This window comes from Dendropsophus ebraccatus, chromosome 12, assembly GCF_027789765.1.
Source record: "Dendropsophus ebraccatus isolate aDenEbr1 chromosome 12, aDenEbr1.pat, whole genome shotgun sequence".
NCBI classification, from domain to species: domain Eukaryota; kingdom Metazoa; phylum Chordata; class Amphibia; order Anura; family Hylidae; genus Dendropsophus; species Dendropsophus ebraccatus.
Genome location: NC_091465.1, coordinates 65939025 through 66011113, shown reverse-complemented (window position 1 = coordinate 66011113; position 72089 = coordinate 65939025). Strand labels below are relative to the sequence as shown.

The 72089-nt window shown below is 47.0% G+C and overlaps 2 protein-coding genes across 4 annotated transcripts; one reads left to right on the top strand and one right to left on the bottom strand.

Annotated features, from left to right (window-relative positions):
* Positions 1–33652: 33652 nt before the first annotated feature.
* On the top strand, positions 33653–48404 carry NOSIP (nitric oxide synthase interacting protein). Of its 2 annotated transcripts, none has more exons than XM_069947996.1 (9): positions 33653–33710; positions 34841–34933; positions 36167–36272; positions 36692–36773; positions 38878–39019; positions 39159–39298; positions 45400–45587; positions 46600–46708; positions 47142–48404. In XM_069947996.1, exons 2-9 carry the CDS (start codon positions 34864–34866, stop codon positions 47211–47213), a joined length of 909 nt encoding a protein of 302 aa, XP_069804097.1. In that variant the 5' UTR covers positions 33653–33710; positions 34841–34863; the 3' UTR covers positions 47214–48404. The 2 variants fall into 2 exon arrangements, with proteins under 2 accessions (XP_069804097.1, XP_069804098.1); XM_069947997.1 differs by lacking the exon at positions 33653–33710 and adding an exon at positions 33767–33788.
* A 6276-nt stretch (positions 48405–54680) lies between these two features.
* RCN3 (reticulocalbin 3) lies at positions 54681–65571 on the bottom strand. 2 transcript variants are annotated; one of them, XM_069946525.1, is made up of 7 exons: positions 65349–65571; positions 64905–65136; positions 61953–62146; positions 59551–59726; positions 58568–58628; positions 57167–57366; positions 54681–55442 (listed from the first exon to the last, which is right to left on the bottom strand). In XM_069946525.1, exons 2-7 carry the CDS (start codon positions 65126–65128, stop codon positions 55335–55337), a joined length of 963 nt encoding a protein of 320 aa, XP_069802626.1. In that variant the 5' UTR covers positions 65129–65136; positions 65349–65571; the 3' UTR covers positions 54681–55334. The 2 variants fall into 2 exon arrangements, with proteins under 2 accessions (XP_069802626.1, XP_069802625.1); XM_069946524.1 differs by lacking the exon at positions 61953–62146 and adding an exon at positions 61713–61906.
* Positions 65572–72089: the final 6518 nt, after the last annotated feature.

The following is a 72089-nucleotide window of genomic DNA, read 5'->3' as shown; positions in this document are numbered from 1 at the left end:
AAGTTAGATGCCGACCTAGAGCTGCCAGGAAAACGGTTTGGGAGCTCCTCTCAACACTAGAGATGTGCAGTAAGTTTGGCCGCACCTGAAGCTGATCGCTCGGTCGCTGCATCCTATGGTCTCCATTGGCTGTATCCATGTTTTCCAGGCAGCCCTAGGACTGCATCCATCTTTTCCAGGCAGTGGGATTTAATGGCCGAATGGCGATCAGGTAATAGTTTGGCTGAACTTACTGTAAGTTTGCTCATCTCAGGTAGGGACAATACACAATACAATAAACACCATCGAAAAGTGATGACAGACACGATGAAGACTCAATGACTCATTTACATTCCTAGTCGAAAAGTACGTTTTTGCTCAAGAGGCAGATAAACAACTGTCTGGTACACATGGTGCAGCAAAAACATTACGGTTGGACTGTTTGAAGCCCAATATATTACATTCTGAATAGAAGATATTAATCCTGTATGAGACGTTTGGTGCACAATGGATCCTGTGAAAGAATCACACACTGTGCTTAGTTGTCTTCACCAATTCCATAGACAATGAATGGAGCGGTGTTCAGGTACTGCCACTCCATTCAGACAGGAACTTTTTCAGATAGGAGTGTTTATGGTGGCAAAATCCCTTACATCTTTATGACACTCTCCTTAAGACGGATTATTACCCCTTTGGTCCCATAACAATAGACCTCTTAATAACCAGCCAAAACCCTGCTCTGCACTGACGAGGGGCAATGAACCCAAAACAGCTGTTTTGCAGATGGGTAGTCTTTACATTTGGAGAACTTTTTGTCTTGACATCTATCCCTATATTCTAAGACTCCTAGTTGAATAGATAGCTATTTTTTTCATGGTGGTGTGAAAGAGGTGTGAATTCCCAGAGAAGGAATGGCCTGTAGTTCTCTATATATTTTTAGAAAGGAGAGTTAGGATCCTATTAGAGATGAGCTAACCGGGTTCGGGTTCGAGTCCATCCGAACCCGAACATTCGGTATTTGATTAGCTGGGGCTGCTGAACTTGGATAAAGCTCTAAGGTTGTCTGGAAAACATGGATACAGCCAATGACTATATCCATATTTTCCACATGGCCTTAGGGCTTTATCCAAGTTCAGCAGCCACCGCTAATCAAATGCCGAAAGTTCGGGTTCGGATCGACTCGAGCATGCTCGAGGTTCGCTCATCTCTAGATCCTATTATACGGCCCAATCATAAAGTGTAAAGGAGCGCCAATCTGCTAGATTTACTGAGCAATTACACAGGCTGACTATCAGGCAGCAAGGGCTGCACAGATATCTGTATTTACTTATCTTACCATGTTTCCCCATGTCCTCGGCCTTCCCCAGTCTCTGCAGCTGCAGCTCTGTCTTCTGTTCCCTTCTCTCCTGATCTCTGCACTGACAGGCAGCTCAGTCATTCACTGGTTGAGACAGGATCGCGGCCAGTGATTGGCTGAGTGTCCTGTGATTGGCTGAGTGTCCTGTGATTGGCTGAGTGTCCTGTGATTGGTTGAGTGTCCTGTGATTGGTTGAGTGTCCTGTGATTGGCTGAGCTGCCGTTGTAGTGACAGGGGAAGGTCCGAGGACACCAGGGAATATAGTAAGATAATATTTTATACTACAATCATCAGCCGTGCACCGCTATTACACATAGTGATGTGCGACGGACGATTTTAGGTCTGGGCCAAAAAAAATGATCAGCTGATGGGCGTTTATTGGCTGATTGTTCTTTCTATTACACAGAGCGATAATTGACCAAATAGGCCTGATTCAACTAATTATCGCTCCGTGTAATAGGGCCCTTCTTATACCAGCACATAGGGACATCTGGCTGTATTATAAGAACAAAAATGTACCCAACTCCCAGCCATGTGAAACTAACCAACCACTACATTTCATTTCATCCCGTGTATACTAGCCTTTACTCTGAGACGAACACCTCTTTAGATATCTATTGCTGACTACAATTTTTTTTTAGTTTTAAAAATATACTGTATACTGTAAAAACATAAAAGTACTATAGGTATTCAGATGAAGCAAATGTATACCAGATAGACACCAAACATCAGAAGCACATACCTTACAAAATACATCATTCGTTTTTTAGTTTTTTTTATTGCTAAATCAACATATATGTATAAAATGGCACAGATGTTTTAGCTGACTGACCCTCACCAAATATGCATGCCATCTTTATGTACTTATCAATTTTGTTGTATAATCAAAGTTAGTTTATAAAGGCCACATAACTGGCCTACATGCCATGCATTAATAAATTCCTCCCTATATGTCATATATACCTATATGTGATGAGGCCAAACTGGTTCTCATGAGTTTTTCCACTGAGTCTGGACAGAAAGAGGCCACACGGATGTATAATGTATGGTAAATGCCTATAAATGCATTCACGGGATAACAAAAGGCAAAGGTAAATGCACTTTGACATTAAAAGATTGATAACTCTGCTTTAAAGTCAATAAGACTCCGCCAGGCTTTCTCTGTCAGTCCTGTGCTGTAATATACTGATATAATGGTAACCCGGCAGACTCACCACTGCGCTGGCCCATACTCCCAAATAGCTCACTCGCTACTCTCCATTTCTGGGGGTGGTTTCACTAAGATGAAAAACTGGTTTGCAGAGTTCTTTTCACGCTAGTGTCTTTACTGCAGAGAGTAGTTTGCTTGTTAACCTTTGTTTTGCCATAAATAACCAAGTTTCGGACCCAGTGAAAAGACAGGAATGAGAGGGCCGATAAGGATCACCATAGCTCCAGGTGGAAAATCTATACCTAGAGCGTTTCTCACGTTTCAGCTCGCCTTCACACACAGGTCACCTGCATTTCCTGGGAAGACTAAACCAAACATCTAAAACGAAAGAACTAAAACATATGTAAGAAACTGGGTGGACATTTTTTTTTATCTTGCTGTATCTCCCTGTGACCTGTAAACCCATACAAGACGTAATGTAATATCCAACCATTAGTCACTTCCTTTGTGACTGTTCTGCTCTTCTAAATGGAGCTCTTATTATTATGACTGCGAAAACCAGGCAGTTATAGAGACATTTTGGGTGGAATTATCCTGTAATTACACATAAAGTATTACAGGTCAGGACTATAAAGACGTTTATTTCATTATATAGTGATGTCAGTAACAGGTACAGGGCGGTGAGTAATAGTCACTATTAACCAGGCAATAGCTGCTTACTTGGAGCAATGAAGACGACAAATATAAAAAATATAGAAAAGGATAAAACATGTGAGAACTTTGTGTGAACCATAGACGTCAGCATGAAGTATCTGCTACGGTAAGGATTGCACAGAAGAAACCTGTTTGTGGAATTTGTGAACAGGCAGATAGAAATATTTCCTGCAAGGTAAGGCCCGTTCCCTTTAAGGGGAAATCCTGCTACGACTGATCCTCAGACGAGTCATGTCGAAGTCTGTAAGCTGAGAGCAATGGTGATTTCTAGGAAGAATGGCCTGCTTAGGAACCTATCAGCTCTGTATCATGTTTAGGGCTGGTGTCATAGAGGTGGTGCTGAGCTTCAGCATGCACACCTCTTTGTCTGATTGATACTCAGATACACAAGGATAAGTGTGTGTGTATGTGGGGGGGGGGGGAGGCATGCATGCTGCAGCTCAGCACAGCCTTTCATTTAAAGGGGTTGTCCAGTGAAAATCTTTTTATTTCAGATCAACTGATATCAGAAAGTTGTATAAATTTCTAATTTACGTCTCCCCATACGTATTAGCTCCTATATGTCATGCAGGAATTTTTTTTTTTTTTTTTTTTTTCAGTCTAACACAGTGCTCTCTGCTGACATCTCTGGCCGAGAGAGGAACTCTGACACGGTTTTCTATGAATCCCCTTAGAAAACAGTTCCTGTCTCGGCCAGAGATGTCAGCAGAGAGCACTGTGTCAGACTGAAAATAAGACAGCATTTCCTGCAGGACATACAGCAGCTGATAAGTATGGGAAGACTTGAGATTTTTCAATAGAAGTACATTACAAATCTATATAACTTTCTGACACCAGTTGATTTGAAAGAAAAATATTTTTTGCTGGATAACCCCTTTAAAGCTTATCTAAAAACAATTGCGGTTGCAAAAGAGATTGCATGGGATATCTGTCACTTTTATATAGAAGGTGGCAGAATGATCTGAACGTTACCTGACGACTCCAACTTTAGAGTTACACAAGAAAATACATCAATGTCTCAAGAGCAGGAGGAAGGGATTTCTGGTTTTGCAATAATCAAATATTTGAACAAGTAAACTTTATGGGTGATATAAACACAAATACCTGGGGACAATTTACCATATATGTAAGGCTATTATAAGACTATGCGGTATCTGTCAGAGCTATACATCAAGAGATTACTCATTGTACACCTCTGATGTACTGTCTACTTTCAAAAAACCTGAAGTATAATGAAGTACCTGAAAAACAATGAAGTACACCTATGACAGATGCTGCTTTGCTGCATTAGTCATACAGTGGGTACAAGGTAAAAAAAAATAGCTTTTCACTATATATGGTTCTGTAGAATGGTTCGTCTGTCTATGCTATAGCATACAGTAAACCCCACAGTATAAAACTGAAATGGAGACCTTTGTAATTTGTCATTATACAAACAAAATGGTTATTATACTAGTAAAACAGCAAAAAAAAGGGCTGGATGAAGGTGGTGCCGTGGATTTTGCCTATCTGGACTTCAGCAACGCCTTTGATACAGTTCCCCATCAACAGCTGATAGAGAAGTTACGGAAAATTGGACATAAAGAAGCAGTTCACAAAAAAATATTATTGGCCCCCCGGTAGGCGCTAGAACATATACTCACCACAGCTGATCGGTGTCCTGCTGTTCCGGTCCCAGGGCACCATTTAAATCCAGCGTGTGCTCTCGTCCACCTCTGCTGTGACTCCTCTTCTCTGTCCTGTGATCAGGGGCGGTCTTGGCATTTCTGGGGCCCCAAGCGAAGTTATGTCTGGGAACCCCCCCCCTCGACACTCGTTCCAAAACAATAGACCGCTGTGTGTTGCCCCCAGTAGTATATACCCCTTGTGCGCTACCGCCAGTAATATATACTCCTTGTGTGCTGCCCCCAATAGTATATACCCCTTGTGTCCTGCCCCCAGTAGTATATACCCCTTGTTTGCTTCCCCCAGTAGTATATAGACCCCTGTGTGTTCCCCCAGTTATATTTAGCCTCCCGTGTGCTCCCACAGAAGTATATAGACCTCCTGTGTGCTGCCCCAGTTGTATATAGACCCCCTGTGTGCTCCCCCACTAGTATATAGACCGCCTGTGTGCCCCACCAGTATTATATAGACCCCTTGTGTGCTGCTTCAGTAGTATACAGACCCCTGTGTGCTCCCCCAGTTATATATAGACCACCGGTGTGCCTCACAAGTAGTATATAGACCCCATGTATGTTCCCCCAGTAGTATATAGACCCCCTGTGTGGCCCACCAGTAGTATATAGACCCCTGTGTGCTCTCCCAGTAGTATATAGCCCCCCTGTGTGCTTCCCCACTTGGAAATAGACCTCCTGTGTGCTCTCCAAGTTGTATATAGACCCCATTCTGCTGCCCCAAGTAGTATATAGACCCCCTGGGTGCTGCCCCAGTAGTATATAGACCCCTTTGTGAAGCCCCAGTAGTCTATAGCCCCCCTGTGTGCTCCCCCTGTTATATAGCCCCCCCGTGTGCTCCCCCCATTTATAAAGACCCCCAATGTGCGCTCCCCCAGTTAAACAGAACCCTGTGTGCTCCCCCTCCCATATAGTATATAACACAATAAAACAAACACTTATACTCACCTGGGTCCGGGCGTCTCCTCTTCTCTTCACTCTTGTGGCCGCAGGAAGGGTTTTCCCTGCGATCACAAGAGGCCGCACTCCCCTTGTCCTGGCGCCGATGCTCCAGTGATGTCCCTGGAGCCCCGGCACCACAAAGACAAAGCTGCCACTTGTGACAGCAGGGAAAACCCTTCCTGCGGCCACAAGAGTGACTGACAGGAAGGGGCCAATGTCTCCCGCCCTGTCAGTGCTGCTGCATGTAACTATGAGCGCTCATTACGAGTGCTCATAGTTACAGTTAGGATGGCAGCAGCGAGCAGGCAGCGGCCCTGTCCAGCGGTCTTGAGCACAAGAGTGGGGCGTGGGGGCCCCCCTGGATGTTGGGGGCCCCAAGCAATCGCTTGGGGTGCTTGGTGCCAAAGACCGCCACTGCCTGTGATTATACGCCGCAACTCTATGGAAGCGCATGACTTTTGGCATTCAGTTACAACTGGAGTCATTGCAGAAGTTGAAGTGAGCGCATGTCGGATTTGAACGGTGCCGCGGGACACCGATCAGCCGTGGTGAGTATACCTTCCAGCGCTTACCGGGTGGGCCAATAATTTTTTTTGTTAACTGATTTTTTAATCCCTGGATAGTTCAGTGGATTTGTGGTTGGCTGAAGGATAGATTTCAGAGGGTTGTTGGTAATGGTGTGTATTCCGAGCAGAGACTGGTTACAAGTGGTGGCCACAAGGGTCTGTTCTGGCTCCTATTCTTTTTAATATGTTTGTAAGTGACATAGGAGAAGGTTTGGTAGGTAAGGATAGTGACATAGGAGAAGGGTTGGTAGGTAAGGATAGTGACATAGGAGAAGGGTTGGTAGGTAAGGATAGTGACATAGGAGAAGGTTTGGTAGGTAAGGATGGTGACATAGGAGCAGGTTTGGTAGGTAAGGATAGTGACATAGGAGAAGGGTTGGTAGGTAAGGATAGTGACATAGGAGAAGGGTTGGTAGGTAAGGATAGTGACATAGGAGAAGGTTTGGTAGGTAAAGTTTGTCTGTTTGCTGATGACACAAAAGTGTGCAATAGGCTTTATATTCCTGAAGGTGTCAGTAGTATGGAAAATGATTTAGCTTTACTAGATAAGTGTCCAAACATCTGAAACTGCAGTTCAATGTTTCCAAATATAAAATAATGCACTTGGGGAGGAGGAATCCTCTATCCAAGTATCACATCTGCAGTACTGTGTTGGAAAAGACTTCAGAAGAGAAGGATTTAGGGTTAGTGCAACCAGGCAGTGAGGGAAGCAAATCGTCTGCTGGGGTGTATAGCTAGAGGTATAACCAGTAGGAAGAGGGAGATTGTGATGCCACTGTATAGAGCTCTGGTGAGGCCACATCTGGAATACTGTGTCTAGTTCTGGAGACCTCACCTAAAAAAGATAATGATAAAATAGAAAGGGTCCAAAGACGGGCTACAAAAATGGTGGAGGGTGTCAGGCAATAAATCTCGATCAAAACCTTTAAATATTTTAAAGGACTAAATAAGGTTCAAGAGGGAAGTGTTTACATAAAAAACCTAAACACAAGAACAAGGGGACACAATCTGAGGTTATCGCGGGAAAAAAATCAGAAACAACACAAGTAAATATTACTTTACTTAAAGAGTAGTAGAACAAACTTCCAGCAGATGCTGTTGATAAATCTACAGTAAGGACCATATTACACAGCCTGATATTCCAGATAGGCGTGCTTACAGAGCCTGACTTTCGTGCAACAAGAGCTGCATGGACATCAGTAGCAATGTCCATCTAACCCTTGCTGTAGAAAATAAAAAGTTTTCTACTTACCTCTCCATGCTCCCCAGTGTCCTTCTTGCTTTTCCCCACAGTCAGGAGCCACCATGGAAGCTTCTACGCATGTCTCCACAGTGACAAGCTGCTCAGCCTATCACTGACAGAGACAAGACAGGATTGGCTGAGTGGCCTGTCACTTCAGAGACCAGAGCGGGGAGCGGGCAGAAACTAAAAGAACACTGGGCAGCTTGGACAGGTAAGTATAAAGTTTATTATTTTTTTTATATAGTCATCAGCTGTCGTGCATTGCTAGTACACGATGATTTCTCAACATGTTGAAAGACAAAGATCATCCAATAATCACTTCATTGGCCGATCATTGTCTTTATTACACGGAACATGGTCTCAATATTCACGCCAGCTTCATGTCGGCCTATGTGTGATCTGTTCTGGCTATGAAGACCATTAATTGCTATTAGGCCATTAATTGACAACTGTAACGCCCGGAGTAGTGGATCCACTGGACCGGCACCAGCGATGGCACAAACCTCACCAGGGAGCGGAGTCTAAGGGGCCGCTGGTTTTCACCAGAGCCCGCCGCAAGGCGGGATGGAATTGCTGCGGCAGGCGACCCCCAGGTCGCTACCCCTGGCTTGGTTGCTGGTGACGGCAGGCGAGGCGTGACAGGAGCAGGTACTGACAGTGGCGTGTAAGCGTACCGCAGGTGACAGGCTGAACACAGGAACAGCAGAGAGACGGGAAGCAGGAACCAGGGACTAGGAGTAGGGACTGGGTAGCAGACAGGAATCAGGAACAAGGACTAGGGACCAGGTAGCGGACAGGTATCAGGAACAACAGGGAGCTGGGCCAAACGCTATGGGAAGCATGTAGAGGCTCCAACACAGGGGACAGGGCATGCTGGGATTTATAGGGAGTGATTGGGTGCAACTACCAATTAGGGGCGGACTGGCCCTTTAAATCTGAGACAGCCGGCGCGCTGCGCGCGCCCTAGGAGGCGGGGACGCGCGCGCCGGCCGGCACAGACGGAAGGAGGAGCGGGACGAGGTGAGGCGCCCCCCGGGGCCGAACAGACAGCAGCGCCGGGTCCCTGCACCAGGACCCCGGCGGCTGCCTGAGCTGGATGGCGGTTGCGGCGGCGTCCCGGAGCACGGGACGCCGCCGCGGCCATGACAGTACCCCCCCCTTTGGCCTCCCCCTCTTTCTTGCCTGCAGGAACCCCTTGATGAGATCTTTATCCAGGATGTTAGCCTCGGGTTCCCAGGACCTCTCCTCCGGACCAAATCCTCTCCAGTCCACCAGGAAGAAACGTCTCCCTCTGACAGTTTTCATGGCCAGAATATCTTTAACAACGTAGACGTCGTCTGAGACGGCTTGTGGAACAGAGAACGGAGACTGATCGGAGAACCGGTTGAGGACCACAGGCTTCAAGAGGGAGACATGGAAGGCGTTCGGAATCCGCATAGTAGGGGGCAGGCGGAGTTTGTAGGTGACAGGGTTTATGCGTTTCAGCACCGAAAAAGGACCAAGGAATCGGGGACCCAACTTGTAGCTGGGAATCTTGAGTCGAACATATTTGGCCGAGAGCCAGACTTTGTCACCTGGACGAAAATTTGTGGCAGGTCTCCTCTTCTTATCAGCCTGGTCCTTCATGCGTTCTGAGGCTTTGAGTAAGGACTGTCGAGTTTGTTCCCAGATCGACTGCAGGTCAGATAACAGCTCCTCCACGGCTGGGACCCCAGAGGATGGAGAGAGAGGCAGAGGAGGACGAGGATGATGCCCGTAGACCACATAGAAAGGAGACTTGCCTGTGGAACTCGAGTCCAGATGGTTATAGGAGAATTCCGCCCATGGAAGGAGGTCGGACCAGTTGTCTTGGCGGCTGGACACAAAATGCCGTAGGTAGTTACCCAGGATCTGATTGACTCTCTCCACTTGCCCGTTAGACTGGGGATGGTAGGCTGATGAGAAGTCCAGCTTTACTTGGAGCTGCGAGCAGAGGGCATGCCAAAACTTAGAGACAAATTGAGAGCCTCGGTCGGACACAATGTGAAGAGGAAGTCCATGCAGGCGGAAGATGTGTCGGAAGAACAACTGAGCCAGACGAGGAGCAGAGGGTAGGCCAGGAAGAGCCACGAAGTGAGCCATTTTAGAGAAGCGGTCCGTCACCACCCAAATAACAGTATTGCCCGCAGATGGTGGTAGGTCGGTGATGAAATCCATCCCAATGTGGTGCCAGGGATGGTCCGGGACTGGCAAGGGCAAAAGTAGGCCGGCAGGTCTTTGACGGGGAGACTTATTCCTGGCACAGACTGCACAGGAAGCCACAAAATCCTTGACATCCTGGAGGAGATTGGGCCACCAGTAGTGACGGGAGATCAATTGCCCAGTCTTTTGAGTTCCTGGGTGCCCGGCCACCAAAGAGGAATGCCCCCACTTCAAGATGCGTCTACGGAGCGCGGGGCGCACATAAGTCTTCCCGGGGGGCAGTCTCTGCAGAGCAGAAGTAGCAACTGGTACTAGGCGGTCGGGAGGTATTATGTGACGAGGAGATTCCTCTTGCCCCATGACATCGGATGCTCGGGATAATGCATCGGCCTTTAGGTTCCTCTCGGCTGGACGAAAATGGATGGTAAAGTTAAACCGAGAGAAGAAGAGAGACCACCTGGCCTGCCGGGGATTGAGGCGTTGAGCCGACTGGAGGTAGAGGAGGTTCTTGTGGTCCGTGTAGATGTTAACGGGGTGTTTAGCCCCCTCTAGTAGATGACGCCACTCCTCCAGTGCCAACTTAATGGCCAGGCGTTCACGGTCCCCAATAGTATAGTTCCTCTCGGCAGGGGAGAAAGTCCTAGAAAAGAACCCGCAGGTTCTGGTCTTGCCTGCTGTGTCCCTTTGCGAGAGAACGGCTCCTGCGCCCACAGAAGAAGCATCGACCTCGAGAGAAAACGGCCTGGAGACATCCGGGCGGACTAGGGCAGGAGCAGAGGCAAAGGCAGACTTGAGGCTATTGAAGGCTTGTTCGGCCTCTGGAGGCCAACGTCTGGGGTCCGCCTTCTTTTTAGTGAGAGCCACGATGGGTGCGACCAGGGTAGAAAAGTGAGGGATGAATTGCCGATAATAGTTGGCGAATCCAAGGAAACGCTGGATTGCTCTAAGTCCCACAGGGCGTGGCCATTGGAGGACAGCTGAGAGCTTGGCCGGGTCCATTTGTAGACCCTGGTCGGAGACGATATAGCCAAGAAATGGAAGACTGCGCTGATGGAAAACACACTTTTCAAGCTTGGCGTATAAATGGTTGTCCCGTAGTCTTCAGAGGACCTGACGCACTTGTGCCACATGAGTCTGCTGATCCGGGGAGAAGACCAAAATGTCGTCCAAATAGACAATGACGCAGACATAGAGGAGGTCTCGGAAGATGTCGTTCACGAATTCCTGGAAGACCGCTGGAGCATTACATAGGCCGAATGGCATGACCAGGTATTCGTAGTGCCCATCTCTGGTGTTGAAAGCGGTCTTCCATTCGTCTCCTTTACGAATACGGATCAAGTTATACGCTCCCCTGAGATCCAGCTTGGAGAAGATCTTAGCTCCACGAAGACGGTCGAATAGTTCAGGAATAAGTGGAAGAGGATAGCGGTTCTTAACAGTCACCTTATTCAAGCCCCGGTAGTCTATGCATGGGCGAAGGGAACCGTCCTTCTTCTGGACAAAGAAGAATCCTGCGCCAGCGGGAGACGTGGATTTACGAATAAAGCCCTTTTGTAAGTGCTCCCGGATGTAGGAGGACATGGCTTCAGTCTCGGGCACAGAGAGAGGGTATACCCGACCACGTGGAGGAGATGCCCCGGGAAGAAGGTCTATAGGGCAATCATAGACCCGATGGGGTGGTAGAGAGTCCGCCTCCTTGGCCGAGAAAACATCACCGAAATCTTGGTAGTCCTCTGGTAGACCGGCTAGAGGCTTGTCATTAGCAGGAGACCTCGTAGAGCACTTGGGTTGAGGAGATCTCAGACACCGGTTATGACAGTCCTGGCCCCAGCTGAGAACCTCCCCAGTTCTCCAGTCCAGCTTAGGGGCATGAAATTGCAGCCAAGGAAGGCCCAGCAGGATGTTAGAGGAGGAATGGCTCAACACATAGAAGGAGATCCTCTCCTGATGTAAGGCGCCCACCCGGAGGGCTAGGGGTGCCGTCTGGCAGTGCACAGTTTCGGTAAGAATCTCCCCCGTAACCGAAGAAATAGACCGGGGTTGGGCTAGCTGGATCACGGGTAGCCGCCATCTTTGGACCAAAGAAGCAGAGATGAAACTGCCAGCAGAGCCAGAGTCGATGAGGGCAGAAGTCTGGAAAACTTGCCCTGTAGGTGTCTGGATGGAGACGGGTATAGTCAACCTTGGAGAGGTGGCATTCACACCTAGGGAGGCCTCTCCCACCGGACCTAGGTGCAAGCGTTTCCCGGACGCTGAGGACGTTGGGGACATCTCTGCCGGTAGTGATCTGCACCACCGCAATAGAGACAGAGATTCAGCTCCATGCGGCGGGCTCTCTCATCAGTCGTCAGGCGAGCTCGTTCCACCTGCATAGGGACTTCTGGAGGCGACTGGAGTATGGGAGCAACGGGACTCTGGAACACCGGTGCCAGCCGAGGAAGGCGACGGGGCAGGCTCAGTCGTCGTTCCTGCCGGACCTCCTCCTCTCTCTCGGAAAACCGGTTGTCGACTCTGGTAGCCAGTAGGATAAGATCGTTTAGAGAAGGAGGAAGATCGCGGGCGGAGAGTACGTCTTTCACTCGGCTGGATAGACCCTTCTTGAAGGTGGCTATTAGGGCGGCCTCATTCCAGTCCAATTCAGCTGCCAGGGTGCGGAACTGGATGGCGTAGTCACCGACAGAGGAGCTCCCTTGTGAGAGGTTGAGAAGAGCAGTCTCGGCTGAGGTGGCACGGGCAGGTTCCTCAAAGACGGAGCGAAACTCGGCCAGGAAGGCCCGGAGATTGGCAGCAACAGGATCATCACGGTCCCACAGTGGCGTGGCCCAGGCCAGAGCTCTACCCTCCAATAGGCTGATGATAAAGGCCACTTTAGAGCGCTCGGTGGGAAACTGACTACTTAACAGTTCAATATGCATTGTGCATTGAGTCAGGAATCCCCTGCACAACTTGGGATCACCTCCATATTTATTCGGGAGGGCCAATCGGAGTCCCGAAGTGGTTGCAGGTGGTGGTGGGCGCTGGCCTGTAGTATGCTGCTGTAGGGCGGCAGTCAATTGCTGGATTTGCTGCGACTGCTGCTGGATCTGTTGAGCCTGTTGAGCGACCACTCTGGCGACGTCACGGAGATCAGGCACCTCGCCGGGATCCATGGTTGGAGCCTACTGTAACGCCCGGAGTAGTGGATCCACTGGACCGGCACCAGCGATGGCACAAACCTCACCAGGGAGCGGAGTCTAAGGGGCCGCTGGTTTTCACCAGAGCCCGCCGCAAGGCGGGATGGACTTGCTGCGGCAGGCGACCCCCAGGTCGCTACCCCTGGCTTGGTTGCTGGTGACGGCAGGCGAGGCGTGACAGGAGCAGGTACTGACAGTGGCGTGTAAGCGTACCGCAGGTGACAGGCTGAACACAGGAACAGCAGAGAGACGGGAAGCAGGAACCAGGGACTAGGAGTAGGGACTGGGTAGCAGACAGGAATCAGGAACAAGGACTAGGGACCAGGTAGCGGACAGGTATCAGGAACAACAGGGAGCTGGGCCAAACGCTATGGGAAGCATGTAGAGGCTCCAACACAGGGGACAGGGCATGCTGGGATTTATAGGGAGTGATTGGGTGCAACTACCAATTAGGGGCGGACTGGCCCTTTAAATCTGAGACAGCCGGCGCGCGCGCGCCCTAGGAGGCGGGGACGCGCGCGCCGGCCGGCACAGACGGAAGGAGGAGCGGGACGAGGTGAGGCGCCCCCCGGGGCCGAACAGACAGCAGCGCCGGGTCCCTGCACCAGGACCCCAGCGGCTGCCTGAGCTGGATGGCGGTTGCGGCGGCGTCCCGGAGCACGGGACGCCGCCGCGGCCATGACAACAACAATCAGATAGCAACAAGAGCTTACCATCCTCTTGTCACGCCTCACGAGCTTTAGTTTATTGACCGGTTGTAAATAGCAGACCCTGTGTATATTACATTTTGTTATTGTAAAGTTTCTAAAATCCTTTGATGATCTCTGTCTAGTGTGTATATAAGTCTGTGATTTTTTCAGTTTTGTATAACATCATGTCTGATGAAGGGAGCTAGACTCTGGAAAGCTTACTATCAAATATACTCAGTTAGCCTCCAAAAGGTGTCGCGTGATTTCTTCATACGGAGTGATAAGCTGCCAAATTGGTCTGATTGGGAAGATTATCGCTCCGCGTAATAGAGCTTTAACAGAATGGGCAGACTAGATGGACTAGGTGGGCTTTTTCTGCTGACAATCTTCTACGTTTCAATGTAATCTTACAAGGAGAGTAGGAAAAAGGGAAAGCAAAAAAAAGAAAAGAAAAATTGTGGCAGGAAGGCGTTATGAGGGCCTATACTGACCATCGTGATACCCTCCTAGAAACTGTGACTCCTTCAGAGAATGTACCATTATTAACCACCCTCTCCTTTCTACCACCGAGACAATTATTAACCTTACAGTCAGGGCCGATTCCAGGGTTTCTGCCGCCTGAGGCAAACCTCAGGCAGCCGCCTCGAGTAATGGCCGGCATGCGACCCCCGCCCCCTTCCCCCCCGCAGCCAGCTGCTCACCTGTCCCATGCTGCAGCCGGCCCGCGCTCTCCGCTGTCTCCACATCCCGTCAGGTCCCGCGACGTCACCCTGCAGCTGTCACGGACCTCCAGGCTGTGGTGAGTGAGTGGGGTGATCGGGTCACGCGGGGCAGCCCTGCGCGACCCGATCACCCCAGAGCGTCCCCCACCGACCCCGGGCACTCACCACAGCCTGAAGGTCCATGACAGCTGTAGGGTGACATCGCGGGACCTGACGGGATGTGGAGAGCGCGGGCGACAGGACAGGTGAGCGGCCGCTGTCATTTTTGTTAAGTGATACTTAACAAAAATGACAGCAGGGGGGACATAATGCCGCCCCCTGCCGGACCTCAAAATCTGCCGCCTGAGGCGGAAGGCTCATTCCGCCTCATGGCAGAAGCGGGCCTGCTTACAGTAGTTACATACATTTTTGCCACTCTCATTTCATCTACCAGCTTTTTATGTAGCACAGTATCAAATGCCTTCATATATATTGTAATTATGTCTCCCTTTTTAAGATTCATGAGCTGCAATTTTATTTACAGTAGGTTCTGTACTCCAATATTTAGAAACTGCACAATGGTATTGTGTATGAACTACATAGTATTTTGGCCAGTGTTTCTTTCAGTATTTGTAGCCAAAATCAGGAGACAGACAGAAAAAAAATACAGTATAATAGAAAGATTTGCACAGATTTGGACAGAAATACTGTGTGTGAACATAGCCTATTACTGCATTATGTTTTTACTCTATTTCTCTTCTTCCAAATTTGTTTTTATTAAAATGAGTATGTATAGTACACGGTCTAGTATAGACCTTTAGGGTACAAACACACACACCGTATATGCAGCAAATACGCAGCAGATCTGCAGCAGATTTGATGGTGAAGACTTGATGCTGTGTTCAGTTATTTAGATCTACTAGATTTAGATCTGCTGCGTATTTGCTGCGTATCGCAGCAGTAAATACGCTGCGTATACGGTGTGTGTGTTTATACCCTTAGGGTACTATTACACGGAACGATAATCGGCTGAATTGGCCCGATTTGGACGATTATCGCTCCGTGTAATAAATGCAACGATCAGCCGATGACAACGATCAGCTGACAGGCCTCTGTGAAGCTAGAGCGCGCGCGGGACCCCGGGAGAAGCGGACGGCAGGAGCAGCCCTGGAACGTGGATGGGTAATGTATGCCAGTTTAGCAAGGGCTACAAGGACTTGTCAAACGATTATCGGGCCGTGTAATAGGCCCAGTAAACGAGCAACGATCTAGCAGATCGCTGCTCGTTTACAGGTATTATCGGGCCCTGCTCGGCCCGTGTAATACCACCCTTAGGGTACAAACCCACACACCGTATACTCAGCAGATACGCAACAAATACGCAGCAGATTTGTTGGTACAGATTTGATGCTGTGTTCAGTTATTTAGATCTAATCTGCTGCGTTTTTGCTGCGTTTTTGCTGCGTATCGCAGCAGTAAATACGCTGCATATACGGTGTGTGGGTTTATACCCTTATGCTGTTTGTGTTCCCAGCCATGTCTCTATAGGCACAAGTCTTGGCATGTGTAACCCTATATTCCAGTGTTTCCTAATGTTCGCTACATCACAGTATGATATAGCCCTGATGCTATCCATGATTTATAAATTACTAGAATATCACAATCTACCACCAGAGAAATTACCTTATCCTTCAGGGATATGTGCAGAGCCTGGAAGAGAATGGGGATAATCTGAATATAAGATATAATGAATATTATATACACACATATATACAGCCTGCTTATATGTATTGCATATTCTGTACAGTGCATAACCTGTGGGGTTAATAATCATGTTGTAATGCAGTCTGAACTTTCTCTCTGGGGTTTGGTAGCCATGGTACCCAGGTAGACGGCTGGGTCCTGTGACTACCTGAAGTCCATGGGGTAATCATGTTCCTGGGAAGGCGCATAGTTTCATTACTTATCCAGATGGTGACGTTTGAGTTTGCGAGAAGGGGGAATGGGCAGGAGCGAGAGTGAGTTGCGACAGGCAGTGGTGCTTCTGCTGCTGCTGCTGAACAATGGTTAGATTAGTCACACTGAACGCTGATGTGAAGGAGAGAGAGAAGTGTGAGAGAGAGACACCTGAGTATCATGGAGTGTTATTAGGACATGACAAGGAGGAGCTGACTGTGGAGGTCTGATGGAGATGTGCCCAGGTCCCTTTAAGGCCATGTATTCCATTCCTTACACCCTACTGCACAAATGACAGAGACTTTGTTATAATTATACAGTAGACTCTACCTGTATCCCAGGAGGGTAAGAGAAAGACAGCAGTACTGTTATACAGCATTTATGCTTAAAGGGGTTATCCAGTGCTACAAAAACATGGCCACTTTTCCCCCTCTTGTATCCAGATTGGGTGCAGTTTCAAACTCAATTCCATGGAAGTAAATGGAGCTTAATTGCAAACCACACCTGAACTGGAGACAAGAGAGGGGGAAAAGTAGCCATGTTTTTGTAGCGCTGAAAAAACCCTTTTAGGGTGCGTTCACACCAACAGGATCTGCAGCAGATCTGCAGCAGATTTGATACTGTGTTCAGTTATTTAAATGAAATCTGCTGCAGAAAATCAGCTGCAGATCCTGTAGGTGTGAACGCACCATTAAAGTGACTGTACCATCAGGCCCGGGCTGAAGCACTAGAGGTGCGCTGACACACCCCCAGTGGAAGGAAACCCCCACCCCTCTATGACACGGCTCCATTGATTCTAATGGAGCAGTGTCATACAGGGATAAGGGTTTCCTCCCACTGGGGGTGTGTCAGTTGAGTAAAATTAGGTTAAAGGGTTCTCAGGAATTGTAAAAAAAAAAGTTTCCAAAAGATAGTATATGTTAAAGAAAGTTTTTCCTTAAAGGGGTAGTGCGGCGCTAAACATTTATTCACAAAATAAAATACATTACAAAGTTATCCAACTTTGTAATGTGTGTTGTTGGGCATGGGCCTTTCAAAAAGATCAATCTTGATCAGAGAAAAATAATCCAAAGGACTTTTATTTTACTCCACAAAAATAATTCACATGACAGCAGTCAGCTTGCTGCTTTCCACCTTGTAACATAGTACAAAACTTCACAATCCACCCAATCATTTACACCTGATGGGGTTTTATACCCTTGTCAACTCCCACAATGCTTTGCACATTTTCCTATAAAACCCCTGAGTGTCTGCTGGTCTGCCTCTTACATGGTCAAAGCACACACCTTGCTGCAGCTGCTCCAGGCAGGTAAGTTAAATGAAAATACACAATTGTTATAATGTTATATTTCACATCACAGCACTTTTACTTAGTTTTAGTACATTGTTCCCTGGTGGCAATACCAGAAATGAAAGGGAAAAATGAGAGCATTAGGTGGCCAGCCTAATGAGAAAAGCAAAGCAAGAAACAAAAGAACCATTCACACAGGTGGTTTGTCAGTCCAGGGAAATTCATGTACCAACACAAAGTTTACAAACATAAACAGTTTTTTTTTTAATTCACATCAATCTACTAACATCTTCACATTCCTCCCTCCTTAGAAGGAAGCCTGTCCTTCCTCAGACAACTCCTTTACCTCAGCACCATACCTAGACAAATGATCTGCATTCTGGTGCTTCTTCCCTGATCGATGTCTTATCTCAAACTTAAACGGCTGTATGGCTAAATACCACCTTGTAATTCTGGCATTCTTGTCTCTCATAGTCTGGATCCAGGTAAGTGGGTGATGATCTGTTACTAAAGTGAACTCTCTCCCTAGTAAATAGTAACGTAAAGTTTCCAAAGCCCACTTAATTGCTAGTCCCTCTTTCTCTATGGTGGAATACTTCTGTTCACGTGGAAACAGTTTTCTACTTACATAAAGAATAGGGTGTTCCTCACCATTAGTCTCTTGACTAAGGACGGCACCAAGTCCAACTTCTGAAGCGTCAGTCTGTACCGTAAATGGTTTGTCAAAGTCTGGACTCTGTAAAACTGGCTCTGTACACAGAATCTCTTGTGCTTTCCTGTAGGCTAGATCACACTCTCTGGTCCATAACACTTCCTCTCTACTGGTCTTCTTCGTTAGGTCAGTCAGAGGGGCAACTATGTCAGCAAAATTAGGGATAAAGCGTCTATAGTATCCAACAAGACCTAAAAAAGACCGAACCTCTTTTTTTGTGGTTGGAACACTAGCTGATTGGATGGCTTGTACCTTTGAAATTTCTGGCCTTACTTTGCCATTACCAACAATAAACCCAAGGTACTTTGTTTCCTGAAAACCTAAAGCACATTTACGTGGATTAATTATGAAACCTGCGTCTCTAATTTCAGCAATTACTTTTTCCAAATGATGTAAATGGTCTTTCCATGACTTGCTAAAAATTACAACATCATCTAAATAGGCAGCACTGTACTCTACATGGTTTTTTAGTAGGATGTCCATTGCTCTCTGAAAACTGGCGGGAGCACCATGGAGACCAAATGGCATTGTTCTGAACTGATACAGACCACTAGGCATCACAAAAGCGGTCTTCTCTTTTGATTTCTCATCTAGAGGAATTTGCCAATAACCCTTACACAAATCGAGGGTAGAAATGTAGGCTGCATTTCCCAATCTGTCAATGAGATCATCAATGCGAGGCATTGGATAACTGTCAAAACTAGAGATGGCATTTATTTTACGGAAATCTATACAAAATCTTATTGCTCCATCTTTTTTCCTGACCATCACTACAGGTGAACACCAAGGGCTTTTAGATGGTTCAATGACTCCCAATTTTAGCATTTCCTGAACCTCATTTTCTGCCTTAACCTTCAATTTTTCTGGTATTCTATATGGTTTTTGTCTGATCGGAGGATGATCCCCAGTATTAATTTCATGAGAAATTAAAGATACACGGCCAGGCTTACTGCCAAAAACATGTGAATTTGCCTGTATAAGGTTCTTTAGATCACACTGTTGCTCCATAGATAATTTAGGATTCATAGTTACATCCGACCACTCTGCACAATTTTTTAACAAATCATAAACCTCTTCAGACATATCCTGTGTGGAATCTGTAACCACAGTACAAGATGAGTTACTGTCTGAATAAACCTCTGGTTCAAGCCAACGTTTTAGCAAATTTACATGGTAGACTTTACTTTTTTGTTTTTTATCTAGGGTTTCAATTTCAAAGTCTACGGGGCCTGTTTGTCTAAGCACTCTGTATGGTCCTTGCCATCTGGCTAGCAACTTATTTTCACTACTTGGCAGTAAGAGAAGAACTTTATCACCAACTTTAATGGATTTATTCCTAGCATGTTGATCATACCATTTCTTTTGGTAATCTTTAGCCTTTTGGACATTATCATGGGCTATTTTAACTAGTTTAGGTAGTTTTTCTCTCATTTGTAACACATACTCCACCACATTTTTCTGATGGCCTGCTTTATCCTCCCAAACTTCTTTAATAACATCTAAGAGTCCTCTAGGTCGTCTTCCATATAATAACTCAAATGGGCTAAATCCTGTAGACTCTTGAGGAACTTCACGATAGGCAAATAACAGGAAAGGTAAAAATTTGTCCCATTGTTTTGGATTATTATGTATAAATTTTCTAAGCATGCTTTTCAGTGTCTGGTTATACCGTTCAGCCAACCCATCTGTTTGTGGATGGTAAGGGGTGGTTCTGAGGGGCTGAATACCAAGAAGTTGGTACACTTCTGACAGAAAAGAAGAGGTAAAGTTACTACCCTGATCGGTCAGTATATGCTTAGGTAACCCAACTCTACTAAACACATTCAGAATTTCCTCAGCCACTCTCTTAGCAGTAACTGTGCGCATAGGAATTGCCTCGGGGTACTTAGTACAGTAGTCTACTATGGTAAGAATGAAACGGTTACCTTTAGAACTCTTTTCAAGTGGACCAATAATATCCATACCAACAGTATGAAATGGTTCATCAATTACTGGCAATGGTATAAGTTCTGCTTTAGGAGGGATAGAAGCAGTATATTGGCATACTGGGCAACTACGACAATAAGTGGTGACCTCATCATAAACACCAGGCCAATAGAAGCGATAAAGCACCCTGGCCAATGTTTTTTTATAACCCAAATGACCAGCAATAGGAAGATCATGTGACAATTTTAAAATGTCCTTTCTAAACTTTTTTGGCACAACTAACTGTTGTACTGTCTCTCCTGTCTTCGGATGACTACACACCTTATACAGAATATTATTTTCAACTAGGAAATAAGGTGTAGTAGGTTGCCTACCATTGTTCTTAATCAGGTTACTGTTAGTTAAACCTTGTTCATATAAAGAACATAAGTCAGTGTCCTGTTTTTGCTCAGATGCAATATCAGTGTCCCATAGTCCAGCAACCATATACTTGCCTTCCCTGGAAAGTCTTTTCCTGAAGACATCCTGCTGCTCTGGAACACTTGGATGTTTGGCTGATGGCGGCTCCAAGATGTCATCATGAAATGGGAAAATGTCCTCCAAGGTCTCCGCTTTCTTCTGCGTCTGTGCTTGCGCTCTTGTAGTCACAGCAGATAATTGGCCTTCTCCCATTAGCAAGTCTTTAAATCCCGGAGTGGTTCTGCCAAGGATTACTGGTACTTGTAGTTCAGGAACCACCACAGCTGGCATTACATAAGATTTTTCATCCAATTGTAGTTCAACATTTGATGTGGAGTAATTCTTTGTATCTCCATGAACACATGTAATGGGTACTTTAGGAAACTCTGTCTTACGGGTTATCAAATCCTCCTGTACAAGACTTAGTTTGCTACCGGAATCAAGCAAAGCTTCCACATTGTGTCCATTAATCTTAATAGGCCGGATAAAGTCACTACAAGCAAAGAATGAGGCAGATGTTGGGCCTTTAGCACTTTTCTTAGGGCAAAACTTGGCCACATGTCCCTTCTCCTTACAGATATAGCAGACTCTGTCAGCAGTGACTGGCTTTGATGGCATCCCGGCTACTTGAATCCTTCCTCCAAAGATCATTCTGGGGGCTTTGTGTATACCAGCTATAGATTTGCTTATATCCTTCTTTGCAAGAATAAAGTCATCTGCTAAAGAAATCGCTTTGTCAGCAGTGTTGGGTCGGTGTTTCTTAACCCAAGCATTAACATCGGCTGGAAGAATCTGTAGGAACTGTTCAAGTATAATCACTTCACCAATCTGTTGAGGAGATTTAGTATCTGGTTTCATCCATTTCATATACAAATCTTGCAGATGGGTGAAAACTTCTCTTGGACTATCAGTGTAGCAATACTTGAGTTCTCTGAACCTCTGTCTGTAGGTTTCCTCACTGATGTCATATCGCCTTAAAATCATCTCTTTAACCAAGTCATAGTTATTTGCATCCTGTACATTCATGTGGCTATACGCCAGCTGGGCTTGTCCAGTAAGATATGGAGCCAGTCTTACCACCCACTGTTCCTTAGGCCACTGACAGGTACTTGCAATCCTTTCAAATGTGGTTAAATAAGCCTCAATATCATCCTGTGGAGTGAGTTTTGTCATATGAGGGTCTTTCCAAGGAGAGATAGTTACAGATGAAGGATGAGGAGGTGGAACTGTACGCTGTTCTTGTTTTAGTGTTTGGAACAATTCCCTCCAGCGTTCATCCTGACGTCGCAGCTCTTCATGATATCTCCTGGCTTCCTCTCTTTGTCTTTGGTCTGCTTCCATCTGCTGCACAGCTAGCCATTTCATCAGGTCAGCAATGCTCTCGGGTAAAGTCTTCTCAGCAGGTTCAGCAACCTTTTGCACTGTTGGAGCAGCAGCACCCAGCACCTCTGCTTCCTCTTCAGGTCTGGTTTTAGGTCTGGCACCTTGACTTTCCATCTGTTTGAGCTTTAGCTTTCCTCCAGCAGTTTTCTTTGCAGATGCAGGCTCTTTTGGCTTAATGCGCCAGGAACGAGTTTTATACATAAGTCTTTTCAATAAGAGTACTTGGAACAATACTCAAAAATGTGATCCCACTTCTGACACCATATGTTGGGCATGGGCCTTTCAAAAAGATCAATCTTGATCAGAGAAAAATAATCCAAAGGACTTTTATTTTACTCCACAAAAATAATTCACATGACAGCAGTCAGCTTGCTGCTTTCCACCTTGTAACATAGTACAAAACTTCACAATCCACCCAATCATTTACACCTGATGGGGTTTTATACCCTTGTCAACTCCCACAATGCTTTGCACATTTTCCTATAAAACCCCTGAGTGTCTGCTGGTCTGCCTCTTACATGGTCAAAGCACACACCTTGCTGCAGCTGCTCCAGGCAGGTAAGTTAAATGAAAATACACAATTGTTATAATGTTATATTTCACATCACAGCACTTTTACTTAGTTTTAGTACATTGTTCCCTGGTGGCAATACCAGAAATGAAAGGGAAAAATGAGAGCATTAGGTGGCCAGCCTAATGAGAAAAGCAAAGCAAGAAACAAAAGAACCATTCACACAGGTGGTTTGTCAGTCCAGGGAAATTCATGTACCAACACAAAGTTTACAAACATAAACAGTTTTTTTTTTTAATTCACATCAATCTACTAACATCTTCACATGTGTTATGTATGTGAATGGCCCCCTTCCCTGTGTTTCCCCCCACCAACGCTAGACCCGGAAGTGTTGGTGCACAGTTATGCTCAGCCAATCGCGGCTGAGCACAGTTATAACGCGGCAGAGGGGGGGCGGCATGAGGGACTGATGGAGCGGTTCGGCCGGCCTCCCGAAGACGACGTCATTGTCACAAGATTGCGGATGGGGGTCGACACGAAAGCGGTAAGTATAATACACCAACACTTCCGGGTCTAGCGTGGGTGGGGGAAACACAAGGAAGGGGGCCATTCACATAGATAACATACTGTACATTACAAAGTTGTATAACTTTGTAATGTGTGTTTTTTTATGAATAAATGATAAGCGCCGCACTACCCCTTTAATATAACTTACCCCCTCAACCTTTGTTATTCTGGTGCTTGGCCGAGCGGCAAAGTCTCGTGGTGAACCCTGGCACCAGGGACTGGAGTGCAACAGAGACTAAGTGCTGGGAAAACAGTCTGTAGGAAGAAAGGAAGGTGAGTACACGCTTTTTATGTTTTCATGCAGCCTGGGCATGTTTCTTTTGAAAAACCATTAAGTGGCGTTCTATGACTGGTACTTGCCTCACTGCCTATTCTGGTCTCTGTCTAGTGCTACTTTTCCCTTCAATAGCATGACATGGGAAAAATGATCCCTCTGTAGCCAATTTACCCCCCCCCCAGAAAAAAGAACTCCAGTCTTTGGAAAATATTTGGCCACAGCAGCCAATTTTATTATTAACAAAATAACACAAAACATAAATAACCATTATATGTATATATATGTATATATAACAATTTAAGTATTAACTGTCCTGTACGGGAGGAGGTCCTTGAAGCTAAAAAATAACCGGCCACCATAAATTGCACTATGTATCTTGGTGATAAACATCTTATAATTATTCCTGCCCCCAGCCGGTTACCACAGGCTCAGGAGCCCATATTGCAACTACATTGGCCGATTACCCATAACACCCGACTACTCCCCGGGACACCACCCTGTCAGGAGCCCAATATCCGCCTATTAAACTGCTGATCTTCTAATTAAAAGGGAGGTGCAGCCTCCCTCGTGTACCCCCTTTTTCCATTTTTGCCAACTCCAAGGACCCCCTAACCCGCCACCCGCTGCTATGACAGTAACCGTTGAGCAAAACACACATCCCACCACCCCCCTACCAATTCAACCAGGTGCAAACCCCCAGCCCACACAAGACAATACCGAGTCCAGACTCACTCAGGGAGGGCGGGCGGGACTCCTCAACCACCGCTCCGCGTGTGTTGTCTTGCTCACGAGAAGGGAGCTTTATAAAACCTCCCCTCTTAACTAACTCCACCCCCCACCCTGTTCCCGCTCTCACTAAAAAACCTTTCCCCCTGTTAACCCTTGCGCTCCATTTTCCCTGTCATGCCGGCCTCCCTAAACTACGTTGCGTCCAGCCTTCCCTTGACATGGGAAAAATTATCCCTCTGTAGCCAATTTACCTAACCCCCCCCCAGAAAAAAAGACACCAACTCCAGTCTTTGGAAAATATTTGGCCACAGCAGCCAATTTTATTATTAATAAAATAACACAAAACAAAACCGGCCACCATAAATGTATCTTGGTGATAAACATCTTATAATTATTCCTGTCCCCAGCCGGTTACCACAGGCTCAGGAGCCCATATTCCAACTACATTGGCCGATTACCCATAACACCCGACTACTCCCCGGGACACCACCCTGTCAGGAGCCCAATATCCGCCAATTAACCTGCTGATCCTCTAATTAAAAGGGGGGTGCACCCTCCCTCGTGCACCCCCTTTTTCCATTTTTGCCAACTCCAAGGACCCCCTAACCCGCCACCACGAGCACCTTTGAACCCCTTAAACGTGCGAGTTCCTCCACAAAACAAGAGCCCGTTCCACACCCTCCTACAACGCCAGGGTCCAAAGATCGGTCCCCACCGCGTTCAGATGAACCCCATCCCCCAACCAAAAATTCTCAGAAACATCCTCCGAATCACGATGTCGCACTGCCCCCCCCCCCATTTCTGGACACAAACGAGCCCACTGCCCAGTCCTTTCACCCGAGCCTTATTTAGCCTGTCTACAGATCGAGCCACTTTCCATGTCCTCCTGGGGACGATGTCCGACCACACCACCAGCACCCCAAGAAAAGTCCTCCAGAGGCACAAAATGTCGTATCAGACATCTCTGATCAGCTCGCGGAAGGGGCGAACTCCCAAGTCTTTCCCCCCTAAATGTAACGCCAGTATATTCGGGGGCCTATCGAGACGAGCAAAGCGATAGAAATCAGGAAGCACACGATTCCACACCATACCGCTCACCCCCAGCCACCGCACGATCGCCTTTTCCCTGGACAAACCAAGCTGACGCCCCTCTGGACGAACATCCGCCCTCCGCGCACCCCGGCATACAAACGAGTGCCCCACAATCCAAATCAGACAGGGGCCCGAACCTGCAACACACAAACGGGGGGGGGGGGGGGGGGGTTAAAGAAAATAAAACACCCCAAAACACAAGCAAACCACACCTGGAAAAATAACCCCACTCACCCCAACCTGCCCTCTCTAAACCACCACCAGATGCGGCCTCACATATGACCTGTAACAACCCGACTCCCACCTACCTATACGCCGCACAACCTTCGCACTTAACCCCCAACTAGCCGCTTCGGTAACTGCCCCAATCCTGAAGGAATGGGGGGAGAAAGCCGACCCATCCAGGCCTAACTCCTCCAGACATTTCCTAAAAAAACGCGGTAAATTGGTACCTAGACAGAAAAGACCCGTCACCGTGGCGCAACAAGGGGCCCCCAACCGACCCACGAAAACCCAGGAAAACCATCAGACAACGCACTGGACACATTAGCGACCCCCCCGCACCGCCCGCAACACCACCTCATGTCCCCTTCCTCTCTGATCCGTCTTGGACCAACGGCTCCGAAACACCACCGTGTCCCCCTCCAAACGAACATCCTCCCGTAACAAACCCCCCGCTCTACTAGCCGATGGGGACACCAACTCTCCCACCCGCAAAGCCCCAAAAAACGCCTAAGAGAAAGCTAATCTAAACAGTGCAATCTCCGCCTCCGACCGGCCTACAGACACTAACCGAGCCCCAATCCTTTCCAACAACATGAATGACACCGTCCTTCTCGAATCGGGCTGAACTCTACCCCTGCGAAACCCCTTCAAGGCCTGGCCCACTAAGAAGTCCTTGGTAACGTCTCTGAGACCACGAAGTTTAAGACCAAAAGCCAGAGCAGCCACAAAGCGATTTACCCGAGAAACCGACCAGCCCGCTGCGGCTGCATGTCCCAACCACCCCAGTATGGCCACAACCCGGTCCCAATCTGACTGCACCTCACCCCACCGACTTTCCCAAGACTTCCACTCCTCCCACGCTGCAGAGTAAGCAGTCCAGGTGCTTCCCGCTAGAGAACACCGCACAAGCTCTTCCGCCGTCAGCAGACAAGCCTCCACAGATGGAGCGGACAGGGGACCCCTTCCGCAGCCGCCTCTGGGACCAAGGCCCGGAACCGCTCTCACTGCTGACGAGAAAGAGAATCGGCCACTGAGTTACGCACACCTGGCACATGAACCACCACCACCCAAGCATTAAGAGACAGACAGCTAAGCACCAAATGACGCAGCAAGCGCACCACAGGCAGGGACGAGGCCGAGCCGGAATTGACGGCTGAAACAACTGCTTGATTATCGCAATGGAACCGGACCTTCCTGTCCCGGAACTTCTCCCCCCAGACCGACACTGCAACTACTATGGGGAAAAATTCCAGGAGAGCCAGATTTCGCACGAGACCCCCCGCCACCCACTCCTCTGGCCACGGCCCCGCACACCACTGACCCTGGCAATAGGCTCCAAACCCCACGCTCCCCGCTGCATCAGTGAACAGCTCCCAGTCGAAATCGTCCACTACAGGGGCCATCACCAGAGATCTGCCGTTGTATGTCTCCAAAAAAGAAGACTACACTCCTAAATCCTCCCGCAAATCTTTTGTCAAACGGACAAAATGATGTGGCGACCTAATACCAGCCGTCGCCCCCGCCAAACGTCTACAGAACACCCTCCCCATGGGCATAATACGGCAGGCAATTCATCGACCTGCCATGGGGGTGAGAAAGGTGATAAATGAGCCGAAATTTGTTCGGCTCTTTCTTGGGCACTACACCCAACGGGGATACCACCAGGTCCACCCAAGGGGGGGAAGAGAAGGGGCCCGCCATCCTACCCAAGGAGACTTCTTTGGACAATTTCGCAGAGACCACCGATGGGTGTTGATGAGCCGACCGCAGATTTCTTGTAGAAAAAGGGACCACATGGGGAGGGGAAGGAATAAGAAAACCTTCCGTAAAACCCTCAATGAGCAGAGCTGCTTTGGCCCTGTCCGGGAATCTGTCTAGAAAGGGGCGCATCGCGCCCACTCTCACCGGAGTCACCCCCATGTCCAGCTCCACGACCCTTCCCTTTTCTGAAACAGCAGGCGGAACCATGGGAGGCCCCCCCACATGTACCGCAGACATGCCGAAAATTACAGGCCGTCCCATATTTGCACTGGCCCTCGTTAAACTGCCAGCACAAACAGGCCTTACCACCCCCGGATTGCTGCGACTGGACTTGCCCTGAGGACTGGCCGGAGGAGCCCCCCCCCCCCCCCCCCCCCCCCCCCCCCCCCCCCCCCCCCCCCCCCCCCCCCGAGAAAGGAGTGCCCCTGGCGTGCGGGCCCCATGAGCTTCAGCCAGAGGCCAATATCCTTCTGGTCCCATTTAATGCTTGGCCTAACCGCCCCCTGCTGTCTAAACTGTTCGTCATACCGGAGCCAAGCCTGACCCCCGTAGACGCGGTATGCCTCACCGATGGAATCTTGATAGCAGAAAAGGCCCGAACAATGTTCAGGGGCCTTCTCTCCTATCACGCTTGCCAAGATGGCAAAAGCCTGAAGCCAGTTTGTAAAAGATTGGGGAATAAGCCGCCACCGGCGCTTTTCCTCTTCTTCCTTTTTCAGCTCAAAAGGTTTGCTCTTATCCAAATTAAACTTCTCCAGTGGGAGAAGGGAGAAAATCTCCACATACTCATCCCGCCAGATTTTTTCCTTCACTTCCGGTTTCAAATGAGCCCCCAAGGGCCCCTCGAAACAAACATAAACCTCACCCCTAGCCCGGTCATCCAATCTCACCCAGTCAACCTCTTTCTCTTTGACCGTCTGGACCGACAAGGCAACACCAGCCGAACCCCCCGAGGTCACCCCTTCAACTGCAGCCGCAGCAGCCGATGCCTGAGGAACCCCAACCACGCTGCCACAGGCGCTTGCGCAACCCCTGTCCCGACCGCCAACCGTCCAGAGACCTGTTCCACAACAGGAGGCGCTTGCGCAACCCCTGGCCCCACTGCCGCCGCCACATGCTCTGCAGACGATGCGAGCACAACCCCCGAAAACGCTGCCCCACCCCCCACCAAGGCCCTAATCCCCGCTAACAGCTCCTGCAAACTCGCCCCCAAACCCACCCAGGGGCCCACCGCATCCCGACCAGACACCCCCACACAGGGATCCCCCCTACCCCAACCCCCCCCCAGCGGAAACAAGGGAAAAGTGGACAGACAAGGAAGACTCACCGGGCTGCCCGGGTGCTGTTGGCCCGCCAGCCGGAAACTCCGGATCCAACCGCTGATCCGCCTCTGCGCCGACATCCCAAAGGTCAAAACTGGGCATCAAGGAACCAGTCCGACGACTGCGGGCCACCTGTGACGATGCTGGAGCAGGGTGACCCAATCCCCTCCCCGACCCTAGGCCGCTAGCAGGCAGGGACACAGCAGACCGCATAGGCTCCTGACGGCTGCCTCCGGTGACGTCATCAGTCATGCGTCCGGCTGCCGACCACAACTGGCGCGAGGAACTTCGGGGGTTCTGGGTGCTGGGGTCACGTCTGGCAGGCACCCCGGCCGGAACCTCACCAGGGGAACCTGCCGCCGCTGACTGCTCGCGACGACTGGAAGGGGGGAGGGAGCCCGCGGCTGAGGGCTGAGACCTACCCCGATCCGCTGAGCCCGGCCGCACGGGCGGATTCCTCTCAGACCAGGGGGCCCGACCCCGGGCAGCGGGGAGGAGGACCGAGCCTGGAGGGTCCCTGGAGGGGCTCTTGCGGCTACGTCGGGCCCTCGGGGGAGAAGACGGGCTGAGCCTAGCAGGCGGCCGCGAGCGCCGCGAGCTGCGCTGCCAGGCAGGAGGGGGCGGGCTTTCTTCTTCATCATGCCGGCGCTCTGAGGGAGAGGCCGAGAACAAGCAAGCCGGGGGAAGACACCGGGGCTGGGGACACCGCCCCGGAGGGCCCAGAAACTGCCGGCCCGGAAGAACCGGCCGGCATGAGAGGAGCGGAGGGAGGATCCAGGATGGCCTGTACCTGGGTGTCCAGCCAGGCCCAGGCCCGGACTGGTAATCTGGCAAGGCGGGCAAATGCCTGCTGGGCTGGCCAGATTACCAGTCCGTGGGCCGCATAATCGAAAAAAACATACAAAAAACACCGCTGCGGCCCGCTCCTGCCACCGCAGCCTGTTTCTTCCGGCCCGCTCCTGACGTGCTCCTCCAGCGGGCAAGCCGGGCCGAGGTGAGCGGGCAGTGGTGGCGGGAGGGGGCTGTGGTGGCGTGTCTCCGCCCCGCCTGGTTCCCCCCTAAGTGCTGAGAGCCGCAGACGTGCCGCGCGCAGGTAGATAGATATCCAGTAGGAAATAGCTATCTAGCAGCTTATTATGTATCTTTCTTTACACATGAGATTACAACCAGCAGACACATTTTAATAATTAAAACCTTACTACTTATACCGCCATTATATGATGTGCAGACATAGTCAGGATAAAAGGGATTTAAAAAATATAGTAACTTTTGTCCAAAAACAGCACCATCCTGTCCTCAAACTGTGTGTGGTATTACAGCTTGGCTCCATTCACTTCAATGGAACTGAGCTGCAATACCTCACACAAACTGAAGAAGAGTGTGGCACTGTTTCTGGAAGAAGGTGGCCATGTTTTTCTCCTTTAAAGGGAATCTGTGAGGTCAATTCCAGGTCTAGAGCTGTAGATCTCAGCAGACAGGTGTGAGGGAGATATCACTGACAGGACCTTTAGTCCAGTGTAAACTTATATAATTGTCCTTTTCATTTACAACTAAAGTTTCACAACAACCGCAGCAGCACCACCACCCTATACGTCCATCAGTCAGAGCAGGCAGGGGTGGGGGCAGAAGGTGCTGTGGCTCCACCTCTGTGACACTTCAGCTGGTAATGGAAAGAATGATTATAGAGGTTTACACTGGACTAAAGGTCCGGTACCTGACCTGTACACTGGGATCTACAGCTGTGCACCTTGTATAGACCCAACAGGTTTCCTTTAAGGGTACGTTCATACCTAATCCATTGCGATTTTGATGCTTCTGATTTAATCAGTTGAAATAAACACATAAATATGCCGCATCAAATCCACAGCAGATTATGCTATAGCATTATTTTTAGGTGCTGATGGTGGGGTTCACATGTTTAAGGGAGTAGTGGGGCACATGGCTAAATGAAGCAGAATTTGCTACAGCTCGTATTTTACACCGCTATCCGTGATATGGTATGTGGGCTGCTGGGGTTTAATTGCCAGGGCTGATTTTAAGTCCCAGTCCGGCCCTGGCCAGGCCCGATCCGCGACGGACGCCGCCACTTCCCTCAGGTGCTGCAACAACTCCGGAACCGAAAGAGCCATAACGATGAGTTATAGCCTGCACGTCCCCCGTCTTCACAAGCTTTTTCCACTGCCACACTTCTCTGCCTCACAATACGTCAGTCACCACAGCACGTCTGCACTCCTCAACCACCGCTCCGCGTGTGTTGTCTTGCTCACCGGAAGGGAGGTTTATAAAACCTCCCCTCTTAACTAACTCCACCCCCCACCCTGTTCCCGCTCTCACTAAAAAACCTTCCCCCTGTTAACCCTTGCGCTCCATTTTCCCTGTCATGCCGGCCTCCCTAAACTACGTTGCGTCCGGCCTTCTCTATACCGATATAAACTGTATATAGTTAGAGATGAGTGAATCGCCCGCCTAAACAAAGTGAAGTGCTTTGTCTGATTGGCCAGCGGCTTATAAGTTTGCTAACTTTCAACTCTGTTCCACTTCCTGCGGCTCCTCTCTGGGTGCCAGGAAATGCTGGATCCAGTTCTAGGAAACTTCTCCCAGTTTTCCAGGACAGGATTTGACTTTTCCCGACACACGGGGTGGAGCGGCATGGAGCGGAACAGAGATGGAAAAAAGACAGCTGATAAGCTGCTTGCCAATCAAACAAAGCACTTCCCTTTGCTTAGATGAGCGATTCGCTCATCTCTATATGTATAATATATATACCTATACCTCTTGAACTGCACAGGCCATCTGCTCCCTCCCCATGCTGCTTGAGGCAAGATACTAATCTCACCTCGCAGCCCATCCAGCCCTGGCTTCAGCTAGTGTTACTCATAGAGGGTGATGCACTAATAAGAGGGTACTCTAGCTGTTGCCATGTGCGGATACTCTCAGCATTTGATGGTGGATCTTCTATAACTTCAACATATTCATACTCTGAAACTTTTGGGGGAGATTTACATACCTCCCAACTTTTTGGACAGCCAAAGAGGGACACTTTGTGGCTCACTCTAGGAAATTTTACAGACATTTATACATTTTTTTTTTATTTTAAGGATGTATTCACACACAGGATCTGCTGCAGATTGATGCATTTAGATTGATGCATTGATATCTGTAAATCTGCAGCAAATCCTGTGTGTTTGATGCATCCTTAGGTCCTATTCACATATCATTAACCTCATATGTAATTGCAGTCCTGCAACCAAGGACAAGATTACCAATGTTTTTCCATAACTGTCTGTGTTTGCAGGGACTTACTGTCATATAGGTGACACGGATGCACAATGGCTTAATAATTCTTTATGGCAAGGAGTATGGTTCGAAAATAAATCCGTAACACCTACAGATGTGTGTATGGGGCCTTATGAACTGCGTGTGTGAAATGATGTGTAAAAGGGGCCATAATGTCACATGATTCATCTGAATATAACAACTTTTAGGATCCAACTCGCAGCACATGATGGAATAATATGTACGTTTGGGTCTATTATACAATAAGAAACCAGACACTTACTAGAGCAGCGGTGGGGAACCTCCGGCCCGAAGGCCGCATTCGGCCCCTGAGACCTCCCGATGTGGCCTGTTGCTCCCCTGTGATGTGCGCGCCGCTCTGATGGGGCAGGAGCCGGCATTCACAGCATCTTCCTGTGTCTGTGACGACTGTTAGATACAGGAGGATGCTGTCTGTGCCGTCCCCTTCCCCACCAGAGCGGCGCACGTCTTTCTCCACCTGGGGCCGCTTGCGATGACGTCATTTCATCGCACATCGCCTGCAGGAGAAGACCGGCACAGACTAGAGGGGAGAGAAGAGGACCAGGGCAGCGTGGAAGCCGAGGAAAGGTGAGTGGGATGTTTATTTTTTTTTTTATTTGGGACATGCATGGGGGGGGGGGTTAACTAGGCTACCAGGGACATGACTGGGGGGGGGTTGACTGACGCGCGTTGTCCCCGTCCTTCTGCAACGACGTAATCTTTTGGAGGCCCCCCGTCCCCGATCTTTTGTCAGCGTAATCTTCGGGAGGACAGCTGAATCACTGCAGCCGTCCCTGATGCCGGCCCCATCGGCTGCTCAGCCGCGATTGGCTGAGCGCAGTTATGCTCAGCCAATCGCGACTGAGCAGCCGATGACGCGGCAGAGGGGGGCCGGCATCAGGGACGGCTGCAGTGATTCGGCTGGCCTCCCGAAGATTACGCTGACAAAAGATCGGGGACGGGGGATGACACCCGTCAGGTATGTATGGTACACTACACTTCTGGGTCCAGGTGCGGGGGTGGGGGAACACGGGGAAGGGGGTGATTCACAGACATAATATACATTACAAAGTTGTATAATTTTGTAATGTGTTATTTTGTGAATAATTTCTTAACGCCGCACTACCCCTTTAACTACAATAGAAGGGGCACTAGGGGAACAATACTTTGCCTTGCCCTGGGTGCTGCAAACCCACGCTACTAATTGCCGCGCACAGTATGCGGCCCTTAAATGATTTTATTAATGCCCGGCCCCGACATGGAAAAGGTTCCCCACCCCCTCCCATAGACGGCCAGCATGACACGGAGGCTGGCAGGCCAGTTTTGCTGTGTGAACTGGCCCTTATCAAGCGTTCTTGAAGTATTTTTTCTTTGCTGGCCATAGTAACCAATCACAGCTCAGCTTTTATTTCTTATATTGATCTGATTGGTTGCTATGAGGGGAGGTTACTATAAGACAGCCCATAAGTCTCCCGTTTATCAGCTAACTGATTGGCTTTCTGTTCAGCTAGTTTTGAAACTACAACTCCCAGCATGTTCTGCGTGTATTTCCCTCAGCAAGTTCCTTCCACTCTATGATAATATTATGTTTGTAGTATATCAGCACGGTGTTGTTATATACACGCTTATATTTCTTGTTACACCGTTCCCTCACACCGCACTGTACACACAGCGCGCCAACCATTCCCTTTCCCGCCCAATTGACGTCATCAAAATAGGAAAGTCTCCCCACTCGCCCCGCCTCACTCCTGATCACGTGTTGTCCCCAGGCTTCGCTTCTACGTCATCACCCTGCGACGTCCGGGATCCAGAGGAGAGCGACGTTTCCGAGGTAAACAAGGCTGTGTGAGAGCTGTGCGGTGTACGGAGCTATCTGTCTCCCCGGGAGCCGCGTCTCCTCTCTGCACTTGTATGTTGTCCTTGTTTAGCGGCTGTTGTGAAGCCTGTCTCTTGGGAGGGATGCTGGGAGTTGTAGTTCTAAGCCTGTTTGCTGAGCAGTAGTGGTAATGACGTGGTCTCTGGTTCCCCAACATAGTTTGACTCCAGTCTGACAAAAAGAACGGCCTATCTAGAGGATTACCACCTTAAATTGGTTACTGCCATCAAGACATTGCCTCATAGGGTCTCAGTTATGTAAGCCATGGCAATGAATAAGTGCTAAGCTGGGGTCTCCCATCATAGTTGTCTTTCTTACCTTATAGACCAGTGTTTTTCAACTACAACTCCCATTGTGTATATGTAGTGTAAAAAAAATCAGTGCTCCTTAACCTCTTGCTTTCCAGCTGCTGCAAAATTACAACTCCCATCACATAAATTTAGTGCACAGACTAGTGAGAGCCAACCTGATGCACTACTCCCTGATGTAAACTACTACTCCCATAATGCACTGTAAAGAGTTGTAGTTTAGCCTAGGTTCAGAACAATGGTATTAAATGTATACATAGCTGCTTCCTATAGATTTTGCCCATTGGGAGTGATTACCAGTGGCTTCCCCTGGTGTTATCAGATGTCTAAGGATTTCCCCTGACGCTGGTGGGTCTTCATCTAGATGAGGGATAGGGAACCTTGGCTCTCCACCTGTTGCAAAACTACGACTCCCATCATGCATGGACAGCCAAAGTTTAGACATGGATGTCCATGCATGATGGGTGTCAAACTTGTGTCCCTTCAGCAGTTGCCAAACTACAATCCCCCTCTTCCCTAGACAACCAACGCTTTAGCATGATGAGAATTGTAGTTTTGCAACAGCTGGAGGGCTGTGAGTTTGATCTAGAGAAAGAGGAGTTCATATATGACACTTGGTGCACCTGTGTGCAGAAGTAATGCACTTGTAGGCTTTTATATTGTGAGAGTTAGGGAATAATATCTTGCTCTCTTTAATTTATTGTTTTTGTTAGATCTCGGTGTCCAGATGTTTGTAGACATACATAACATTGCTGCATTCTATATGTATTTTTACAGAGATTTCTGCTCAAAGATAGAAGATGACAAGGCATGGCAAGAACTGCACAGCCGGGGCTGTCTACACCTACTACGAGAAGAAGAAAGATACAGGTTTGTAACAGTCATTAGAGGAGTTGGGATAGGTCCTCTATCTGATCAATGAAGGTCCCACAGCTAGTGTCCCAACTTGTCCGCTTTTTAAAGAGCAGACAGCTCTGTACATTGTGTAGTTGCTGCAGCTCAGCGCCTATTTAATGGGGCCTGAGCTGCTGTAATCTAGAATGGCAGGTTCCCTCACTTTTAACTGTGTGTCAGACACCATGGCTCTGCAGACAGCTGACTGGTGGGGGGTGCTAAATGTCGGCACTTTGCTGATACATTATCAATGGCCTATTCTGAGGATGGGCTATGAATTGGAAAGTCATGGAAAACCCCTTTAAAGTGGTACTCTGCTCAAATAAAACTTAGAGAATGCACCATTAGGTACATCCTCTTCAATCTGACCCAGGGATAGAATGGTGCCGTCATAGGGAAGCCAGCGCCGCGGTCCGTTTTTTGAACCGCAGCCCGTGTACGGCACCGTTCTATCCACGGGTACCGGGCCGGGGCTGAATCATAGGAGGCGGGCTGGCCCGCCCCCAGTGGGAGGGAATTTCCTCCCCTCTATGACGCAGCTCATTAGAATCAATGGAGCCGCGCCATACAGGGGCGGGGGATTCCGCCCACCAAGAGCGGGCCGGCCCGCCTTCTGTGCTTCAGCTCTGGCCCGGTACCCTTGGATAGAACAGCGCCGTACACGGGAACCAGGCCTCGGTTCAAAAAACGGACAGCGGCACTGGCTTGCCCCAGACAGCGCCGTTCTATCCCTGATGGTACATTCTCTTTAAAAATGTTGCTGCCCTGAAGAACAACATAACATACAGCCCATTCTTACCTTTCCATTCTCCCTGCTGTCTTCCTGCTTCATCTTCAAGTCCCGGCTGAACGATCCCGTTTCAACTTTTAAGACTGATTCCTCTCGGTAGTTACTGCCTGCCCAGCCAAGAGGGACCGCAACATATTAGAAGTTTTGTTAGAGCAGAATACCCCATTAGTAACATACAATTTAGTATATGCAATGTAGAAGTGCACTGAATTGTATTGTTACTAAGCAGAATATTGCACAATTAATGGAATATTATAGCAGCTGTCTCTTGGGGGGGGGGGGAATGGTTGTTTCTTTATTTGTGGAGAACCCTTAAATATTCTTACTTATCATAGCACCTATGACGTGTTTCTTTTATACCTGTAATATGTGCCAATTTCTGCTGTGGTGAGTCACACACTGACCTTTTGTGTTTTCAGCTGCTTCGGGATATGGTACTCAGACAGTTCGTCTCAGCAAAGATGCTGTGAAAGATTTTGATTGTTGCTGCTTGTCTCTTCAGCCCTGTAAAGACCCAGTAGTAACGTAAGTGTCATGAACCTGTGAGAAGTTAATGTGGCTGTTCCCCTGTAACACAACATCCTGCACATGTTTGTTGTAACAGGGGCAGCAAACCTCATAGACATAATTTAAAGAGGATGTCTGTTCTATAACATCAGAGCTCAAGTGTTGTGGAGACTTTGCAGCATCCACATCATCTTAACTCCCCCGCCATGACTGATCGATGTACATGTCAGTCAGTCAAGGGAGGGAGGAGGTGTGCCTGCTGTGACTCTGCACCATCTTCATTACATATGATTCTGAGATTCCCTTTAAGAATTCCCCTTTAAAAGCCAATGGCACACTAGGCTGTGGAGCTAAAGCCGTAAAAGCTTGCTCAGGTAAGGTGAATGGATGTAAAAATGTTAATAATAGAAGTAGCAAAATTTTCTTTTTTTTTCTAGGCCAGATGGATACATTTATGAGAAGGAAGCAATACTTGAGTATATCTTGCATCAGAAAAAGGAGATTGCTCGTCAAATGAAGGTGAAATACTATTCTAAGACATGTGTAAAACTTCATTTACCAGCATTGTACTCTAAGTTTGTTAAAGAATCTACCACTGAACAGAGCCTTAGGGCTGTATTACATGGCACAATTAAGGCTGCATTCCCATGTTCCACGTTCTTCACAGAACACGGATGTGGAATGCCTGTAACCGACTTCTCCCCCTGCCCGGACAGCATCTGTAATTAGATGCCGGGAGTAGGGGAACTGTACAGATATGCACCACGCTGTAATGACAGAGCCGCGTGGCTGATTCATTACACTGTGGCTCATATCTGTACAGTTCCCCCCGCACTCAGCATCTAATTACAGATTCTGCCCGGGCAGGGGAGACTCCGTTACAGGCATTCCACGTCCATGTTCCGTGAGGAATATGGAACGTGGGAATGCAGCCTTAGAGGAGGAAGACAGTGCCGACCTGCCGGGTCAGTGCTTTCTTTCTCCTCATTCCCTGCTTGCGCTATTACACACAGACAGCAAGTGGGGAGCAGCAGGAGGGGCTTCCGGACGATCCTTAGATTGTCCAGGTGGCCTATTGGAGAGAGCGGCGGGCAGCAGACCGCTGCTGTCCTGATTGTTTTGATTCAACATGTTGAAAATCAACCATCCAGCCGACATTGTGCATGTCGGCAGATTGTTGCCATTTAACGTGACTAGAGATGAGCGAACCGAGTCGATCCGAACCCGAATGATCGCCATTTGATTAGCGGTGGCTGCTGAATTTGGATAAAGCTCTAAGGTTGTCTGGAAAACATGGATACAGCCAATATATGACTATATCCATGTTTTCCACATAGCCTTAGGGCTTTATCCAACTTCAGCGGCCACCGCTAATCAAATGCCGAAATTCGGGTTCGGGTGGACTCAAGCATGCTCGAGGTTTGCTCATCTCTAAATATGACCTATTACACCAAATGATTATCGGCTGGTGTAATAGAGATGAGAGGAAAAACCTTTTTAAGATTGGCTTTTGCAGCGTGGTCAAAAGCAAACTCAACACACAGTGAGAGGTTAGTTGGGGGGGGGGGGGGGAGATCAGAAGCAACGTGAGAAAATATTACCTTTTTGAAAGAGTAGTAGATGCTTGGAAAAACTTCCAGCAAATGTGGTAGGTAAATCTACAATAACAGAATGTAAACCTGCCTGGAATAAACAGATATCTATCGTAAGATACTAAGAAGGGGAATACTAAAAGGGAAGATTAGATGGACCCAGTGGTCTTTTTCTGCCTACAATTTTCTATGTTTCTATGTTGCCCAAACCCTCTGACATACTGACTACTGGATACCTATCATTTTTACATGTCATAGTGACATTGCAGAAACTAAATTGATCAGCACCTCCTAAACAATTAAATAAATGCACAGGTGTACACTGCCATGGCTGCAATACAAATGCACAAGTTAAAAAGAAATAGAGCAGCACAAGATGTGTGAACATTGAATTTAGGAATTACATTACTGCATAGTGGCCGTATGATGTTGCTGATGTTATGTGACTTTTTTGTGAATCCATACAATGCTTGCTCAGCTTTCTGAGGACAGTCGAACAGAAATGAAGAGGCAGAGCAGTCAACTGAGTCTTTCTGAGCCTTCTTTTTAGCCAGCCTTAGGCTGGGTTCACACACAGTATATTTCTGTCAGTATTTTGGTCCTCATATTGCAACCAGGAGTGGATTAAAAACACAGAGAGGCTGTGTTCACACAATGTTGAAATTGAGTGGCAAATATTTGCTGTTATCTTAAAACAATGGCTGTTATACTGAAATAATGGCAGTTATTTACTGTTATATGGCGGCCATCCACTCAATTTCACCATTGTGTGAACAGAGCCTTTCTGTGTTTTTAATCCACACCTGGTTGAGGTTGCAAAATACTGACCAAATACTGACTGAAATATACTGTGTGTGAACCCAGCCTAAGGTCGGGTTCACCCTACGTAAAAAACACGGCCGTCTTTCATAACAACGGCCCTATTTGCACAAACAACGGCCGTAGCTTTGAGAACATTTAGCAAAGTTATTTTGTACATGACTAATTTCAGTAGCACTGAATAATAAGTTGCATTATCCGTTATCCCACAGGCCTATGAAAAACAAAAGAACGAGAAAAAAAATGAAATGGAGGAATTAAACAAAGCTGCAAAAGAATCCAAAATGAAAGCATTCCTCAATAAAGAAATGTCAATCATCAGTAAACCACTTAATCCTTTTACAAGGAAAGCAGGTAAGGTCCACACCTCCCATCTGTCATGTGGAGTGTTCTGTCACTTCCATTTCACTGCCTGTGAGGACGGCTCCAAATACACAAATAGGAAAATGTTTTATGCTGCATCTAATCTATGACATGGGATGTTTATGTGTAGAGAGTAGCGGGGCAGCAGCGGCGGCGGAGGAGGCTGGCACCAGTAGTCAGCAGAACGGTGAGGATAAAACTAAGCAGCTTCCCAGCTTCTGGATCCCATCACTGACGCCGGAAGCAAAATCAACACTTGTGAAGAAGCCGGTGAGTCTTACTCTCCTTTCTGAAATTCCCGAGCGATCAAAAGCATTGGTTCTATGGAGGAGTGATAAAATATATTTAGTGGGTAAAAACATTTGACTATTTTGTGCCCAGCTGAATTTACACCACACATCTGCTGCTCTTCTGCCACATCTGAACATTTGATTAACTGTAATGGAAATATATTATTTTTAGGAAAAACTATTAATATCAGATTGGGGAGGGTTTGACTCTTGGCAGCTTTACTGATTAGCTGATCAAGGGGGCCTCTCACACTACTTCCAGACACAGCCCGGTACCTTTTGGTTCTTATATGCATATATTACAGTTTGTTCCCTTTCACTGGATTAGGAGAGGGTTGTAGTACCAGACACAGCTGTACAAAACATATAGAGCTGCACCTGGTTCACAATGGATGTGACTGGTACTGTGGCCCCTTCAGTCAGCCAATCAGTGAAGTTCCAGAAGTCAGATGTCCACAGTCTGATATCGATGGCTTTTCTTTAAGGTTAGGGCATCAGAATTGTAATCCTGGTAAACCTACTTTAAAGTTGGCATCGGTTCTGCACAAACTTAAGGCCCTATTATAACAAACATTATCGGCCGTACTTGCTTGTTTACTGTCCATTCTGGTCAATAATCGTTCAATGTAATAGCTCATGTGAAAAGACCACAATCATCCGAGATGCACGATGTCAGCTGATGTGGTCTTTCAATATTTGAAAACAGCCTCATTATGACAGCGACCGTCTGTTGCTCGTCTCTCCATGTAATAGTCGCAGCAGCAAACCGCTGCTTACTTTGTCTGGGCAGTCCCTTCCACAGCTCTCCACTTGTCCTCGCTCACTGTGTGTGCCATGACCTGACAGGTCAGCACTTGCGCGCGCATCAGAACACTACGGCCAGAAAGATCACCCAGCTGGTACTTAATTACCGTCCGGGATGATCTGGGCAGAGACCGGCCGTTCTGTGACCCGGCCGGGTCACGGAACGGCCGGTCTAATACGTTGTGTGAACATAGCCTTAGGGTGCATCTAGCTACATTTTTCTGGACTGCTGCATTAAGACCACACAATAAATAGTTTGTGTGAATGTACCCTTATCCTTGGGGGTCTGTGAGCTTGCAATCCCATCAATCTGTAGAAAGAAATAGCCATTGTGCTGCATTGTTGTCTTTTGGCTCATAGATCTATGTTCCAGGCTTTGTTAACCTTACTGCCATTGAGATGAATGGTCCTGTAATGTATTTGTAAGGAGCTCTCCCAGATAATATATTCATAACTAATATGAGGATGTACTTCATGTCTTTGTTCCTGTGCCCACATATTAATGTAGTGTACTTGTATACAAACACTTTTTTGTAAGTTACTATTACAGGGGATATCCAGCCGAAATCTGATGGCTACATTTAAGAAGATTGTATAGATCAGTGTTTCTCAACCTGCGGTACGCGTACCCCAGGGGGTACGCACCACAGGTTGAGGGGGTACGCCGGGACGTGGGGAAAAAAAATTATTTTGGGTGCCAGCAGTGTCGCGGCACCTATCCCCGCCGCTGCTCTCATATCCTTCCCCCAGCAGCAACCTTACCAGCTTTCTGTGGGGTACAGGACATGGTGAGGCTGCTGGGGGAAGGATGAAGTCCGAGGTCACAAACCAGCAGCCTCTCAACTCACTGTCTCTGAGGCCCTGCTGGTCCGGCCGCCTGCGGGGACATCAGCCTGCCGCCGCATCTTCTCTCCTCTCCGCCGGGTCACCTCAGGCAGCCTGTTCGGGATTCGTCCCCAGGCTGCCGTATATCCTCCTGGAGCCCCCGGCTGGACGCTGCAACCCGATCCGGCAGCCTCACGCTCTTCCCCCGCGGCTGCCGGATCGGGTTGCAGCGTACAGCCGGGGGCTCCAGGAGGATATACGGCAACATGGGGACGAATCCCGAACAGGCTGCCTTAGGTGACCCGGCGGAGAGGAGATGCGGCGGCGGCGGCAGGCTGATGTCCCCGCAGGCGGCCGGACCAGCAGGGCCACAGTGAGTTGCGAGGGGGTAGTGGTGCTACTCTGCCCGCGGCTCCTGCAGTAGATTGTGGACCAGGATATAGGGCGGCCCCCATGTCCACCTGGCGCCGCTTCTCCCCTACGGCTGACGCTGCTGCCTGTGGAAGTGGTGTGCCCCATCTCCCGGTCCACAATCCAGTGCAGCAGAAGCCCCCGGCGGGGTAACCCAGCGCACCACCACATCATCACCTCTCTCCCCCCTCCACCTCCTCTGTACCCCCATCATCACCTCTCTCCCCCCATCATCACCTCTCTCCCCCTCCCCCTCGTCTCTACCCCCATCATCACCTCTCTCCCCCCTCCACCTCCTCTGTACCCACATCACCTCTCTCCCCCCTCCACCTCCTCTGTACCCCCATCATCACCTCTCTCCCCCCATCATCACCTCTCTCCCCCTCCCCCTCGTCTCTACCCCCATCATCACCTCTCTCCCCCCTCCACCTCCTCTCTACCCCCATCATCACCTCTCCCCCCTCCACCTCCTCTCTACCCCCATCATCACCTCTCTCCCCCCTCCACCTCCTCTGTACCCCCATCATCACCTCTCTCCCCCATCATCACCTCTCTCCCCCTCCCCCTCGTCTCTACCCCCATCATCACCTCTCTCCCCCCTCCACCTCCTCTGTACCCACATCACCTCTCTCCCCCCTCCACCTCCTCTCTACCCCCATCATCACCTCTCCCCCCTCCACCTCCTCTGTACCCCCATCATCACCTCTCTCCCCCCTCCACCTCCTCTCTACCCCCATCATCACCTCTCTCCCCCCATCATCACCTCTCTCCCCCCTCCACCTCCTCTCTACCCCCATCATCACCTCTCTCCCCCCTCCACCTCCTCTGTACCCCCATGATCACCTCTCTCCCCCCATCATCACCTCTCTCCCCCCTCCACCTCCTCTGTACCCCCATCATCACCTCTCTCCCTCCTCCACCTCCTCTGTACCCCCTCCACCTCCTCTCTCCCCCCTCCACCTCCTCTCTCCCCCCTCCACCTTCTCTCTACCCCCATCATCACCTCTCTACCCCCATCATCACCTCTCTACCCCCATCATCACCTCTCTACCCCCATCATCACCTCCTCTCTACCCCCATCATCACCTCTCTACCCCCATCATCAGCTCTCTCCCCCCCCTCCACCTCCTCTCTACCCCCATCATCACCTCTCTCCCCCTCCACCTCCTCTGTACCCCCATCACCTCTGTACCCCCATCATCACCTCTCTCCCCCCTCCACCTCCTCTCTCCCCCCATCATCACCTCTCTCCCCCCATCATCACCTCTCTCCCCCCTCCACCTCCTCTGTACCCCCATCATCACCTCTCTCCCCCCATCATCACCTCTCTCCCCCCTCCACCTCCTCTGTACCCCCATCATCACCTCTCTCCCCCCATCATCACCTCTCTCCCCCCTCCACCTCCTCTGTACCCACATCACCTCTCTCCCCCCTCCACCTCCTCTGTACCCCCATCATCACCTCTCTCCCTCCTCCACCTCCTCTGTACCCCCTCCACCTCCTCTCTCCCCCCTCCACCTCCTCTCTCCCCCCTCCACCTCCTCTCTCCCCCCTCCACCTTCTCTCTACCCCCATCATCACCTCTCTACCCCCATCATCACCTCTCTCCCCCCTCCACCTCCTCTCTACCCCCATCATCACTTCTCTCCCCCCTCCACCTCCTCTGTACCCCCATTATCACCTCTCTCCCTCCTCCACCTCCTCTGTACCCCCTCCACCTCCTCTCTCCCCCCTCCACCTCCTCTCTCCCCCCTCCACCTTCTCTCTACCCCCATCATCACCTCTCTACCCCCATCATCAGCTCTCTCCCCCCTCCACCTCCTCTCTACCCCCATCATCACCTCTCTCCCCCTCCACCTCCTCTGTACCCCCATCACCTCTGTACCCCCATCATCACCTCTCCCCCCTCCACCTCCTCTCTACCCCCATCATTACCTCTACCCCCATCATCAGCTCTCTCCCCCCTCCACCTCCTCTCTACCCCCATCATCACCTCTGTACCCCCATCATCAGCTCTCTCCCCCCTCCGCCTCCTCTCTACCCCCATCATCACCTCTGTACCCCCATCATCACCTCTGTACCCCATCATCACCTCTCTTCCCCCATCATCACCTCTGTACCCCCTCCACCTCCTCTCTACCCCGATCATCACCTCTGTACCCCCTCCACCTCCTCTCTACCCCCATCATCACCTCTGTACCCCTCCACCTTCTCTCTACCACCATCTCCTCCCTACCCCCATCATCTCCTCTGTACCCCCTCCACCTCCTCCCTACCCCCACCACCTCCTCTCACCTCTCATCACCCATCACCTTCTCTCACCCCCATCACCGCTCCCCTCCTCTGTCCTCCTCTCTCCCCTGTCTTCCTCTCCCCCCTTCACCTCCTCTCTCTTCCTCTCCCTTCTTCACCTACTCTCTTCCCTGTCTTCCTCTCCCCATTCACCTCCTCTCTCTTTCTCTCCCCCCTTCACCTCCTCTCTCTTCCTCTCCCTTCTTCACCTCCTCTCTCTTCCTCTCCCTTCTTCACCTCCTCTCTCTTCCTCTCCCCCTTCACCTTCTCTCTCTTCCTCTCCCTCTTTACCTCCTCTATCCTCCTCTTTCCTTCTTTTCCCCCTCAGACCTTACTCTCCCCTTAATCTCCTTGTGGCTCAGAGGCTGGAGAAGAGAGGAAGACCTCCTCCATGGGCGGATAACATGAGTATGATTTTTTTTTTGTTTGTTTGTTGGGGCAGGAGGGGGAGGGAGTAGAATGGTGGGCATTACTATGGGGACAGGGCAGGAGGCATTATTACTATATGGGGGGTCATAGAAGGGGATATTATTTTTAAATGAGGGATCCTAAATACGGGGACAACCCACACACCTACTCACTTTACAGCGCATTACACCAAACAGCGAAGTTATTACTGTATGGGAGCCTATAGGTAGGAAAAAGGGAGGGAAGTTAAAGGAAAACTGTGACGCCTAAGATGTTTGGCAGGTTCTCTGGCAAGAAGTAAATTGTAGCTGCAAGAAATCATCATGGTGGTCTGGGCCAGATGGAGAGGAAAATGAAAAGTGATATATGGCTACATGGGGAGGTATCTGGCTATAGAAGGAGGTATCTTAACTACATGGGGAGATGTCTGGCTGCAAGGGGGTAGGTATCTGGCTACATGGGGAGATATCTGACTACATGGGGGAGATATCTGGCTACATGGGAGGAAGTATTTGGCTACATGGGGAGGTATCTGACTACATGGGGGGAGGTATCTGGCTACATGGGGAGATATCTTGCTACATATAAGGGGTATCTGGCTACATAGGGGAGATATCTGGCTACATAGGGGAGATATCTGGCTACATGGGGGGAGGTATCTGACTACATGAGGAGGTATCTGGCTAGATGGGGAGATATCTTGCTACATATAAGGGGTATCTGGCTACATAGGGGAGATATCTGGCTACATAGAAGAAGGCCTCTTGACTACATGGGGGAGATATCTGGCTACATAGAAGAAGGCCTCTTGACTACATGGGGGGAGGTATCTGGCTCCAGGGGGACATATCCATCTCTGTGGGATATATCCCACCTGCTTCTCTGGCACCCGGTTTACTGACAGCCTGCTCAGCCAATCAGTGCACAGTCCCACCGTAGCCACTGATTGGATGAGCGAGCTGTCAGTGAGCTGGGAGCCAGAGAAGCAGGTGGAAGTACAGGCAGGTAAGCAGGATCTGTTAGGGGCCGGCAGCTAATTAGGTAAATAGGCAGCGGCTACATTCTCGCAGCAGATTGAAAATCCTCTGTGAGAATGCAGAGCCATAGGCCATAACAGTACAGAGTATCGCAGTGGATTTTGCTGTGAAACATACATGTAAATCTACCCCGGGCAATGTTATTAATGGATGGCATCGTTGGGGGTACTCGGCTGGAGCATCTTGTCACATGGGGGTACTTGGCCTGAAAAGGTTGAGAAACACTGGTATAGATGATATGTGAGTGACAACATGAGAAAGGAATTGACTGGACAAAGATTCAGAATGTGGTTCTCTAATACAGGACAAGACTGTGTACTGCCCCATGAGCGGGAGGCCCCTGAAGATGAAGGACTTTGTCTCTGTGAAGTTCACTGCGGTAGATGACAAAGTGGATCGCGTGGGTCTCATAAATCGACAAGACAGATACGTGTGTGCCGTGACGAGAGACATGCTGGGCAACTCCGTACCATGTGCAGTTCTGCGGCCCTCGTAAGTTGTTACTGCGACACTTCTGTCTTACAATACAAGCTCCACGAGTTATATGTACAATCGGCCTTGACTAACCAGGTCCTAACCCGTAATAAAACAAACCTACGCTATATCACGAGGACAGTGTTATACTGATGCCACAGGCTCTTTACTCCCAGTCCCCTTATCATTATACATCACTGTATGGAGGTGGAGGGTACTCATATCTAATACCTTTATATTTCCTTATTCTATGTTTAGTGATATTAGTATGACCAAGCATGGCTGTCTTGAACAGATTGTCTGTGTGCAGCATGCATATGTTGCCGACTTGAATTTCTGTCTCCACTAGTAATGCGGACATGCGTTTTTGTCTGCAGTCTAGACATCTATCCCCCACCCCCTCTATTCCAGAACCTGCGTGATTTCATCTGGTCAGGATCAGCTGTAGGTTTGTACTGACACCCGGTGGTTGAAAATAGTAGTGACTTGTAATGTGATGTGTTCATTTGTATAGTATGTACACTGATCAGCCATAACAATAAATCTGCATGCCTAATTCTGTGTAGCTGTCCCTTGTACTCTGACCTCCTGAGGCGTGGACTCTACAGAACCTCTGAAGGTGTCCTGTTGTATCTGGTACCAAGGCATCAGCAGTAGATCCTTTTGTGTCCTGTGAGGTGCGGCCTTGAGGGATCTCCTTCTTCTATTGCTCCAGTTCTGATGCTGAGGCTGTGGCCTAATGCACACCAAGCTGCAATGCCCTTTGTATGGATTAAAGCAGACAGTAGCCTTCACTTCCCACACATCAATGGCCTTGGTCACCTATGACCTTGTCACAGGTTGTCCTTTGGGAGATACCACTGCATATGTGAAACACCCCACAAGACCTGCCATTTGGGAGATGTTCTGACCCAGTTGTCTATAACAATCCAGGCATTTCAGATCCTTATACTTCACCATTTTTCCTGCTTCTAACACTTTACCTTGGTGGACTGACGCTGACTCTCCCTTTTTATGTTCTGTTTTTCAGGGGAGCGGTGGTTACCCTGGAATGTGTTGAAAAACTCATTAAAAAAGATATGACCGATCCGATCAGTGGGGATAAACTCACTGAGAAGGACATCATTGTGTTGCAGAGGGTATGTACCATTACATTTATTGTCTTAAAAGGGTTATCCAGGCTTAGGAAAAAGCACAGATCCTTTCATGTAGAAACAGCACCATCCCTGTCCCCAGGTTCTGTGGGGGTATTACAGTTTAGCTCTATTCACTACTATGAAATTGAGCTGCAAAACCCGCACCAAAACTGAGGACAGCTGAGGAGCTGTTTCTGAAAGAAAGTGGCCATGTTTTTCTAAGCCTGGGCAACCCCTTTTAAACATGCAGTCTCATTGATACAGAATTTATTTTTCGTATTTATTTACAAGTGGCAAGATTTACAGAGTTAACGGTAGATTCAGTGACAACTGGCCTCTGATACATAAGCCCATCCAATTACACCTGACCTGGGAGCAGTCCTGTCATAATGTAGTAGCTGTGGCTGATGTATATGTCCTGTTATTTGTATTACAGGGAGGCACAGGATTCTCAGGGTCTGGAGTTCAACTGGAAGCTAAAGAAGCTCGGCCGGTCATGCAGGCGTGAACCTTATACTGTGTTATCTGCTTGTCTACAGCAAAAGCCCCTCTGTGTTCTTCTGACATTCCAGCTCTATTGTCCTACTAAAAATGTCTAGATTGTTCCAGCTCTGGACAGTCAGGACAAGAGGCAGAATATCTTCAGAGAACTAGTCGCAGGTTCAGCTCATTTTCTGGGAGGGTGGGGGGTATGGCAAGGCAGCACTGATTGGCTGATGGGGACAGCTGGGAGCCTCACACACAGCCGCAGCGCTGAGCAGGTAATGTATGCTCCGGGCCAGGGGCTGAGGATAAAAATTCTGCTGCGGATATGTAACCCCATAGACCTTCACACTACCAGGATCTGCAGCGGATTTCGCTGCCAACTCACAGCGTGAAATCCACTGCAGATCCGGTACATGTAAAGCTACCCTCAATGTGCATAACTTATTTTTTTTTTTTTTTGTTTTTTTTTTTTTTAGTTGATGCACTATTCTATCTGTGTGTGTTATACTTTTTTTTTTTTTTTTTTTTTTAAATTCATAAATTCAAATCTAGTGTGTCATGTTTGTTCCAATGCTGTTCTTGCCTGGTGAAGAGACTGTAAGCCTTTATAAACTTAAGCTTCTCATTTTCTAGATAAATGATTCACCAAACTGTGACTGACTGGCTGTAACAAATATAATTCCTAGCATGCTGCAGGCTGTCAGGACATGCTGGGAGTTGTGCACAACAGGCAAGTTAGGCTGGGTTCACACTGTGGTTTTGCAATCCTTTCAACGTATCCGTTTTTAATTGGGTACTTTTAACGGACAGACAAATGTAGTCAACACTATTTTTGTGTCCGTTAAAAAAACAAAACAAAAAAAAAACGCATCCGTTTCGATCAGTCTTTATAATGCAAGTCAATGGAAAATGGATAATACACAATTGCGTCCGTTTTTTTCCCATAAAACGTGTACATTAAACGGATTGCAAAAATGCAGTGTGAACCCAGCCGTATAGTGTCATGTTCACGTTTATAAACTAATGGCCACACACCTTCCGTTCAATAAAGAAAACTAAGATGTGATCAGATCTATGGGAAGGAAAAATAGTGCAATAATGTTTCCCCCCCCCCTTTGGTATAATAACTAACTTCAACAACCCAATGTGTAATGCATTACTATTATGTGCAGTGGATTTCCAGTTTATTTTTAAATAAAGATGATATGAAACATTTGCTTAGATCTGTGTTTTATCTGGGAAATTGTTTACATGTGCGTGATACTAAATGTTAGTATATTTGATTTGGTTGGTGTATGATTAATTAGCGCAAACCTTTTTATAGTTAAAAGTCAATCGGTAGTGTTTAAAAAAGTTACATTGTAGCCCTGACCTGATGTATTCCCCAATGTTCCTGCAGTGTCATCCCAGCTCTGCTACATTCATACATTACTGCTGCTGGCTTATGTGCTATCATGCTACCAGTCTTGACAGAAAGCAGCATCCTAATTCAAGTCCCCATGGCCACCGACAGGTCATGTTTTGAAGATTTCCCTAGTATTTCACAGGTGATATAATTATACCCAGTACATCAGGTATTATTACAGTGTTCCTTGTATGTGATATCGTCTAAACATGACCTGGTGGGCTATGAGGACTGAAATTGAGAACCACTGCTCTATTATGTAGACAGGAGGGCTACATGATTAAGTTATTACCTATTCCAGGCAGGGCTGTGGAGTCGGTAAACCGCAGCTCCGACTCCTGAATTTTATCAGGACCGACTCAGACTCCTTCATAAATGGCCAGTCATATACCAGGGAAGTTATTTATCACACTGGCTCAGCAGCTTCTCCCTAATGTCCTACATGATCCTGGGGCAATTTCTGAGGGAATAAGGAAAGATATAAAGCAGCTTCTCCTGTGTGTAGTGGATGCAGCCAGTCTCCAGCCTCCATGTCCTGAACTACTCACAACTAGACTAGATGGAGCAGGTGGTCTTTTTCTGCTGACAATCTTCTATGTTTCTAACTAAATATTTACCATACACACAGAAACACTGCTAACAATGCCAGATACCTGTAATATAGAGGTCAGCCATAGTTATATACAGGGGGTCACACATAGTGATATAGAAGGTCACTGTGGAGGCACGCAATAGCACGCACACATACACACACTGCTGCAGCCATAGCACACATACACACACAGCCTGCTGCAGCAATACCACACACACACACACACACAGCCTGCTGCAGCAATACCACACACACACACACACAGCTGCAGCCATAGAACACCGAAGAAAAGCACCATCTTCTCCCAGAGAGAAATCACCACACTGAGGACAGAGGTTACAGCTAGACTATTTGTCTTCTCCTCCTCTATATTACACAGGATATCTTAATATTACACTGCTGCTCATATACAGGCATCCAGGAAGAGAACAGCACAGATCTCCCCCCCCACACACACACACACACAATGGACTCTTCCAGCTCAGAAACAAACTGCCAAATAGTGACCGACAACTTTTCCATGACCACCCTTACGTAATAGGGCCAGTGTCCTATTAGACTGTTGCTCATGAGCAAAACTTGTAAAGTTCATATTCAAATTCAATTCTACATTTTTTTTTTTTTTTTTAAGATTTTTTTTAAAGCTGGAGTCTGAGTCAGTACATTTTTTTTCCAACTTCAACTCCGACTCCAGCCAAAAGTAGCTCCAACTCTGGGGGATGGGGAACCTTCAGCCCTCAGCTTAGCTCTGGCTGTCTAGGCGTGATGGGAGTTGTAGTTTTGCAACAGCCGGAGGGCTGAAAGCTCCCCATCCCTGAACTACCAGATCCTTCCCACTGTGTCAACTTCCTTATTCCTCTATTTGTCCCTTCCCCCCTTACAGCGCAGCTGTAGGTAAAATGTCTGCTCTGCTGGAATCCTGTGCATGCGCCATTGTTGCAGGTTGTGGCACATGCAGGAGACTTCGACTAGGCTTTTTTTTTTTTTTTAATTTATAAAATTTTTTATTTTTCCATTTCCTTTTTCTACATATAGAAAATTCATTACAGAAGAAAAAACAAACATATTTCCCCCGTACATCCAATTACCTTACAAAAACAAGACAAATACTATAGCCGGAGAATTCCCTCTATCCCCTCCCCCCCCTCCATCCCCCTGCCAAGAGAGTACTATACAACCAATTCATCTACTATAAGCTTTCTCATATCTTAACACACACCTTTCCCATTCTTTGATGTTTGGAACATCAGGGGCCATCCATCTTCTTGCTATAATTAATCTAGCGTAGAACAATAACCTGATTATTTTCTGTTTTGTTTTTCTATTTGCCTTCACCTCCAGGGTTTCTCCCAAGATACTTAACTTTGGCTCCAGCTCCACAAGCACGCCGGTATAATCCGAAATGTACTCATGGACCTGTAGCCAAAAATTTCTTAACTCTGTACATTCCCAAAACATATGCATGAATCCAGCCTCCCCAGAACCACATTTAGGACATTCATCGGTTACCCTTTTTTTAATCCTGTACAAAAAACTTGGGGTATAATATAACCTATGTAAAATTTTGAACTGTATTATTTGGAAATCCATAGATATCGAAACCCTCTTCATATTTTTTAATATATTCTCCCATTGATTTCCCTCAATCCAACCTAGATCTACCTCCCATTTAATTTTGCTTTTCTTACTCTGTTCCTGCTCTTGTCTTAAATTATTATACAATAATGATAACCCTTTTTTTCCTATATTTTGCGTTCTCATTCTTTCAATAAATTTATTCGGAACTGCGAAACATCCCTCATTTTTACGAATTGTCAATTCTACAGCACTTTTCAATCTAATATAATCAAACCAAACTTTCTTATGTAGGTGAAATTCCCCTTTCAATTCTTCCCAACTTTTCATTTCCCCCCCCCTCCTGATTATATCCCTGATACAGTTTATACCTGCTACCCTAAGATTCTTTAACTCTCCTAATTTGTATATTTCCCCTAAATATCTATTTTTCCAAATAAGGGCAAAATTAAATATACCTTTTACCTTCAAACTCTTTTTAATTTCCTTCCAGGTTCTAACTAAATCTTTAACCATTACCCAATGCTTCCATCTATCCCCCTCCAAATAACCTGCTTCCAAAATTTGAAATATGTCACTACCCTCTTCCCCCAATTCCCTGATCAGAAAATTAAAAAAATCATGATTCTTAGAGCCAAAAAACCAAATCCCTTGTGAGGCTACAAAATATTTATATAAATCAGGAACTCCCAACCCTCCCTTATCTTTTAACTCACATAACCCTTCCAATTTCATTCTTACATGTTTCCTACCCCAAATTAATGCATTAAATACCCCCCTTAATCTCTTAAAGTAGTTATTTTCCACCCATATTGGCGCTGCACTAAATAAATACAACAACTTGGGTAGAATAATGCTTTTAATTAAAGTGATCCTATCTGCATTAGATAACCATAGTTTACCCCATATTTTAATCTTATCTTCAATTGCCTTCACCACTACTTTCGTATTCAAGAGATTAAACTGTTCAATCTTCCTCGATATCTGGATCCCCAAATATTTAAAACTCTCACCCTTCCCTAGGGACCGCAGGGGAGCATATGATCTAATCCTATCTTCATCTAACACCATCAGCACGGATTTCTTCCAATTAATGGCTAAACCCGAGTAGGACCCCATTTCCTCTACTAACTTTATCACTTTAGGTACACTAATCTCTGGGTATTTTAAAAAAAATAATAAATCATCTGCGTACAGGGATATCCTATCCCCCCCACCCCCCGCCCCAAAACCAACCATATCCGGATCTTCTCTAACTAATATAGCTAATGGTTCTATTACCAGGGCGAAGAGTAGGGGGGAGAGAGGACATCCCTGCCGGGTACCCCTGCTCAGGCCGAAGGGGGCCGACTTCTCTCCATTCACCAATACCACCGCTTTTGCATCTTCATACAGAACCTGAAACATACGAATAATTTTTTCCCCAAACCCATATCTCCCCAGCACACCCCAGAGGAATTCCCACTCCACCCTGTCAAAGGCCTTAATGGCATCCAATGACAGGATGGATTGGTCCCCCCCCCCCCAGCGATCTGGACATTCTCAAAGACTCTCCGGATGTTATTTCTCGCCATTCTCCCCGCCACAAAACCACATTGATCGGGGTGAACTAATTCCCCCACCACTTTTCCCACCCTAGTGGCAAGAGCCTTTGCAAAGATTTTTGCATCGCTATTTATAAGTGATATTGGTCTATACGATTCGCATTCAAGAGGATCCTTGTCTGGTTTCTGTAACAGAACTATTGTTGCTTCTCTCATCGATACGGGCAATTTACCTCTTTCTAAGGCTTCACCAATAATTTTATGCAGTCCCTCTACCATAATCTCCCTGTACTCTCTGTATATTTCATATGGAATTCCATCCCCTCCCGGTGTTGAATTCCCTTTTATACTATCCAGTGCTCTATTAAGTTCTTCTACCGTAATTGGTTGATCCAGCGCTTCTCTCACTTCCTCACTAATTCTAGGAAACGGTATTTTGTCAAGGTACCCAGCAAGATCTCCCTTTTCTCTTTTATACTCTGAGGTGTACAATTTCTTATAATAACTTCCAAATTCCTCTCCTATCTGTTCCTGTGTATTAATTATATCTCCATTCCCCCCTCTCACCGCAGATATTCTTTTATTTTCCCTTTGGTTCTGCACTATGGCCATAAGTTTTTTATTCGGCTTTCCAGAATTCTTAAACTTATCTACACCAAAAAACTCTATTTGATTTTGTGCCTTATCTAATAAATAATTCTCCAACTCGTCCTGGCTTTTTTTTAAAATGTGCTCACTCTCTTGTGTTTTCTCCCTTATGTGTATCTCTTCCGCTTTCTTAACCCTCCCCTTTAACTCCTCTTCTTTCTGTCTAAACCCTTTTTTTAATTTATTAATTATCCCAAAAAATTTCCCTCTTATAATAGCTTTAAATGTGTCCCAAACTATATAGCCAGGAGCAGTGCCCCAATTAAGTACCCATAATTCTTTAAATTCTTCTTTTAACTTATCTCTATCCTGTATTAATTTCACCCAATGTGCATTTATACGAATCGGGGTGTTTATCCTAACCCTAATACTACCTATCTCCACTACCACTGGTGAGTGATCAGAAAAGCATCTTTTTAAGTAATCTATTCTACCCACTTTTTGCGCCATTGTTTCATTACCCAGCACCAAATCTATTCGGGATAAAGTTTTAGCAGTTTTGTTCCAACAGGAGAATTCTTTTTTCATAGGATTTTTTTCCCTCCATAAATCCCGCCATGCAAACTCCCCAATCACCTTTGCCAGATGGGATCCACTTATCCCCCTAACCGGCTCAACCATCCTGGATCTGTCCATTTTTTCATCTAACGTGTTGTTAAAATCTCCCATTATCAAAATAGGACATTTATTCTTTCCTGTGGCATATTCAAACAGCTTCTCCAGGATGGTAGACCTGAAAGCTCCCCATCCCTGAACTACCAGATCCTTCCCACTGTGTCAACTTCCTTATTCCTCTATTTGTCCCTTCCCCCCTTACAGCGCAGCTGTAGGTAAAATGTCTGCTCTGCTGGAATCCTGTGCATGCGCCATTGTTGCAGGTTGTGGCACATGCAGGAGACTTCGACTAGGCTTGTCAACGTAGCCGACCCTTGCCTGTTGATCAAAGAAATGGAGGGCGGGGATTTACTGAGGAGGTGTTGTAGCCCAAGGGTACTGCAAACCCCAAGCCACACCTCTTTGACACTTCACAACTCCAATAGCCTGCAGACACAGTGTACATTACTGAAGTTAGGACTAGTATTCTTTCTCTAAGAAGAGTTGTAAGTGTTGGGCATTTCACAGGTGATTGATGCACTTTATTTCTACACACAATCTCTAAAAGAAAAAAACCACAATTTTTTTATTTTTATTATTGGTTTTGTGAAAATAATTCATTTTGGACTGGAAAAAAGGACAACACTTTGTTCAAATGGCTCAGTAAAAATGTACAAAAAGATAGAAAAGATCAAATAGGTCAGTCACATGTAAATGACATTACAAAAACATGGCCACTTTCTTCCCAAAACAGCAACAAACATGTCCTCAGGTACAACTCTGTTTCAGTTCAACTGAACTAAGCTGCAATGCACACACAACCTCAGGACAGGTATGACGCGGTTTCTGAACAACCCCTTTAACTGCATTGTTAATGGGAGCGGTCTTCAACTTGTGGCTCTCCAGTTGTTGAAATACTGCAACTCTCAGTGTAGAGTTCTACTTTGCAACAGCTGCATAGCCACATGTTGAAAACTACTGCTATAGGGGAGTCAAGCTTAAAGGGTTATCCAGCGCTACAAAAACATGGCCACTTTCCCCCTACTGTTGTCTCCAGTTTGGGTGGGGTTTTGAAACTCAGTTCCATTGAAGTAAATGGAGCTTAATTACGTACCGCACCTGAACTGGAGACAACAGTAGGGGGAAAAGTGGCCATGTTTTTGTAGCGCTGGATAACCCCTTTGGGCTACAGAAATTATTCTGCTTGTTTGTTCTAAACAAAGGCAGATTTCTACATCCACTACTGTTCACAGAACCAGTAATCGTGTAGACGCAAGTGTCTACCATCATGATACAGCATTTATATGGGCAAGAACAGTGGTGAGGTTTATAGCAGCCAGACAAGGGTATAGGTTGCAGATGAGTATTAGATAGTATTGGTTGCTGTCCTCATACATGATCACTCTGCATCATGTGGCCATTTTACAGCTATGCCATGTGGGTCCCATATGGAAAAAAGTGTGATTTAATAGACTGTGGCACATTTGTATTTATACAGCATTTTAGGAGAAAGGACAAAAAAAAAAATAATCCCCAAAACATCATAAATGACTGCAGGAAGGAGGTTTAAAGGGCACAGATGGCACTGTTCCATGAGGTCACCACTTACAATGCCCTGAAATGGCAGCAGTCGTATTTCCTGAGCACCTAGTCTTCAGTAAAAAATATACACAACTCCAGCCCCCTCCAGTCTCCAAAGGCCACAATTGGAATCCAATCTGTAAGTAACCAGCAATGTGCTGGGGTGTTATACGCTCGTTCAGGAGCACAAAGACTAGACGCCTGTTAAAATTCATCATGCCGCCTTGTCAGGTCTTCACCGTAGTTTGTTGCTTGACTTCCCACAAACATGTTCCAGTTGTCCAGGATTTCTCTCTTTGTTAGTTTATCATCCTGCAAGAGAAATAAATAAATCTCTGTAAATTTGTGTCCATTACACACAAACAATACTCTCTCATATAATATATATATATATATATATATATATTAGTATTTTAGTCTATCTTTACAGTCACTATGGGTACGTGTCCCTTAGCTCTGATATTAAGAGGAATCTGTTATCCCTGTCGTGCAGGGGAGCATCAGGATGGTCCCTGAAAGATGCGGTCTGCCTTGATGGACAGCTCTCTGCTAAAGCCGCATTCACACATTCAGTCTTCTGTACGGAACACAGACGTGGAATGCCTATAACAGAATGTGTGAATGTGGCCTTATACTCAAACAGGCAAAGATCTATCAGGCAGAGTGAACATACATTTTCTATTGGACTAGACGGTAGGTCGTAGACTGTACAGACGAACGTGGCTGGTCATGGGATGCCAACATTTTTAACAAACAAATATTTCTATTGTCCGTTGTATCAAGTTCCCCACCATAATTGGCACCTACCTATGAAAGGGACTAAAAGTACTCAAACATACTTTAAGGGGTTATCTAGGCTCAGAAAAATATGGATGCTATCTTTCAGAAACAGCACCTCTCATGTTCTCAGTTTGGGTGTGGGTTTTGCAGCTCAATTCTACTGAAGTGAATGGAGCTGAATTGTAATGCCACACACAACCTGAGGACAGGGGTGGTGCTGTTTTTACAAGAAAGTAGCTGTGATTTTTCTAATCCTGGATCACTCCTTTAAGAAGTCAATGAGAAGTCTATAATTATACACCCAGATAAGTGATTAAGGGTGTATTCACACAAGCTGGTTGCGTCTTTACAACTGTGAATATGCCCTCAGGTTGGTGCTCTTCGCTCACTACATCGGCTTATAGCTTATAAACAGAAAGTGCAGCAGCATTCTTATAGATGTTACGTCGCAGATCTTTGCTATGTACTGACAGCTGTGTAACCATTTACTGCAGCACAAGATGTGAGTGGGATCAATACCAGCATAAAACACTTTGCACCCAGCAGGATCCAGCATCAGCCGATTCCTGAAGTACACAACATGAGAAAGGCAATAAACACCTCCCCCGCGTGTACACTGGAGTGTCAGCAATTAGCGCATCAATTACGGTGTTTACACCAGAGTCACCTCTCCTGCTGCTTAGCAGAGCTGAGGAACCTGTGACTGCCTCCAATCCATAGAGCATCAGCCTGAACCTGCTCCAAGCCTCAGTCATATAGTAACCACACTGTCTAACAAGCCCCATTCATGACAGACTAGGCAAGGGAACCGCAGTTTCTACTACATCAGCAATGCAGTGGTCAGGAGATGATGGGAGTTGCAGCTTTGCAGCAGCTTGGAGTTTACAATGGGGAAACCACTGCAGAAACTGTATCCTTGTGGGAGGATTGTTAGTGTTCCTGTCACTTCAAAAACCTAACAAGTTACACCGGGTGTCTGGACCCCCCGCCCATCGCTAAAATTAGGTGGTTGCTGTTATCTCTGTCTTGCTGCAGAAGACAGGCTGGATCCCAACAGAAAAGGCAGTGAGCTGGGGAGTGAAGCGCCCAGACAAGCGCTTCTACTGATCTGGGTGTCTGAACAATTTTGTCTGTCAATTTTTTTTTTTTTTTTGTAAGGTGACAGGGTTTTCTGATATCATAAACTAATCATTAACAATGTGGCAGAAGATAAGCGGGCATGAGGTGCCCACAGTAGCCCACAGCTGATCTCTTACCTTGTCCATGTCGGACTCGTAGATCAGATGCTTGGCCTCCAGATCCGCGTGGTCATAGTCATGTGGATGGATCCAGTGGCTGATCTCAGACCGGTCCAACTTTCCATCTTTATTGAGGTCACGGTGATCTGCAAACTGTTGGCGCTCAGTTTTAACCCAGTCAGGCTCTGGTTCATCGGGGTCAGGTGTGTACATGTCAGCTGAGGGAAGCAAACAGTGAATGGTAAGGACATAAATATTTCCTTAGGTTACAGAGGTTGCTGTATCAGGATAACCCCTTGTTCATTTAAAGGCAGGCTAGTGGCTGGTTTTAGGGGCCTATGGGGTACAGCACCTCAATACCATGTAGCACCAATAGTACTCTTCAATGTGTACATGTACTTGCCCCTGCATTACTGTACTATTGGTAGGGGCGATGCAATAGGATTATGGGAATTAGATCTTCATTTAGCCTGAGGATATTCTATCTGTATTTAAAACTTTAGAGAGACTCTTTCAGCAGGTTTATGCTGTCCTATCTAAGGGCCCTTGCACACTGGAAATCGTACGGATAAGCTCCAGCTGTTTCCAGGCGCGCTTCCGCTTAAATATCTGGCCGTCCCATAGACTCCGTTCTATGGTCGGGTGAATTCTGCCATTAGCTAAAAAAAAATTGACATATCACTTCTTTGGGCGGATGACGGAATCCGCTGGATCATAGAATGGAGCCTATGGGATCATTAGAACGTCTAGTGGGAGCGCGAGTGACGGGATCCATAGTGTGCAAGAGCCATGGGGTAGCAAAAACCTGTGACAGAGAAGCTGAACAGAATGATCTATCACTTACATTGTTTTGTGCAGCTGATTCAGCGATATCTTACTGAAATACATGGACAATAAGTAGTCCTCTCCATTATGTGCATGAGCCCAGGAGTCCTCAATATTCATGAGCACCAGCAAACTCGGCGCACCAGCTGCTGATTGGCAGTTATCTATCCATGCTCTGTATAGGCAGTCAGCTGTCGATCAGCAGGGGGGGGGGGTTGGCAAGAATCCTATTCTCCAGCATTTTAGGAGAACGGCTGAACAGAATGATGTGAGTGATACACCGATCTGTTCAGCGTTTCTGTCACTAGTTTATGCTATCCTCATTTAAGGCACCATAAACCTAGTGACAGATTCCCTTTAATGTTTGCAGGAATTATTTTTACCATCCTTACTTTTTTTATATCCTCTTTATTTAACATAATCCTATATATAAAACAAAGCTCCACAATTCTTAAAATACAGAGATTAGAGTTTCCCATGATTTGTGAAAGAAAATATCTTTGTTTCTCTTGCTTATCTATTGTTCCTGAGGAATACATTAATTCTTTACCATGGGATGCACCTCCCCGAGTTCCGACCCATATCCTTACTTACCAATGTATTCATTTACATCCACAAAACCATCTCCATTCTTATCTATGTCCTCTATGGTTTCCTGTAAAAGACAATAAGACAAACTTCAGGGATTGAGGTGGGAAAAGAAATAACCCAACACACACCAATCTAACTAACCTCAGATCTGGTTGGTTTAATCAAGGCTGAGGAAAACATCCCCCTCCTCAGATGACTGTAGACAATTGTACCCACATAGGGAAAAACAACAATATTTATATTTCTCAACTAAAACATCATTCTGCTACAACAAAGTGGTGTGTTATCCGATGGCTAGGAAATGTTGTGATGTTATGATCGGTGGGGTCTGACCTCTGACACCTACCGATCCTGAGAATGAAATCATTAAGCACCACAGTGAGAGTCTGAACAACTAGAAACTGAACCTATCTTTTGATAGGCCAAATATTGTATTTAAAGAAGTGTTAATCCTTCCTATAATTTCATGTCAAAGCCAAAAAATTCAGGTGTGACGGCTTATGATCAGTGCTCCTTCACTGTCACTGCAAGAACATGAAAAGCCAAAGCAGCTCAACCATCCAAAGAGCTCCCCATATACGTCTTGAGCGGAGAGGATGAACTGTTTTTGGGTTCGGTGACGTTCTCTGAACCCTAACTATCCGCTTTTGACTCCCTGCGGCTGCAGAGGTTAGATGCTGCCCTAGGTAGTCCTGGAAATTATTGAGTAAGTAAGGTCACGAACAGTCCATGACCCTGAGAGAGTGGTGTTAGTGGGGAAACCACTTTAGTGTGATTTGACCTTTGCTATGACTTACATACAGTGAATAAGGTGGTGGCCGAGCATGCCTACTGTGGCTCCACTGATTCAGGAGACATTTGACCCCCACTCATGACTGGTAGGAGTCCCAGCAGTAGGGATGCCCACGGATCAGCTAGTTATCTCCTATCCAGCGGAATCCTGGGATAACCCTTTGAATATATATAACTGTATAATCACTACTCACGGTGACTACAATGTCCTGCATATAGTCAAACTCTTCTGGATGCAGGAATGCTGTGAACTCTTCCCTGGTGGCGATCAAGTCGCCATCTTTGTTTGCTTGCTTGAACCTTCTCTCATCGCGTTTCATCATCTTTCTGTACTTTTCTTTATCTAGGACATCATAAAACTCATCTTCTCCTGAAAAATGACAGAAAGGAAAATCATTACTTCTGATCAGTTTTGTTTTCAAGAACTTGGTGTCTTATATACTGGATACGAATACTGGTGTTGTTAACACTGCAAGCAGAATGGATACAGGGTGTAATGCCTGGTACAGGGTCATGCTATGTCCCTTACTATCAAGCATACCCTGACCTATGCTAAGTGCTTATATATATATATATATATATATATATATATATATATATATATATATATATATATATATATATATATATATATATATATATATTCACACACCCCTCAGCATGCATAGTAAGAGAATGAAAGCATTACCAATCCAGGAGCAAGCCATTCCACCCAAACTGCAGCCAAGAAAGCCAATGTGCACACGTAAGAGATGACAATGAAGGTATGATGCGGATCTTTAAAGGGTTGTCCATGCTTAGAAAAACATGGCCACTTTCTTTCAGAAACAGCGCCTCTCCTGTCCTCAGTTTGGGTGTGGGTTTTACAGCTCAGTTCCATTAAAGTGAATGGAGCTAAATTGTAATACCACACAAAACCAAAGGACAGGGGTGGTGCTGTTTTGTTTTTTTTTTTGCAAAAAAGCAGATTTGCTTTTTCTGATCCTTTAAGTGTTACATGCGCAAAGATGAAGATGTGATGTGTGATCACCCAGGGATCAAAGAACCAGTCAAACTAACCAGATCTTTGCCAATTTACAGTGGACACATAATGGTGGGGGTTACAAAGATGGAAGAAAGACAATGCAACCCTTAGAGCAGTGGTCTCCAACCTGTGGCATGCTTGGAGTTGTAGTGTCACATCAGCTGGGGAGCCACAAGTTAGAGCCACTACCCTTGAGTATAGAAATAAATGTATATATGTTATTGGAAGGGATATGTTCACACTACTGTAGCTGAGGAAGAAGGAGGGGGGATGAGTAAAGGCAGCATGTGATAGCCATGCAAGTCATAGCCAAAGAATGAGAAAACTGCATCCATTAGCAGAATGCAAGTCATGCATATTAGCCTTCTTCTATATGGCTGCTTTTACACATATTAAAGAGGTTCTCCACCTAAAAATCTAATGCATGTTTATATGCAGTATGTTATGGTAAGACTGATGCCAAGCAGCTGTTCCCCATCTCTAATCCAGCATTAAAAGGGTTGGAAAATGGAAAGGATTTACCTGTTCTGCTTCCTGCCGGGTTCGTCTCTGAAGTATACCTTATGAGACGAGAAGGGGTGGGTACCAATTCAAATTCATAGTGTGTGGCAGAAACACGCCCACAAGCAATGTCCAATAGCTGTATGGTATTGTTTAAGAGGTACTCCGGCTAAGCTTACTTTAAATGGAGCTCAGCCGCTGGAAGTCTGACATCACAGCACAGCTGCGTTCCAGTGCTGCCTTTCTGTGCCGTGACGTCAGCTGCAAAGGGAGTCTCTTACTTTAGGCTTTGCCGCCCTCACTTCAGACACAGCGCTGTGGCACTGTGCCATGCTCTTGCGAGTATAGCACAGCACGATCTCTGAATAGGAGGGTGGCACAGCATGAAGTAAAAGACACCCTTAGTAGCTGCGCCGTGACGTCAGACTTCCGGCAGCTGAGCTCCGTTCAAAGTAATCTTCGCCCATGTACCTCTTTAAGGTTACAGCATAACTGAACAAGTGTGATGATCGGGACTCATCCCCTCTCATCCTTCAAGGTAAACTTCTAAAACATGCTGAGAGTAGGAGCAGCAGGAAGCAGAACAAGTAACACCTTTTCCCCCTTTAAGTCATATCTGATAGACTGGTTACTATTAATACACTGCTGGTTGTCAGGCAGGATATGTCCCTAGCAACCAATCCATGTCAGACTATTCGGCATTCACTGGAGTCCGGCAACTGGCAAGGGGTCTTCTCTATTACCTATATTTAGGTGAAGAGCATCTTTAAGAAGTGCACAGTTTGACAGGAGCCTCCACCCTGATGACAGGCAATGCTCTCATCCCCTTACCTGGAGCATACCCATACGTGGTGTTCTTGTACTCCTCCCAGGAGATGTTATTGTCTTTGTTCTTATCGTAATCTGCCCAGTGTTTGTTCACGTTCTCATAGATGTATCGGTTCTGGGTGTGCGTGATCCAATCTTTCAGCTCTTCACCAGTAATAAAACCATCTTTATTCTTGTCTATCTTATCAACTATCTTCCTGCAGGGGGAGAGAGAGAGCAATGAACCGAGATGACAACTCGTACCTATGAGATGGGAGTACATCTGCTTGTAGTACTCCTCCCAGGTTACAGATCCGTCACGGTTCTTATCAAACAGCAGCACCTGCTTATCCACATCCTCCAAGACAAATCGGTTGTGCACAAACTTGATCCAGGCCAAGAGCTCAGGTGCTGTGACATAGGAGTCATTATTACTGTCAATCTTATCAACTATCTTCCTGCAATGAACCAAAAACTGCATATGTTAATACCCGAGCGTCCTCTTCCGTGCCAGTCCATAACACAATGAACATCAGAGGGTTAGATGCCAAGTGTCAGGCGGGATGTACAGTCAGATTTCTCAGCTTTATATCGATCCGTTTTTATGTAGGACAAATGTATCCAGGGGTTGGGTTCCAAACAAGAGTCCGTGCATCAGTCCATGTGGGTGACAACCTGCTACATACCTCTTTACTAAGATCCTAGACTGTACTTGCATCTTGATACTGCACAACATGTTTTGACCCTGACTTGGTGTCTTCATCAGGGACGCTCAAAACATGAAGTGCATTTTGAAGTTAAAACATTGAACTTCTCTTTTTTGAGTTTCTGTTTCTAGTACTAAAATTGGGACATGTTTCTTTTTATGTTATACCTCCAATGATCTCAGGAATACTTGTTTTACTTCATAACGTGAATATTTTATCACATGTTTCTAAGTTTGTAATGTCTTTATATTACTTAAAAAAATTTCAATAAAGTTTATTGAACAGGAAGTTAAAATATTCATCAGGATATGAGTCTTGGATCCCTTTCCGCTCCAGCACCTGCAGTAAAGAGGTACTCAGCAGGTTGTCACCCCACATCTCCACATGGATAAAAGCTATGAATTCCCGCCCTTGTGGTTTAGAGAAATTAGTGGTGTACAAGGAACAGTGGATCACTAGAAGGACATGGGAGCATCTTCGCCTGGTAAGAAGGAGAGCCCCCACATTGTACCTAATGACCATTATCATGTCTATAGAGCTGTGCCTATATAATGTGTATGGTAGCCTACCAACTCGACCCTGAAGGAAAATGTAGGGGGCAAGTGGATTTTGAGTTTCAACTTTCTGATTCTTTTGTTAGAGAAGTCTGGCTGCCTTTTACCCCTGTTTAACAAGCATAAGGCTCATGGTGTCACAGTTATGTTACTGTGTCCCCCATGCTTCTATGTGGGGAAGCAACATGACAGTAAGGTACTATGACAATTATTATGGTTGATCTTCTCACTACTAGCCTCCTGCTATTCATGGTTACATCTACAAGTATGACAAAGGTGTTGTTCTTAACAATCTCATTACAACCAGTGACCAGCACTGAAGTAACACGTGTCGTAGTGCTCAATAAGATATGTAGAAAATATAAAGCCCCTAAGATACTGGCTGTAACTACTTATTGCTTCTTAGTTACAAGAGGCTATGCCTATGATGGAGGGAACTGGTTCTAGATGCTGCATCATAATCCACTATTGATGTCCATACAAGGACCGAATCTGCACCCAGCAATACAGGCAGGATGATCTTAAGACATCTTGTGTATGGAGTGAACTGTAGTGTAAGATGATGCACAGAATATTAGAGCTCCATACATGCACAGTAAATGTTATGTACACAGATGTGTTCTGCGTCCTTAAAGGGGCGAGCCGTCATACCCTTGACATTCCTTTCTATTCTTCCCCCTCCTACTTTAAGAAAAAAGAAATCTGGATAGTGCCACGTTAACAATCTGGAATGTTCCCGAGCCCCCCTCCCCTCAGGCTCTGTAGGGTGGGAGATGTGCAGACTGTTCCTCCTCCATGAAGGCAGTGCTGGGGTTACAGCTGCACTTCATAGCCATCCTATCCATTCTTATAGAAACCCAACCGCTATCTGCTGGGGATCCCAGGATCTCAACTATGGGTCATGTAGCTGAGCTCACGTGTACTGATCAGTCTTTGAAGTCAGAGAGGAGACTATATAGGATTCTACCACCCAATTTCTTATTTTACACCTAGTTTTAGCTACAAAAACTGGCAAGTGTGATCGCACCCTCATGCAATTTCTTTTTTTTGGAACCAATAATTATAATTATAGACCAGGACTATAACGTTAACCCCTGAATGATAGAATAGAGATCAAATCCTATCAAGTCCATAGTCTACATCAGGGATAGGGAACCTTCAGCCCTCCAGCTGTTGCAAAACTACAATTCCCATCATGCCTGGACAGCCAAAGCTTCGCTTTGGCTGTCCAGGCATGATGGGAATTGTAGTTTTGCAACAGCTGGAAGGCCGAAGGTTCCCCATCCCTGGTCTACATACACATATAGAAGATAGATGCCACTTCGGCATTGCACAAGTTGCCAGAAACTGCAGACACATTTTTTTAAACTTGTCATGTCATTAGAAGTCAAGATATGAAGTGTGTGGCTCTCCCAACTACTGCAAAACTGCCATTCCCTCGGCTGCCCAGGCATGCTGGGAGTTGTAGTTCTGCAACAGCTGGAGAGCCACATGTTGGAGATCGCCGCTGTAGTACATAGACACCAATGCATCATGTTTGGGATTGTGTGTAAAGTGTATGAGGTGGCAGACTGGCGGAGCACTGTTTGTTAACTCTTCATTCACTGTGTGCATGGGGGTCTGATCTCCCCCCCTCCCCCCGGATGGAGAACCCCCTCTCTAATAAAACCTGACACTATCTGCTCTGATGACTAATATCAGTCTTATACAGTGATCGCTTTCCCAGCACAACTCCCAACATGCCTGGGCACAGTCTGTAAACTGTCGGAGCATGATGGGAGTTATAGTTTGGTAATAGCCGCAGAGCTACACATTAGTGAATCTTCACTATTCCTTCATGGATGGACGACGCCTTCCTAATGTAAAGATGTAGGGTGCCTAGTGATGCCAGGGGCTTGGACGTGTGGTACACCCACCCAGAGGTGGCATGAAAGGGTTAAGCCCGGCTCTCTTACCCCAGTCGCTCCTGGCTTTCCTCCGGAGTCAGCTGATCGAAGGTCTTTGCCTCTTCTTTCCCCAGAAAGGCTTCGTGGTCGTACTGGAAGTCCTTGCTGTCATCGTGCTTGTGGTCGCTCAGGTCCTTGTCGTGGTGGACGCGGTCTTTTTTCTCCTGAGTGGGTTTGCCTGTCACCCAGGTGGCACAGACGCCCAGCAGGAGAAGGACGATGAGGGTCCGCATGGCTCTGCCTGCAATAACCAAGATTTACCTTACCATAGGCTCCTATACACCTAATGGATGTTGCACAACTACAACTCCCAGCATGCCCTGCCAGCACTTTATGCTTAGAGTAGTAATTCTGCAAGTGCTATAGAGCCAGTGAGGCTGCTGAGGTTACCTGCACACTATCTAAATGCATTGTAGCCCATATTTAAAGGAGCAGCCCCTCCCCAAACTTTACCTAGTGATGCTCCTCTAGCCCGGCACTCTTGTGTCTGTATACCGGCTGCACGGCCCCTTTAAACTACTCGCATCAGTAGGCGTGGAAGAGGCGTGTCCTCGCACATTAACATATCAGAACGCCCACGAGGGGCGTGGCTAGAGAAGGTTCTGGACTGAGCGCCGGTAGCTCATTGGCCGCTGCTCGCCACGTTGACACGACCACGTGTTAGTGCGGGCGTAGACGCGCCGAGCTCGGGCGGAGTGTCAGCTGATCCGTACGTTGCCAAGCAACGCCTCAAGCGCTTAGGCGCTTACTAGTGGTGCCTGCTTGGGACAAAAATAACATTTGAAATTCGATTTCTTTATGGTCCTGGAGCTATATTCCAGGTATAGTGTATCAGGTAGCTGCTGTTACTTGGTGTACAGCTCAGTCAGGATGCTAATACTTAGTGGTGCCCATAGTTACCACATAGTATGTATCAGCTATATGTATCATATATATATCAGCTATGTTGCCCCTGCTAGTGCCTGGCATACCCATATATATATCAGCTATGTTGCCCCTGCTAGTGCCTGGCATACCCATATATATATATATATATATATATATATATATATATATATATATACAGTGGTACCTCGGTTCTCGAACTTAATTGGTTCCGGAAGGCAGTTTGAGAACCGAGCAGTGTCTTCCCATAGGAAATAATGTAAATGTGATTAATGGGTTCCAGCAGCCGCCAATAATTACCTACAATCCTCATTTATTACACTGATAAGTGCTCAGTATAATGACTACAGTACAGAACAGCACTATATACTGTACAGGACATTAAACATAAGAAATGTTCATCAGAACCAGCAATTATAGTACAGTAGTCACCAACTCCTCACCCATCCCTTACTATACAGCGTCCCCCCCATCCAAGCACTGTAATGTATGGGAGATGGTGGTGCACTGCCTGTACTACTACTGCACTGTATATGCACTCCAGCAGTCTTATACAGCACTGTACTGTATGTGAAGCCTCACCACTGCTTAACTCGCCAGGTACAACCCACCATCCACGCTCGCAAAAACGTTCTAAAAACGAAAACCAAGCAAAGTTTGAATTCCAAACACTACTTCTGGGTAAATTTTCGTTCGAATACCAAGCAGTTCGAGTTCCAAAGCGTTCGAAAACCGAGGTATAACTGTATATATATATATATATATATCAGCTATGATGCCCCTGCTAGTGCCTGGCATACCCATATATATATATATGTATCAGCTATGATGCCCCTGCTAGTTCCTGGCATACCCATATATGTATCAGCTATGATGCCCCTGCTACTGCTTGGCATACCCATATATGTATCAGCTATGATGCCCCTGCTACTGCCTGGCATACCCATATATGTACCAGCTATGATGCCCCTGCTACTGCCTGGCATACCCATATATGTATCAGCTATGATGCCCCTGCTAGTGCTTGGCTAATATATATGTATCAGCTATGATGCCCCTGCTACGGCCTGGCATACCCAGGGCCGCTTTAACCAGAGGGCACATGGTGCACGTGCACCGGGCCCACTGGTTAAAGGGGCCCACCCTGAGCAGGCCGGCCTTTGCTCTGTGCGACCATTGCGGTCGCACAGGGCTCCGGCCACGAGCCTGCCAGGAGGGCGCCATCGGGATGGGTAAGTTACCCATCCATGGCGCCCCCTGCAGGGCCCCCCCTGCGGTGCTCTGTACTGCAGCTATGAGCGCTCAAACGAGCGCTCATAGGTACAGGCAGCAGCAGCGGCACTGACAGGTCGGGAGCTATTGGCTCCCACCCTGTCAGTCATCCTTGTGGCCGCAGGCACTGCTTTGCCTGCGGTCACAAGAGGCCGCTTTCCCGCAGTGGTATCGGCGCTGAGTGACATCACTCAGCGCCGACACCGCGAGAGGGGAGAGCGGCCTCTTGTGACCGCAGGTAAAGCAGTGCCTGCGGCCATAAGAGTGAGGTGAAGAGAAGAGGAACGCTCGGACCCAGGTGAGTATAAAGTGTTTGTTTTTTTTGTTACTTGCTATATGGGAGGGGGGAGCACAAAGGGGGGGCTATATAACAGGGGGCAGCACACAGGGGGGCCTATATACTACTGGGGGGGGAAGATGGGGTGCACAGGGGGGTATATATAATTGGGGGGCCACACAGGAGGTATATTTAAACTGGGGGAGCGCACAGTGACGGGGGATTATATAAAAGGGGGTGCACAGGGGGGTATATATATATCTGGGGGCACACAGGGGGTATATATATAACTGGGGGCACACAGGGGGTATATATATATATATCTGGGGGCACACAGGGGGTATATGTATATCTGGGGGCACACAGGGGGTATATGTATATCTGGGGGCACACGGGGTATATATATAACTGGGGGTACACAGGGGTTGTATATATATATATATATAACTGGGGGCACACAGGGGGAGTATATATATAACTGGGGGGTGCACAGGGGGATTATATAAAGGGGGTATATATAACTTGGATGGCACACAGGGGGTGTATATATATATATATATATATATAACTGGGGGCACACAGGGGATATATATATAACTGGGGGGGCACACAGGGGGTATATATATAACTGGGGCCACACAGGGTATATATATATAACAGGGGTGCACAGGGGGATTATATAAAAGGGGGGTGCACAGGGGGGTATATATAAGTCAGGGAGCACACAGGGGGCTATATAGGGGCGCACAGGGGATATATACTACTGTGGGGTGCACAGGGGGACTATATACTACTTGGGGGAGCACAGGGGATATATACTACTGTGGGGTGCACAGGGGGACTATATACTACTTGGGGGAGCACAGGGGATATATATACTACTGTGGGGTGCACAAGGGGACTATATACTACTTGGGGGAGCACGGGGGGGGTATATATACTACTGGGGGATGCACAGTGGTGGGTATATATAACTGGGGGAGCACAGAGGGGGCTAGATACTAATGGGAGCAGCACCTAGTGGTCTATAGTACTAGGGGCAGCACACAAGGGGTCTATATACTACTGGGGGCAGTACCTAGTGGTCTATATACTACTGGGGGCAGTGCATAAGGGGTCTATATACTACTGGGGGATGCACAGAGGGGGCTATATACTAATGGGGGCAGCACCTAGTGGTCTATAGTACTAGGGGCAGCACACAAGGGGTCTATATACTACTGGGGGCAGCACCTAGTGGTCTATATACTACTGGGGGCAGTACAATGGAGTCTATATACTACTGGGGTAGCACACAGCTCTATATACTACTGGGGGCAGCACACAGCTCTATATACTACTGGGGGCAGCACACAACTTTCTATACTACTGGGGGCAGCACACAGCTTTCTATACTACTGGGGGCAGCACACGGGTCTATACTAACATTAGGGCTGCACAGAGGGGCCTATACTATATGGGGACCTTACTACTATATTGGGGCACAGAGCATACCTAATTATTAAGTGGGAGCACAGAGGGGTGTAACTACTAAATAGGGGCACAGAAGGGGGTAACTACTATATAGGGGTACTTAGGGGGGTAACTACTATATAGACGTACAGAGGGGGGTAACTACTATAGAGGAGCACAAAGGGGTGTAACTACTATATAGGAGCACAGAGGGGTGTAACTACTATATAGGAGCACAGAGGGGTGTAACTACTATATAGGAGCACAGAGGGGTGTAACTACTATATAGGGGTACAGAGGGGGGTGACTACTGTATAGGGGTGCAGGGGACCTTACTACTGTATGTGTTGGAGCCTAAAATGTTTCTCTGGCAGATTCTGGAGAGAAGATTCACAGCCGGGGGAAGACTTAAAGGTGGCCCAGGCTGGAAGGAGTGAAAGAAAAGGTGAAAGACTCTGATCAGAGAAGACGCCCCCTGTGAGTAAATGGATGTAACTGTTATAGGGCTGTAGTGATAGTGGTCATGGTGTGGTGGTATTATGTAATGGTATCATTGGTGATATCTTTATAAGGTTATAAGGTAACTACTATGTATTGTGGCTCCTAATACAGTGTGGGGGCATTCAGGGCATTATACTGTGTGTGGAGCTCCGATTCTGATAACGCTGGGCTGGGGGTGGGGCCCACTCTTGAGGGCTGTGCACTGGGCCCACCAATGTATTAAAACGGCCCTGGGCATACCCATATATGTATCAGCTATGATGCCCCTGCTACTGCCTGGCTAATATATATGTATCAGCTATGATGCCCCTGCTACTGCCTGGCATACCCATATATGTATCAGCTATGATGCCCCTGCTACTGCCTGGCATACCCATATATGTATCAGCTATGATGCCCCTGCTACTGCCTGGCATACCCATATATGTACCAGCTATGATGCCCCTGCTACTGCCTGGCATACCCATATATGTATCAGCTATGATGCCCCTGCTAGTGCTTGGCTAATATATATGTATCAGCTATGATGCCCCTGCTACGGCCTGGCATACCCATATATGTACCAGCTATGATGCCCCTGCTACTGCCTGGCATACCCATATATGTATCAGCTATGATGCCGGCATACCCATATATGTATCAGCTATGATGCCCCTGATTCTGCCTGGCATACCCATATATATATCAGCTATGATGCCCCTGCTAGTGCCTGGCATACTCATATGTATCAGCTATGATGCCCCTGCTAGTGCCTGGCATACCTATATAAGTGCCACATTTACTCTTTCCCTGGGTGGGATTGTTGAGTCGGGTCATCCCTATACAGCAGCAGTTCGGCTCTGTTCACATTGCATCTTGTGATGTCTATCCAAACTATATATTCTAAGGCCTCATTCACACGTCCCGTAGCGCAGGCAGCAACCGTTGACCCATGACTATGGACTACACTATGAATGTGCATCAGTAATGCTCTGTGCTTCACAGACCACAATATAGAAGATTGGGATCTGCATTGTAAATTCAGGTCAGCACTAGGACCTGTGCGTTTTTTTGCAGCACAGATCACATTTAGACGTGTGAACAAGGCCATTGAACTCTACTGGTCCCAGATCTGCAACTGCACACAGAACCATAGACTGTGAATAGGACCTAAGGATTTCCCAATGAGCACCTCTGATGTATACCTGTGCCACTCACTAGCATTGGTCGTGTATACACTAAGCATGCACCTTACTGTCATTTCAGCAAAAATTCTGAGACTTTTGAGACATGTCAAAAGTTTTGATCATATTGGTCTGGGTGCTGAGACCTCCACTGCCTGCTGGATATAGCTGGATATAGCCAATCTATTGTTTGCTTATTGACCGATATGACGACTGCGTTGTGCAAGTTTTTAATTTTTTATTGTGTCATTACATGTGAGTGCATATTGGTTAGTAAATCCTTGTCCAGATGCAAAATGCAAAAATAACACCAGAAATTATTATTTTTTCTTAGGAGATTAGTCAGAAAAATATGGGCGGAGCCAAGCAAACTTTTCAAGGAAAAAAAACTCCAAAAATGAACAGATGGAAAAGATAAAGTCACCTGAAGAGTGTACATTATTAGTAAATGGTGATGTGCATCAATAAAGATTATATGAAATGGATAAATTACAGCGCCCCTCTAGTCCATGGGCGATGTCTGGTGTTGCCTCATTTAGGTGAATTGGACCAAGCATTAACATCACGCTGAAGGGGACAGAGGACAAGATGTGATGACAGAGCAGTAGTAAATCCCCCCATGTGTGAACCCAGCCTTACGGTAAATACACACATAACAGAAAGGCTGCAGCTTACAGATTTTGTATAGGAGTTTACTGTACCGGCTGCTTGGGTGAGAGTTGAACACTTCTTGTTCCCAGTCTGTAAAGAGATGGACGACCCGTGTAGTGAAGATTTTTTATTTCTGTAATTTGCATATGGCAGATCACAAATTTAGACACAAGCAAACTAGCTGAAGGCTGTATCCATGTTTTCCAGCCAGTCCTCGGGCTGCATTAAATGCTAACCATTCAGGTTCATGCTTCAGGCAAGGTTGATCATCTCTACACAGGTTGGGAAACACTGTAGTGTATGACCCTATGATAGAAAATACCAGAACATGGAGGTAAGTCACTGGTGGTCTAGTGACTGGAGCAGTAGCCCCTTCTAACACAGCTGAATAAACATTGCTTGTGATTTAAGTGTTAGTTTCACACCTCCAGTCCTGTACGTGTCCTATAATCTGTATTTCAGAAGTGATTGCTTCAATTTGGCAGAATACCCTATAGCACCGACCAACAATTCTGCACATAATGGGAAAAATAGATATTTCTCTCCATAAGGGTGCGTTCACACCTACAGGATCTGCAGCAGATCTGCAGCAGATTTGATGCTGTGTTCAGTTATTTAAATGAAATCTGCTGCAGAAAATCAGCTGCAGATCCTGTAGGTGTGAACGCACCATAAAGAAGGCAACAAAGGACTAATAGCTAGGGCAAGCAATGAGCTGTGCACTAGTGATCTGTGCTATAGGGCTTCTGAATATTAGCAAACAGTGACAACTAGTGGAATATAGGTGTATTACAGACTCAGTTTTTACCTATTTTTCTTTACCAAAGAGAAAAACTGACAATACATTTTTTTATACATTTACTTCTGCAGAAATTGAAAAAGAAGACTCATATTTCTATACTTTTCAGCAAAATCTTAAATAATGTAATGTAACCATTATAAATGGAAACTGGCAGCATATACAAGTAAAGTGTTATAAAAAGAATTCTGACT

Excerpts from the sequence above, each read along its gene's own strand:
- NOSIP (XM_069947996.1), top strand. The coding sequence starts at position 34,864 with ATGACAAGGCATGGCAAGAACTGCACAGCCGGGGCTGTCTACACCTAC. Across the intron at positions 34,934-36,166 it reads CGAGAAGAAGAAAGATACAG|CTGCTTCGGGATATGGTACT; the intron begins GTTTGTAACAGT and ends TTGTGTTTTCAG. Across the intron at positions 36,273-36,691 it reads TGTAAAGACCCAGTAGTAAC|GCCAGATGGATACATTTATG; the intron begins GTAAGTGTCATG and ends TTTTTTTTCTAG.
- RCN3 (XM_069946525.1), bottom strand. The coding sequence starts at position 65,128 with ATGCGGACCCTCATCGTCCTTCTCCTGCTGGGCGTCTGTGCCACCTGG. Across the intron at positions 58,629-59,550 it reads TGCAGGACATTGTAGTCACC|GAAACCATAGAGGACATAGA; the intron begins GTGAGTAGTGAT and ends TGTCTTTTACAG. Across the intron at positions 57,367-58,567 it reads GGATGTAAATGAATACATTG|CTGACATGTACACACCTGAC; the intron begins GTAAGTAAGGAT and ends TGCTTCCCTCAG.